Source organism: Fringilla coelebs, assembly GCF_963513975.1.
Source record: "Fringilla coelebs genome assembly, chromosome: 2".
NCBI lineage: Eukaryota > Metazoa > Chordata > Aves > Passeriformes > Fringillidae > Fringilla > Fringilla coelebs.
Window position 1 is genome coordinate 89,006,641 of NC_140029.1, and position 71,602 is coordinate 89,078,242.

Here is a 71,602-nt window from a genome sequence, read left to right on the forward strand (position 1 = left end):
TTGTTGCTTTCAACACCAGAAAAGGAATAATCGATGAAAACAGTGGATTCCACTTACGGTATCTGAAGAGCTGCTGACAGAATTTTTCTGGTAGAGAAGTGACAAGGAAGACAGTGGTTTATTGCATTAACTATTGGAAGATCTTTGATTAGGTGATCAGAGCTAGATCCCAAGCCAACAGGGTTTAAAATGGTCTCCTCTGAGACAAAGCACAGAAGCTAGATATGTTCCTCTCATAGGGAATATCCTGAAGGATATTCTTCAACATACTTGTACGCTTACTGCTAGGTAATGGCCCGTTCAGAAGTCTGTTAGTCAGCTTTGGTTAGCTAAGCCAGGCAAGGTTCAGGTTGTTGTGTTACTGTGTGAGTAATTCTGCTCTTTTTGTGCAGATATGGTATTGCAATAGTTAAGAAAGATACTCAAAGGCTGCAGAACTCATTGCCCTGAGCTTCTGGGAAAAGGACTGTTATACACCTCATGGAAAATTTTATGGCAGAAACTGGAGTGTTGTGCGCAAAGGGAAACTGATCCAGGGAGATGGCAAGGAACTAAACTTAAAATAAAATTTTATAAGCACTGAGAAAGGAAATAACTAATCTCCTGTAAGATGGAATTTTATTTAATGCATTTATTAAAGTAACTACCAGAATGAAAATAATTTATTTGTTTACTTATTAGTAATTTGTTAGTAATTTGTTTACTTATTAGTAATTTATTATACTTCTGCTGGAAAACTTGATGGTTGGGATCTTTTTGTTTGAATTTTTGTTTTTTCTCAGATTCTTTTGTATTCACCTTGTTGAATAACGCAGGATTCTTCTTCAGATTCATGTTATCTGATTAGATTTTATCAGCAAATGAATTTTGAGCCTGATATAACAGGGCATCCAAGCAGCTACAAGAGCTCTATTTGCATTAGTGAATTTTTACCCTCATCTCTGCCAAGAACTTGAGAGAAATTGTACCTCACCGCAGAGAGAGGTATGTTCTAACCACACAATTAAAGACAGATGAATGATCAAAATTAATCATCACACACTTCCCCCTGAGAATGTTGGAAATACCAGAAAGCTGTCCCCTGAAAGAGACGTGCACAGATTAAAACTGAGTACAGAACAAAATTATCCTGAGAAGTCAGGTCTTTGGCCACTTGTACTCCAGGCACAGCTGAATCTTTCTGTTATGAAGACTGTCCTGGAGATTTTGAAGTGCACGTTCACAGTGACAACTAACTAGTTTTTTAAGTGGAAAGAAGTTGCATTGACTTGCATAACCCTGAATAGGACTGACAATTATAAAACAAACTATTAGAGCAAGTGTTCTATCTTCATGAGAGACTCTGAGAATAGGATTTGAAATAAAAAGTTACCATTTCCTTTGCAAGTATGATTCATGAATTTTCCCAGGTAGAGGCTCATTTATAGCCTCCCTAAAGTCTCTTACTATCATTGGCCATGGACCAAGCAATTAAATATGTTTAAATACTCCTTAAACTGCCTCTTAACCAAGGAAATTTTTTTGTTTGTTTTGATGATCCAAAATGACACCTTTCCCTTGCAGGACCAACAAAAATATGACTCATGCTGCTGAAGGGAGTATAGGTGATGTGACACAAAGATCACAACAAGGCACCACCAATTTGGTATCACAGACCAGCATCAGGAGGTGACTCAGCAGTTACACCATTTCTCCTTGATTCCCCCCGAATGTCCCAGGGTAGAAGTATGCTAAATGTGCATTCACTATCACTAAAAACAAGCTCATGTCTCAGTGTAACACTCAACAATTGAATAGCAAATATAAATACATATTTTATCTTAGTTATTCCAACAGTCTCCATAATGACTTCCCTGTGTTTTAACCTCTTTATCTGTGGAACACCACAAGAGCTGGTGGTGTGGAAGCCTTGACATGTCTCTGTGCGCTGTGTGTTAATTAGGAGAGACTGACTGACCTCTGCTGGATTAATCAGAGTTGGCTCTCACTGTTGATGGCATCACAAATGCATTCAAAGTGCAGAGGGCCCCTCCAGTGAATTGATGACCGCAAAGTGTGGGGAATGCTCACTATACTGGAAGGCAGGGCTGCCATTCAGAGACTACTTGATAAAATAAAGTAGAGTCCAACAGGGATCTCATGGGGCTCAACAAAGACAAAAACTCAGTCTTGGATCCAGGGTAGGAAAACTACAGGCCAGGGAAAGATTGTCTGGGGACCATCTCTGCAGAAAAGAGTCTGCAAGTTGAACATGAGCCAGCGGGGCGTCCTTGCAGCAATGAAGGTCAGCCACATGCTAGACTGCATTAGCAATACTGTAGGCAGGACGTCAAGAGAAATTATTTTTCCCTTCCATTTCAGAGGGGTTAAGCTGCTTTTAATAAGAGACTGAATCCAGGGTTGGGCTCCCCACGCTGGCAAACGGGAGCACATCAAACAGAGGGTCAAAACACTGTTCAAGGGGAGGCTGAGGGGGCTGCTTTTGTTTATCGTGGAGATTGCTTAAGGGGAGGGGAGGGGAAGGGAAGGGAAGGTACAGGACTAATTGCTGTGCCCAACAGGGTCACAGAGGTGACAGAACCAGACTCTTCTAAGAGGTACCAAGGGAAAAAAGCAACAGCTTTCAAACACTGCAGTGAGGGTGATTCAGCAATACAATAGTTGTCGAGAGAGGCTGTGACATCTCCGTTCTTTGAGCTTTTCATAGCTTAGTTGAAGAAGACTCTGAGCAAGCAATTTTTATGTCAGCATTGCTTTGAGCAAGGAGAGACTTCAGCCTTTCTAAAGGCCATGAATGTATAGAGGTTCTTCTAAAAACTAAAAATTTGGCAACTCTTTAAAATGTATTTTATTAAGATTTGAATGTTCTGTATCTAATCATTACTTATTCACTGATGTTAGTGCATGCTACAGCCATACAGTCACCAAATTACAATGCTGTCATCTCCTACAAACATTAGCCAAAGCAGTTAGTGGAGGTGACCAGCTATCCAAAAAATGTAACTCTGTCCTGGAGGGTTTTTTGTGTGAACCAGCTCTGCACACCAGAGTCCTCTGTGAACCAGCTTGCTTCTTAACCTGACTTCTCTTGAAACCTCTACAATCTTTGTGTTTATAGTTGGGAAGGATCTGCATCTCATCTGCCCCTCCTGATTTCAGTGCCCAGTTCCTGGATGTTCAAGGCAATCAGTCTCCAAATAAATGAAAATCACTCAGAGTGGGACTTGCACAGACACGAAGTCAGATCAACTGAAGCCCTTAAGAAGGCCATTTCCTACTTACACAGCAGAGTGACAAGCATTAGTGCTCAAGTCCTTGTCCATCTTCTGATTTGAAGTCTGCAAGATCAGAGGTCATGTCTCTAGAACTGCTGTAAGAACACTGTATCCGGGTGACCTTCATCCAAACCCTGGGGAAAAGACCACAAAGTATTTTTCCGCCTGAACATCTCCTGTGCACCCACGGCATTTTTCCATAATTTGCCCTTTGGAGTCACCAAGTTTATTGAAAAAGAAAAGGTAACTGAATACACTTATTCCATTTGGCTTCTCCTGTTTTGAATTACCAAGGAAAATAGTTATGCCTTAAAGCCTTCCTTGCATCTTAAGTCTTTTCTGACGTCAACTATAAACATTGACTCCCGATCTATTTTCATGTGATGCCATATATGAGCTAGAGTTGAAAACTGATTATCCCTATCACAGACCAGATCACAAGTTTAGTGTTTTGGTTCAAGTTTTCAAAAAGTGGCATGTAACCTCTTGCTCTTTTCTTATTTAGGCTATGTGGTGTTTTAAATCATTCCTCGTTTGGAAATTTCCTTTTCCTAACTCTTTTGAGACATTTTCATCTCCACCATTCAGTAATAGAACTCTGATATCTGTTTATTTTTCAGGAATAATATGCTCAGAACTTGAAGTACGGGAAGCACCCACATCAATACCCTAATGCTTACAAAACCTGTCGGACTTACTTTGCCAACCCATATCCACAGCTCACAGAACTCTCCCAACTTGCAGACCCACGAGTGCTCTGCAGCTGTGCAATTATTTCATGAACACTTTCAACTCCAAAACATTTCTGGTTAAAAGTGCCTTTGAAAAGCTTACATTTTTGTCAAGGAGAATTTAGGGATAATAAATTGGAAGAAAAAAAAACTACTGACACTACAAATTTAAACTGTACTCCTAAATTTCTTCTCAGAACTGGTAATTCCTCCAGGTATGGCAGCTATGTCTGACTCTACCTATACTGATTTCTTTGCCATGGTATGATGAACACAAACTCTTGGCTGCATTTTTAGTTTGCATGGTGCTCTACAATGAGTGTTACAGATGTCTTGGTGATGACTTAAAACTAGGACAATCCTTCTGCTTCTCTTATTTTGTTGCATTACCTGTGGGAGATAAACTTTGTAATAATAAACTGAGATATTATAAGCTGATAATAAATCATAAGGTAATTTAATACTGAATAATTAAAGTGGTCGGTTTTTCCCCAGCTGCCTACCCTATGTGAGAGTGGCACACATTGAAACCATACCCAAGTGAACAGATGACTTTAAAAGACTAATGAAAGGGCTAATGAAAGATCATTTTGCCATTTTAAGAATGATTCACACTGCTAGAAAGTAAATGTAATTTCTAGATTTTATCTTTTGTCAGTTCTCTAACATTGCCTATGCACAGTATAGTATTATCCTTTCCTATGAAAGTAGGAAATATTTCTTCTATTAAGAGCATATTGTTTGTGTTACATAGAAATAGCACACATTCCAAGCCATGACTAGGAAGTCATAGGGAGAAAACCTTAAGAGTATACTTTTCAGGTTAACTGTGTCATTTCACATGAAAAGAATCTCAAAGGCAGTCACACAAGCTACTAAATATAGGGTATTTGAACTTCTCCACCTTTGGGGTTCTTCACATAAACCCTCATGAATCTGCTATATTTGGAAAGAAGGAGGAACACCAACATAAAAATGTTCAAAACAACTCCTGCTATTTGTTTCCTAGGGCCAGGCTGCCAGACATGCACGAAGGAACCCAGGAAGAACCTGAGCTCAGGTGCCACAGAAGTGGGCACGGTTCGCATTCCAAAAATTACAGATCAGATTGCAGACTGGGCATCACATTATCAAGAGTATGATGGGAAGAATGCGCAGTCTGGCAACTCCTGCCCTCTGTTGCAATTCTGGGAAATCATGATAGCATTAACATACTGGGGAATAGTCAGGTCACAGCTACGCTTTCAGAACATGTTCACCTGCAATAGAAACTGGATAGGTCATTTGTTGGCAGTATTAATGTATTCCTGTTTTGGAAGGAATATCTCTCAAAGGGAGAGTCACAGGTTTCAAAGAGCTATATCCAATAGATAAAGAGAAGTTCACGCACATCACAGAAGGTATAGATAATGCAATACATCTGAGATATCTATGCATCTGCAGCTATTACCTGTCCAGTCTGTCCTGTGACACAGTTCTCAGTCCAAATGCTTCACAATGGGACACAAACACTTCTCTCTCCCTCTCCAGACAACTCTGTTTTACACAATTCAAATAATTTACCAGGAAATAACGTTGAAATATTCCCTTTTGGATTGGCTGGTTTTGTTTTGGTGAACTGAAAGCAAAAAAAACCCCAGACACTCTAAAATTTTAGAGTGTTTATTGTGTAACTGCCAGGTGTCAGACACCTTGAAGACTATTTGTATTACTCCCACTTAGCTAGCAGTCATTCAGGTACTACTTGAGTGAGATCTTGGCCCCAATGAAGACACTGCAGTTTTGCAGCTGACTTCTTTCCAAAATCCAAATGCAGCTGCATTTAAAGGGACAATGCAATCTCTTTCATTGTTCCATTCCATTACAGCAAGTCAATATTACAGACCGTGGCTTATAGATACTGAAGGAAGAAACAGTGATACTGGAACAGTAAAATTTCTCTGGGCTGGAGAAAGAGAGAAACTGGAATGATATCTATCCCATGGGAAATTCAGAAGTGAAAGACACCAAGGTTAACAAGCAGTGTTCGACGGCTATTTAGAAAACACAATTGGAATAATAAGAATTAAAGAAGACAAATTAACTTCATAATCACATTTAATTGTTTAAACACGGAATTATTTATTTAGTTCTTTTAATACTTCATATTTTTCCTTGCTAGTATGAGTGACTGGGATATAGTGCATGACACAGACTGTGCAGCGTCAGGGGCAGTTCAGAGCAACACCTCTGACAGCAGTGAACTATCACAGACTTTCTTATCAACTACCTAATTATCTTGGATCTCCATCTTATCATTGTACTGCCCTCGTTCACCCCAAACCAAATTACAGCCTGGAAGGAGACTGCAGTAGTGATTTGTGCACTTTATCTGATGAACAGTTACATCATGTGGTCAACTCTGGAAAGGGTTCAAGAGAAATTAAGACAGAACTTTGTATAATTGCCCATTCATAAAGAAAGCATGTCAGAACAATGTCACTGATGTTTTGCCTGGGGAGAAAGGGATCCAAGGCCCTGACAATGCACCTAATGGCTTTTGCATTCCCATGGTTCTTATACCATTCCTCTTCTTTGCATTTTCAATAAGCAAATGCAGAGTTGCCTCACATTCTCATTTTCAAGAACCCTGGCTATATGTAGACTCCACCCACTTGGAGGCCCCATTCTATTGCCATAATTATATATACATAAATTTATTAAATTATAACTACTAATTATAGTTATTAATTTAATTAAATAGTCATTAAAGTGTATCTTTTTATGAATAGGCCTTGGATCATTTCACAAAGGAAAAAAAATTAGCATCTACATCATAAAAGGTGAATAAAAAAGAGAGGTATAGATATATGCAGATTCCATGGGAAATGAACATAACTTGCATTGTACAAGCAGTGAAATGCCTTCTGCAGAAAGCCTACAGTGCATGTTGGGCTCAGTCCCTGGATTTTTTGAGCTTTTCAAAAATCTGTTCCTAGATTTAATTGCTAAAAAAGGAACCCAGAAAATATTAAGCAACTATATTCAGAACAGAAGGCACAAAATATTGCCATATTGTGCTTCTTATGATCTTACTTAGTTTATTAATTTTCTTAAGAACTTGCCTTAATAGCTGTGATTTTAGGGAATAATAAGGAGCTGAAACTCTTTTCAAGTAATGTATGTCTTACATTCTGTCTACATTTGGTCAGGGTAGCCTGAAGTAAATTAGAGAAAAAACATATAAGTGTTTTAAAATGAGCATAGTAAGGCTGTTGTAAGAGATATTTCAATATTTATTGAATGCATATGGAGCTGGCTGATGACAGACATAAAGATGTTTGGATAAACGATGTGAGGCTTCACAGGCCACACAGAGCAGTGTCTCAACAATTAAAGCTTCTCCTGACTCCTCCATTGATGATGAAGCAATCAGGTTCTGCATTCAGTGGAGTTGTTCTGATTTAGAGGCTTCCAACTGTGAACCTTCTCCTTTATCTGAATTCACTTTTCTCAAAATTTCAGGCAGGGATGTTTATTTCACTTAAATCTAGATATGTTTTAAAAATTAGGCAAGTCTGAGTAAGTGTAAAAAGTAACAGCTCTTTGAGCTGGTTGAAAGGACTCTCTTGCGGAGGTGGCTCTTTCTCTTGCTCTTAAAGAATACCAGATTTAATATGGGTTTAATTCTGTGTATCTTGCATGTGATTCTACTGTTAATATTTTATCTAAATAATAGCAGTCCAAATAAGAGCAAATGAAAACAGAAATGGCACAAAAAGAGAATGAGAAGACAAAGTGTTTGTACAACCCATGCCTCAGTGGAAATCCAGTTTGGACTATTTTCTGAAATAACCATCCATCACTCCCAGCTGATTTGTCATTTCTGTGTCATGGTGAGGTAGACAAAACCTTTGGGGAAGGATGTTATCCCCATTTCCTGCATGGGGTGACACAGCCTGGCTGCTGCTATCTGCTCTTAGAAGAAGCAAGATATTTCCATTTCCAGAATCCTGTATTAGTGACGAAAAATGGCCACATTTCAAAGCCCTTCTGCTCTTTTTGATCCCTCCTAAGTTTTCTTTCTAGTGAATTCTAGAAGTTGTGAATTCTGCATGAGAAAGCCGCGAGGGAGAGTACCTGCAACTGGACACTGACAGATTATTACAGGCAAATGAAAAGCCTGGTTTGCCGGAAGGGAACCAGTTTCTGGGAATTTGAAGTGCACTTTATGACTCCCAGTAGCCTTAACACAGAACTGCCTGCAGTCCTTTCACCACAGACATCTTCTCACAACTGTCTGTGTCCCAAGCTGCAGCTGCTGATTCATCTCAAACACAACACCCATCCTTCCCGTCTCGCAGCCGCCGAGTCATTTCCAACCTACAGTGACAAAATCCTCTGCCAGTTCCCTCTGTCCTGTCCCATGTCTCCCCGCTTATTTCTGTTCTGGCATCTCCACAAAGTTCTGCTTGTGCTGTTCCCCATTACACTGTTGCCTGGCTTTTGTAGGCCTGGGCACTCCCAAGGGAATCCGCTCTCAGTCTGTTCTGACGTTCCCCATTACAGACTGCGGTATCCCCAAATTCTCCGTCAGTTTCTGATCCCAGCATCACAATCAGCCAGTAGGTGTGCCTTTAGTTTCCTGGCACTATCCCATTCTCTGAGGAATACAGCCTTGGGGTAGGATGCAGAAATTCACTGATTATGATCTTTCGGTCCATTTCCTTTCTTCCCTTCATTGGCTCCTTCTTGCCTCAAGGCCCTCACTGCTCCATCTTGGGAATGACTTTACAGCCTCATCCACCTCCTCATTACAAATCCAATGGGGTTTTGACCTCACACAGGAGAGTCATCTGATGCAGACAGTGATAACCTTCCTGGTGCTGCCAATTGTCCCGAGCTTCACTGGACCGGAGAGCTGCTTTTACTGGATTTCATGCACCAGCTCTTTCACCCTGATGAGGGAGAAAGCATATATTAACTAGTCTGCTTTATCCCCCTCCCTCAGCCCAGCCTGAGAGCAGTGGCCCATGTGCTGCTCTGCCTTGGGTATTTTCATCATCTTTGCACCGCACTGAGTCATGTTGCAGAATTTGCTAAGGAAGGAAAATGCGAAACACTGAGTCACAATCCCTAGAAAGAGAAATTATTGCTCTAACTGGTTTATCCAACTGTTTCGTCTTTCTCATATCCTGCTCATCCTCTGCCATTGTACGGACAGGGAAATCCATATCCACTGTTCTTTTCTACCTTGGAGCCTCAGCTTCGAAGGAGTCCCAGGACAGTCCTTCGGACTAAGCTAAAATCCACTCCCCTGCCTACGGAAATGAGCCCGTATCTCTTGGTCTGGCTAGAAAAGCACAGCATGAGGCAGGAACCTGTCTTCTCCTGCAGCCAGTGTGACAATGAACAGAAAGGACCATGAGGATTCCAGGGAAGGACCAGGCCATGTGAAGTGAGGTTTTGGAATGGGGGTCATTCCTCTTCAGAAGTAAGAAGTGAGGTTAGCCCACTAATGTGCAGGCCAGGACACCCAAAGGAAAAAACCAGTTTTAAATACATCCAACTTAGGCCCAATATCCAACAACATTTAAAACAAAACAGTTTATTGAGGATAGATTTTTAAAGTGAAGTACGGTCAATGGGGTGGCAATGGTGGCAAAGGATGATTTAATTCTGGGAACAGAGATGAAGCAGGGGGAAAAAAGTAATTATTAATTTAATTCTTTCAACCTTTTTTTCTCTATCAAGCAAGATGCATACAAATTGAAATTTTCACACATACTTGCATTCACACATGCAAAACAGAGAACAGCCAGAGAAATATGTATACAAGGTCTGAGATGGTCAGATAAATATTCTATTACTGTCAGCCACACTGAGAAAAAAAAACATTAGGCAGACAGTCTGGTTTTCCGTATTTATTTTTCTTTTAAAAATTTTTTTTGCAGTTTGATTTTAAGACCTCGTCAGGCATGGAGTGCTGTTAAAAGAGTAGTGCTTAAATCTTTTTTTTTAAGTTTAAATCTTTCTTTTTAAAGCTTAAATCTTCTTATTTTGCATTTCACCCTTTTCCTATTTTAATTGTATATACTTTGCTAGGGAACATACATAACCACAAACAAAACAAAACAGGAGTCAGAACTCTTTGTACTTGAGCAAGGATTGCGTAGTCACTGTTTCTTTTCAAGGCCATGGCTTCTTTTGAATTTGGAGTGTCCATCACTCAGTAAAGGGCAGTCCAGCCTTCCTCTGTCCCACCCCAATCCTTTGTTTCTGCTGGCTCACTGCAGAGTAGCATTTGTGTGACTGCACAGTTAACTGCATCGAAAACTCACCCAATAGAAAAGTGATCTAATAAAACCTGTGTTTAAAATGGTTTTGTCACCTAATGCACCCCATTAACTGCGCCACACCAGCGCTAGTGTCAGCAAAGGAAAAGATGTAGGAGCAAGCATCCAGTGGCAGGAGCCCTTCCTGAGGCAGAGTGTGAGCTTATGCCAGAATGAATATGTCATCATGACCTCACTCATAGTAAGAGTTTTCACATCTAGCATCTATTTACTTACCTACTTCAGTGAAATAAAGAATTTCAGAGGTGCAGGCGAGGACTTGAAAGTATCCCACACTCCCTGTGAGGAATGCAGAACACCTTTGAAATACAATCTTATGCTGATTTGGGTACAGATTACTTCAGCTGCAGAGATCTCTGTAGGGAATATGCCCCTTGAAGTTGCTCTACTAATTGCTCTGCAGGACTGAAAATTCCACGTTCCAGTCCCACTCCCTCTTACCCTTTCTGATGCAGATCTGTTGAAGCTTCTGTCCTACTCCTGTGTTAGAGTACATCCCTACTGACACCCAGTGTATTGGACTGGGTATTATTACACCATTCATTAGGAGCCAGTAGAGCAGAAGTTTTACAGCCAAACACATTATTTATTTGTTGAATGTAACATACAACAATTACACTCGATGGGTTCTTCTGAAAATTTTTTCTTCTAACCTCTTGAAGTAAATTTCTAATGAGCACTTCCTGCGCTGAATGTAAAATCTTCTCAAGACAAGCAGGAAAAAAGATCGCTGAATTTCTTGGAGAGCAAGCTGAAGCTGATCTAAGACCTGGTGTAGAAATCTTAATGCCTATAAATCAGAATATATATATATATATATATATATATATATATATATACATATATAAAATCCTTGCATGTGCTTAAGTCTGTAGTAACCATCATAGGCCCCCAGGCTAATTTTTATCTTGATTTGATGAGCTGATCCCCCAACCTGGCTTTTGGGCATCTAGAAAATAAATGTGAAGAGCTTGAATGAAAGGATTATTGCTAATTGTAGAAAAGGGGGAAAAACCCCACAAACAAGAAATTACAACCATCCCCTGAGACCACCAAAAACACCCTCCAAACAAAACCAACACAAATGAAAATCAACACAAAATTAAACAAAATTAAAGTAGAGTCCAAGGGATCTTAACATAAATCTGTATGTAAATTTCAGGAGTATGAAAGAAATTTGATATAGCAAATAATAGTTGGGTTTAAACGTGAGTTTGAAAATAACTAGAAAATTGTCTTCTACGCTATGTGGTGAGAAGTCATCATCAGAGTTCTCAAATGCAGTCTGGACAGAGATTTAATTAGAGTGAGCAATTTGGTCTGGCAAAGTCAATGGTAAAGGTTAACAAGACATGAGATGGGTTTTTCCTCCATAGAATAGCTGCTTTGCAAGATGAGTTGTTTCTACATTGATGTTGTTAGATCACCATCTAGAGGTCATTTAAAACACATGCTTGTCATTCGAACTGGATTTAAAAAAAAAATTATTTCTATTTACTAAGGCTATTTGAGCCAAACAGCACAAATTACTAATATTTGCTTATCACTGAAGTGGGAAATTTGTTACATTTTCCACTCCCCTTCTACCAGTTTTATAGAACACTTCTTGTTCCATTTCACTTAGTTATCAGATACAGAAATATTCAGGACTAAGTGTGATTTTTTCACATTGAGTAGTGTCCTATTGTTATGATTCTATCCCCCCATACTCTTTTTTACCTTTCAGCAGAGACATACTTTTTTTCAATTATTCCCAAAAGCTTTCACACTCTTTCCTTGCTTTAGAGTCTTCTTAGCTACACAGGGTGAAAGCCCACATTGTTTCTGCCTAACATAGAACACCTTTGTGTGTCAGATGGTGTCATGATGTCACAATGTGCCCCAAACAAGACCCTGGTGGTAGTTATGTCCAGACCCCATAACCTGAAAAGAGTCTTGTGCTAGACAGCAAAGCAGGATGGGGGTGAATGCCACTCTGATAATTTTCCTGGGGTTTGGCATTTATCTGATGAGTTTCTTCCCGGCCGCTTACTGCTCAGTACCAGTGAAAAGTCAGAGCATGATTCGTACCGCTGAGAATGAACAGGAAGAGGAAAGCAGCCCAACAGCAGGTGAGAGGATGGGCTGAAGAGAGAGGATGAGAAATAAGGGGCTTGGAGAGTAGCTAAGGGCAGGAAATGAGATTAGGGGTGGACACAGAAGAAAATAAAATTCTTTTTGTAAAAGGAAGATCAGAGGACGAACAACAGGATATATGTCAAGGGGAAGTGGAGGTGAGATGATCCCTAAGGAACAGGGAGCCTGCAAAGGAGTGGGATAGCAAGGCAATCCCACGGGCCTAAACAGGACAGGCCTGGGGATGGCAGCCAGGGTCAGATAAGAGGTCACCAGGGAGGTCGATAATGTTGAGACAAGTTCTAGTTCAAGGAGGAATGCCAGTCAGTGTGAGGACCAAAGCAGGTGGTGGTGACCAGGGTCAGACACGGTCCAGCAATGGCCCAACCCTACTGTCACATGAGACAGGGACGTGAGGGACACACAAGTTCGGGGCAGTCATAGCTGTAAAGGTCTCTTAGATCACCCACAGCCCTGACTGCAGCCTCCTGTCTCAGCTGTCCCCTCATACCCTACCGAGATCAGAAGGGAAAGGTCCGGGACACGCCTGGAGACCGGGGTGAAATGATGAAAAGAAATAAAGTCAGACACAGTGCCATGACTACCAAGCAAGTCTGTAGTGACAAGGCACATTCAAGGCCAAACCAGGAGGTCAGTTTGCAGCTCAGGAGCCACAACAGCAGGGTGCAGGCACAGCTGTGATAGAAATGGAGCTGGAGATAAGTATATTTGCAGCAGAACACAAATAGAGATCTGAGACCCAGACCAGAGCTTACATGCAGCTCTGGGACCCATGGAATTCAGGTAAAGGCTCTAGTCAAGGCTTTTAAGGGCTACTACAGCCCACTTGTACAGTCATGGCCATGAAAAGAAAAGAATGTATCTGGGGTAACTTTGGTAATGGAAAATACAGGAAAGGAGAAAAACATGAGATGCAAAGTGGAGTGAGGAAAAAATGATTACTAAAAGAAAATATTTCAAAGTCAGAATCACAGAAACAAGAAAAGAACAAAAGAAACAGAGAGAGGAAAGAGGTACAAATGAAAAGCTGCTTGGGATGAAGGAGGAAATGGACATACAGTGAAGGTGAAGAGAATTTGAAAGTTTAGAAAGCAAGGAGAATAAAATAGGAGGGACTCAGAGGTAAAAAGCCTTCAAGTATGAAAGAAATGAACAAGAAGAAAGCTTATGTTGTTCCCTTTTCCCCTCATTTACAGCCTGGGGGGATATGGAGGAGTCATTTGTGGCCTCATCAACAGGGGAAGGAATGGAAGTGATCGATATGGTGGAGCCGGAGGGCTCAGATATACTGAACAATTCAGCGGTGAAGGATCTGCTCTTGGATCTGGCTCTTCTCCTCAGGATTGTTTTTTGGGTTTTTTTATGCATTAGCTAGAGCCTGGAATGATTTCTGTGATCATGAATGATGACAACTTGAACATCTACCTGTGTTTCATGATCACCTTCTGGAAAATACAGCTTTTCTTCACCAACCATCTCCCAGAACACTGAAGACAAGGGCAAGGACCCTGTGCACATACTGAAAGTGCTTTTTCCTTTCTTCTTTCTTGTTTCTTGAGATGCAAACAAACAAACAAAAAAATAATAAATTATCAGTAATTTTTTCTAAGCCAGCCTTCCCTTCTTGCGCTTGCCATATGTTCTTTGTGTAAAAACATCATAGCTAATAATAAGAATTCATTCAACTCACCAATTTCGCCAGTGACCCTGTCTTTTAAACAGAATATTATTAAATCCATAACATATATAGAAAGAACAAGAAAAAATAAAGCATATTCCAGGGAACTGTACCTCCCCATACACCTAACAAGATAGATACACGAAAAGATATACTCCTCAAAATGCATATTTTCAGTACCTTTACTTTTTTTAAACACAATAAAGACAGAAGCCAAGTAGACTCAGAACACTGATATAATGTCTATATTATACACTTAGTGTTGTGCAATGTTATTTGCTATTAGCACCTTAAAAAAAAACCTGTCTGGCCATGCTGCTAGGAGAAAATAATTGAATGAGTGAAGGGAAGGAAGAGTATACACTGTTTAACTGGTAATGATAAGTACAAGCCTACTTTTGTTATTTTTATGATGGTAAATAAATTATTTTTATTACTTGTGAAGTTTAACTAAGAGCATCAGACAAGTTGTGAACAATACAAATACAGAAAAAAGATAGAGGCCTGATGATAAAGAATTTGCAATCAAAGTTTTGGTTTTTTTTCAGAAGCAAACACTTTATTACTATTTTTGTTAGTTAATGAAAACAAAATCTCTGAACAGTCCATTCTTGGGAAACATTTTGCTGTATCTGTCAGTACTTGAAAAGGATTAACACAGTTATTTGTAAAATGCATACATTGATAAGGGATGTTTCCCCTTGCCATCATCTATTCCACAAACAATCCCTGGCAGCCAACATAATAAGTAAAATGAAAATGTTCCCATAAACAAGAACAGTTTGAAGAGTATGCAAAAGGTATAAGTATTTTGTATACTTATTAACATCAGTAAAGTTTAGAACATTGGTATAAATTTTCTAATTATGAGACCCTGAAATAGATGTAATTACATTGCTCTTAAGAATGTACTTTAGGCACTTCTGCTACCCCAAATCATGTTGTTTCTTACTCTGTTTTTGCTCTAAAGCAAATTAATACCTAAAATTCAATTTCAAGCAGAAAGTAAAACCCTGCATCAACTCTATGCCTCTGCTTGGATGGTAAATATTTACAAATGTAGGAAGAGAACCAGGTTCAGGATGCAGAGAGGCTCTTGGAATTCTACTTGTTCAACCTTCAGAAACTTTTAGAAACCTTTGTGACTCTCCCATACTGCATCCTCTACATTATCCTCAACCCTAGACACTTTAAAAAAGAGGATCTTGTGGGAAAAGAAAGATCATCTGTTCTTGGCTCCCCAATTACCTTCCCATTAATGGGGGAGCCTTCCTCTTTCCTCTTATGTCTGAGTTTTGCTGATGAAACAAAAACAGAGCAGAGAAGGCCTCCAGTAAACTTCATTATTAAGTCACTTACCTTTCAGCCTACAAGTTGTAGCCACTGAGTCTTTCCTAGCACCTGTCTCCATTTATTAGCAAAAGAAGAGAGGACTCTTCCCTCTCTTGTTACATCTGATTTGCACAGTAACCCATAGGATTTCCCCAAGAGCTATTGTAAGATATGAACAAGTCTTACAGCTCCTATTTATTGACTTGCCCTTTCTACAGGACTGTGGGGCTGCTGGAGCAGACTGGTAAATGCACTAAACAGAGCGACTACTAATGTTGCAGTCTTTCTGTTCACAACTCCTCACAAGCTGTTGCCTACTAGAAACTGGCCAGTCACCTTGCTGCCCTGGGACTTGTCACACATCTGGGACAGAGCACTGAGAGCCTTGGAGGAGATCCCTTCCTTGTGAGATCAGTTTAAGAATTTCCCTGCCATCAAATGCTGAGGAAAGGATAACAACAAAAGGAAGGCCAAGGAGTGAATAAGAGCACCATGTCCCCATAGAGGCCCTGAGAAGATGGTCATATTTTCATGTGTCAGGCCTTCCTCTCCCTGGGATCACATCTCTCTTCCTCCCCTTCCATGCAAGCTACCAGATGCGGCATTTGTTGTCTGGGTTCATTGGGGCTCCACTGGGACACTGGAAGCTCTTGGAAAAGTCCTGGCTATTGCTGACAGGCCCAGAGACACGAAGTGGCAAGGGACTATGTGGATCTGTGTTCAGGGAAGACTGGAGCTTCTCTGGATCCTGGTGTCCACACATTGCCTGAAGGGAAGCAAAATAGAAAAGTCTGTTTGGCTGAAAGTCCTCATGTGAGCAAGACTTAGGGCTCCTCATGCCTCTGCACCTGTCAGAGGGCACTGGAGAAAACAAGGAAATGTGCATACACGGCTGACAACAAGATTTTTTTTGGATTGTTTTCCCTTTCCTTAAACCTCTCTGTCCCCATTTCACTCTCTGACAATTTTTCTATACTGCACAGTCCAGAACACAGAAAATTTAGGACACCCTGGCTAGACTCATGCAACCTTGGACTCTATCTAAAAAAGTGCTAAAGATGTCTCAGTGCCTAGGTTCAGCTTCTCAAGTGAACTCATCAACAAAGGAGTGCACTTCCACACAATCCTATTACTACTCTAGAGACTTGGGGAGGATTATATGGCTTTACCGGCATTAAACTAGCAATCCAAGTCTTCATTCTCAGGATTTCAGTCATTTTTTATCAACAAATGACGCAGCTGCTATTTAGACTTTAAAAGACACAATAAGCTGTTTTTTTCATGCACTGCTCTGACTTAATAAACACACAAAATTTCTCCCTTCACACAATTACAGTGACTTATAAGGATGTGATTTTTTGAGCACAGAAATCCCACCATCTATCATGAGGAACCTGGCAGCACAGCTCTGCACAGCTGCACAATTTACTGCAGCTTCCCACAGAAACAGCAAACTATGGGTGCATGTACTTCTAGTTCTTTGTCTCTAAATAACATTTGAAACATTTTTTTTCACTATCAGTCAATCAGAGTGACGTGACATCCAGCTATGTACCATGACAGAGAAGTGAATGAAGGAAGAGAGGGACAGAAACAGGACTTTTACAGTTAAATTTCACTTTCCATGTGAAAGACTGCTCACAACAGCAAAAAAGTACTCAGAGGCTGGCAATGAAGCCTGCTTTCCCTGACACAGCTGTCTGCTACAACTTAATTTTGGTGGATTTCAGTGCTTTGTAAAACATATATTTGCAGACAGGCCTTTTGTTAACTTTGTAAATATGATTTTTAGCTTCTAAATAAGATTCTGGATCTCACAGAATCATTGGTTATTCTCAGTTCTGTGAAGAGAGGGGAAAGTGATTGAATATTGAGAAAGACAAACTGTAAGGGTGTGGAAGAAATGGAGAGTGAAAAAGACACATGACTAGAATTCATTACATGAGCAAAACTGAGGTAGAAAAGTTGATCGTGTGAAAGTCCAATCTTAGGTAAATCCTCTTCTTTGTGCTTTTTCAGCCAATTCTTATAGGCCTGTGGAGAGATAAAATGGATACTTATAAATCTTCCTTAGACAGTATGACAAGCTCATGTCTTCTGTCAATGAAATCTATCAATCCAATACATATTTAATAAATTAGCAAGTTTGTATCTCTCTCCTCATTCTGAGGCTCTCTGCTGCTGGCCATGCCCTTAATAAATCTAAAGTGGGAGAATACAACATAATTACTTTCCTTACCATTTCAGATGCTACTACACAGATACTAATACACACATTGTCATAGGATGTGTTAATTATACTATGAGAGAATGAAAATGATTTTCAAAAAAAATCACAAATATTTGACTATAAATTAAAGACTTTCTGCCTCCCAATGTTCTTCATGAAAGAATGTAACAAGTACTATTTTAGATCTAGGTATCTCACACCCCCCTCAGCAGTTAAACTCCCGAAGTACTGCTGAAAACATTGTTATGGAGTCATTTCACCATCACACAAAATTCTGTTTCATGTCTCAGCTTATTTCCTCAAAAATAACATAAGCATATATACAATAGCATGCGTTTGTATGCTTGATATAAGCAGGGAAGTAAAGGTGTGAAGGGGACAAGTTGTCTTGAATGGACATATTGAGACAATGAGCAAAGCTTTGTGAGGAACCTCTCTCTGGACTAACGGAGGACATGCTGGGCTCATGCTCCACTGGCACAGATGTGCAAGAAATCTGGAACTGGAGCAGGATGTGGGAGAGAGGAGCAGCAGGGCAATCTTGTGTGTTACGTTGTCAGACTGTGAGATTGCAGAAGGAAATCACAATACCTGGTAAGCAACAGCGAGCCCTCCAGTGTCAGCTGTATTCTCCAACAGTGTGAAGGTGCCATTGACATTAAAGCTGTAGCTTTCATACTGCTCAACCAAGCAGTCTATAGAGCTTTGTAGTGCACTCCTGTTGCATGCAGGACAGCCCTCAGGCAACACTGTGGGGGAAAAAAAGTCATAGAAGTAAAGCTATTTATGGCATTCACCTGCATTCCTCATACTACTCACTGATTATTCCTAGTAGCCAGCATGGAATGAAACATATTTTCCTTAAATTCATCTACCTTAATAATATATGTATATATTGATGTAAGGACTAGGATTTCAGATCCTTTAAGGGGAAGTACCAGTGGGACCTAAAAGAGTAAATGAAGACACCACAGCCAGTACCCACCATAACCATAGAATGAGTGAAGAATTTCATGTGCCATGAAGACCCCGATGGCTCCAAAATTCACAGCACTGAAAAATAAAGATGAAAAGAGTGCTTTTGGAGAGAAAAAGAGGGCAGAGGAGCATTCTTTATCGAGCACAACTGTGTGCTTCACAGGAGTGTTCTACTCTAGCACCACACAGAAACACTTCCTATGTATTGTCACTCAGGCATGCAGAAGTGCAAATACAAGTGCAAATTATCCTACCTATGCTTAAAATTTTACTGTGGGCTAATAGGCCATCATAACGATGAAGAGTCTATGATTGAGATTCTGTCTTTATTAGCTGTAATGACAGCTATTGTTGTTGTTGATATATGTCCTTATTGAACCTCTACTGTCTGAACTGCTGCACAAACAGCAGCTACAATGGTAACTATACAAAAGCAGGATGTTTGGAAAAGCAGTCCTGCAACTTTTGTCAAGTGAGATAGGATACATAAAACTGGCTAGGCAAATTAGTATCATGATGTTTTGACTACAGTTACTTTGGTCTAGCATTGGCAATCTTGCTACAAGCAAGTGGCTGTCCTAGAAACCTCCTAATGGAATTTCTATAGTTCTATGCAATGAATTTACCAATACTCTATCACAAGGTAGAGAACAGCCAAAATGCATTTCCATTATATGAAATTATGGACTCATTCTTTCTTCACATGTACTAACACTGCTGAAGCATGAAAGTTTTGCACTAGATCATTATTCCATCACTGGGAACTCAGTAGGAGCTCTATAGCTGATAATTTATAAATTTTACCCAGAGAAGCTGTGGATGCCCCTTGCTTGGAAGTGTTTAGGGCTAGGCTAGATGGAGCTCTGAGCAACCTGGTCTAGTGGAAGGTGTCCCTGCCCATGGCAGGGGGGTGGAATTAGACAATCTTTAAAGGTTCCTTCCATCCCAAACCTTTTTATGATTCTATAACAATTGTACTGCTTTGCTGAGATCTTATTTTAGAAATTATCCTCACAGTCACATGAATTGGCTTTTGCCAGTAAAGTTTAAACTCTAGAGCACCATTTGAGAAATTGCTATTGTACCAACTCACCAAAAGCTGATAAAGTTTTACTTATCAGTCTACTCAACTGAGGTGACAGTGAGAAAAATGTACTTTGCTAACACTGAATACAAAAAGAATAATAAGGCATAGATTCTTTTTCACTGAGAAAGAATACAGCGACAGCCCATGCCACTGGAAAAAGAAATTTCTTTTCAACTATTTCTTTTCTACTATTCTTTTGAGATGTCCTTTTCTTTATAGTATAATTAATTATTAAATACTGCAAGCACTAGAAGATCACCATTGAGAAAATAATTCGTTTTAACTGAAACATGTTTCTTTTGAACTTTAGCCTCTTGCCACAATGTAAGCTTATTTTTCAGTACCATGGTACTAGGACAAGTATCTATCTACTACAGGCAAAAAGGACATAGAATTATATGTTTACAGTCAACTGTTTGGAGTGCTTTTATTATCAGAAAAAATATTGCTTAAGAGATCTGTTCCATATGACGAAAGAACAGAACCAGAGGAGTTTGGTCTCGAGAAGTGTTGTTATTGCATGGGAAGACTCAGAGTTAAAAGTCTATTTGCTTAGTAGAAATGGTTTCTTTAAAAAAAAGAGAGAAGAACTGTGATACATTTGAAAAAGATTTCTGACAAGAAGTTGCTCTGTGAGGCTCCTATTTTCTCTGGGTTAGATTTCAGGAATCCTTGGAATTTAGAAAATGAGAGGCAAAGGTGGAATGTCTTCTTTACAGTTAACCTGCACGTGACTTCTGCCTCTTTGCCTCTTTGCTCTTTGCGTTAGTTCAGTTTCACCTAGATTCTGATTTTGCTTTAGCAGAGTCAATGATCACTCTCTCTCTCTCAGAATGCATCAAGCAGTATCCACCTGGCTTTAGAAAAAGCTGGGCTTCCCCCCTTTCCTGTGTCTTTCTGGGATGCGGTGAGAAAAAGAAATTAAGGACAGACCGCCTGCTAAGACTCCTCCTGGAAGCATGGTGCAGCCCAGGGACTACATTCAGCTTGCACCTCTGCAGCCCCTCCATACCTGGGAAACTCCATGTGGAAAAAAGGACTGCGGAACATTCCAGCTGGAAAGACCACCATGTGGTGGCTTATTGAATAGTATGAATGCACGCTCCAGGGGTGCACATGCCAGCTAGAAGCAAAATAAAAAGAGAAATTAGAGAATGTACTAACTCCTTATATCACACTTTGATCCTTTCATTCACTGAGCTTGCAAAAAAGCTCAACTGTTCACACAGCACCAGCAAATGATGAAATTCACATTCTCTAGAGTTTCAGGTGTTTGAAATAAATCTTCATTGTTTACAGATGGTCAGAACTAATAGCTTCGTTTTCATAGACATTCTCCCTCACAATTTCCCTATCAAGTAAATTAGGATTAGCAACCTCCTGTGAAGGCGTGCATAGAATACTCTGCAGGAGATGTAAGGCCCTAAGCCTGTCTGTCAGTGCTGCCTTCCTTCTGAAGCATCCTATGTCCTGCCTTTGAGGTGACTCCACCAGCATTCCTGTCATCACGGTGCATTGCTGTTGGCTTTGTTAAGAAGTCCAGGAGAATCAGCTATCCCCCTCAATTAAGGGTGCATGGTCAAAAAAGTGGGTTTTTTTTCAGAGGTCTGGTGCTCTCTTCACAATGATGGGTACTTAGGTAGCACTGCTTAGGCTCAATGAAGGACAGCCTGCCAGATTCAAGGTTTCTTTAAGGCAGGATGCAGCAATGCAGACTTGCAGCAACATTCAGAACTGGTGAAACCACTTTCAGAGGTATTGAAACCAGTTCTGCCCACTGGCTCCCACCTGCCCTTCCTCCTCTTGCACAGTAAAAGAGAGATTATAGACATACAGTTATCACAGCTCTGGGTGACCTGCTCTAACTAATCCTGCTTTGAGCAGGAGGATTGGACTAGGTGATCTCCACAGGTTCCTTCCAACCTCAGCTGGTTCATGAGTATGTGATTTTGTTATACTTTCCAGATCACTGTCTGACTTACTTTTTCTGTGGGTTATGCTGAAGGAGCTTCAGGTAGGAATTTTCCCGCAGTACTTTCAAGCAAGCCACCACATTGAGGAAAAAAGTGTCTTCATTTATCTCCAGCTGAGGGAAGAGACAGGGGATGTGACTGTCATAGGGCATAAGTGAGGAATGAATTGAACAATTGAGAAAAAGAAAAAATGAGAAAAAGAAAAGTCCCATGGATCAAAAAAGGGTTAATCAGAAGATAAACCAATGGGATACTTGTAGTTTTTTTCTCTCCCATTTCTAAAAACCAAGTTAAGATATGACAGGAATGTTATCTGAAGGCCAAATATATATATACAAATATATATATACAAACAGGTTAAAAATTACTTTTATCAGGCCAGTAGGTCTAAATAGGAAACAGTATAGGGAACAATATAGAAGCAACAGATAACTGTCCTGTGGTCCCATATGTTCCCAAAAAATGAACTATAGGAAATGCACTCCAGAGGTCATAGTCTCTTTTGTAAGCAGACAAGACAGCAGTTGATACAGGTAAACTGCCAATAACGAGGCAGGCATGTTTACATTATATAGCTCACTTTCTGGTATTCCAGGTTCACTTTGTCAGTCTGGAGTATGTGAGCTGGATAACCAATCTCCACTTGTAGTTTCGACACCTAAAATAATAACAAACAAACACAAAGAAACTTGATCAATAGGAGTCCTTTTAAAGTCCTTTAAAAGCTATTTCTAACCAATGTAAGCATGATCTGTGAGTCAGCCCTTCAAAAGGACAGCTACTTTGTTTCAAGAAGACTCTTGTCCTGCTGCTCTGCTTTCTCAACTCTACAACCTAAGGCCTAATGTTGTTCTATTCTTTTTCTTCGTATTGTCTTCTGCCATTCAGCTTTTTAGCTTTTAACCTTACTAGATGTATAAAATTTAATTATATCTCAAAAAAATTATTCAGAGTATTCATGGACAGACAATAAATGGAGCTACTCTATCAGCTTATGTACCTCTGCATGCTGGCACTTATAAAACCACCTTCAGTTTTTAGTATCAATAAGACATCTATTTTAGACTGTGTGCCTGTAGCAAGTAGCAATACATAAAGGTGTAGGTCTCCCATTCCTTCTCCAGAGGCTTCAGGGAAAGGAAGGCCTCAGTAATTTCTGCCTTCTGCACGCACCAAGGCTTTAGCGTTTTGGCGAGTCTGTTCATCCATCCACTCCACCTGATCCAGGCGGTCACAGAGGGCATCTTGGATCACAGAGAACATCTGCTCAGCCTGCCATGGAGAAAAGAAGGCATGGTCACAATTGAACAAAAACATTGCTCACTCTTAGCTACCATCTTCCCATGTTCTAGCAATTCAATCACAGAATAACTGGGGGAAAATTCCTTTTTTTTTTTTTTTTTTGTGTGTGTGTGATGAAAGAGATTTCATTTTCTACAGAGATTTAGCCTAAAGTTATCTGGCATCCAGTTTTTTCTCACAGGGCTCACCATTCTCTCCCACACACCTTTTCATCTGGCCTCTCACAGTAACCATGAGGGAGACAATTCCTTCTCATTTGATATTGAATAATTGCCTCACCTCTTGAGCAAAATGAAAATTCAGTATCCACAAATATTTCTTGCAGGTGTCTCCCTTTCCAAAATTATGGCAATCTGAGTCAACCCTTCTTGAAATTATGCTTTATTCATTAAAATATATGCTTCCCTACATGAAGTCTTGGTTTTCCAATTAGATTTTCTTGGTGTTATTTATTCTTGCCACCTTATAGACTTCAAACTCTGCTAAACCAGACGCTACACTAAGTTTCCTCAAAAAAAAAAAAAAAGGAACTCTGACCATCACAGGATGAAAAAAACAGGAAATCTTTTCCACACTGCAGGCAAGTATTCTTTTTACCATGGATCTACTCAGAATGTTTTCATATGATTGCTTAGTGTCTTTGCAACTGAAAATCTTATTGAGATATATCACATTGGTGATGAATACTGTTAATACTGTTATACAGAGATTGCATGCATTTGTATGCAGCTATTGGTGCTGCACAAACAACTTTTCTAACAGTTGAGACAAAGATAATAGCTGGTATTTAGCACTGACTATTCTAAAATGACACCAATGTCTTGTTCTGACATATTCCCAAAAAAGGAAGGGAAGTGCATAAGCAGAGGAACAAGAGGTAGGAAACCTACAGATGATTTTGCTGCCTTAATGTGGTCTTAAGGTGGTATGTCAAAAAAAGAAAGAGGTGAAGCTGAACTCTGTTTAGGGGTTAAGATGATGAATACCTACAAATTTCTTGGTCTGCTCAGGGAAAATTTCTTGCACAATCATCTTCCCTAGAACCGGCTCAAAGAAAGAGCTGGTATCAGTCAAGCACTTCCTCCAGCGCTCAGCTGGGATCTGTAGGAACATAGAAGTAGAGACATGTGAGAATGAGGACAAAGAACTAGGAAATCAGTAAAATTATATGTAGATGTGTGGACAGTAGCACTGTCTAAAATTGACAGCACTGAATAAGTTCTATTTAAGCTACCACAGTAAAAATTTCTAGTAAAACATTTATTTCCTTATGATTTACTCCACTTACTTTCCCTCAAGATGCAGATTTGTATATTAGCAGAGAAAAAGCCATAGAAGAAAGGTCACCATCTATATGTTTTTCCCTACTCCATGGTACAGTACACTCAGCTCTCTAAACTTCTGAGGGTCATATCTACTCACACATTTCTTTCGAGAAAAAAGAAGCTCTTAATGACCATGGGAGAGTAGTTTTTCTCCCCAGAGCTAAGAAACCCCATCCATCGAAAGTATCAAGAGAACATTCAGAAGGCATGAGCTAAAGTGTACAGCTGTTGGGGAGGCTGAAGAAACTGATAAAAGGCTCACTCACCATTCTAGACCCCATTTTTCCATAAAGGATCTTATACAGCTCCAGGCGTGCATCTTGGAATTGACTGTCAAGGGCTGGAGAGAGATTCCCAACCAGACAAACAATCATATAAATGTGAAGGACCCTGTAGAAAGAAGATTGAAGGCTGGTAACCATAAACACAGAAGCGAGGTAAGTGCCAGAGCAGTAAATTGAGGCAGAGAAATCCTAGGAACCTGAACAATGCCAACAAAGAACTCTGAATGGAATACACCTGGGGCTATCAAAAAGCGGTAATTGACATGAGTTGAATACAGAAACTCCCCAAAACACTGTGGAGACTTAAGTGGTAACTCCCTGCTGGGGCACAGGATTCTTTATGGGAAAGTTGGAGAAGGATACTTTTTAGGACTGGGTGAAACATATAGAATATTATGAGAAGTCTGTGGGATTATGTAAGATTTATGATAGCATGTTTACGGGAAGGACCAAAGGCAGGGAAAGGGAAGGACCATAGTGGACTGGGAGAATATATGTAGGAAAATGGGGAGGAAAGCCGATAAGAGGGAATAGTTGAGTGTAAACTTGGGCTTGCCAGGGTGTCTGCCTGACTGAGCCCTGCACATGGTAACCAGGATTTGTCCTCCTAACTTATTAAATGCTATCGTTAACTAACATTCTACTCAGTGTGTGTGAAGATGGAACTGAATTCTGGAGAGATGACAAGTCTGAGAGTTGACTACTGGAGGGACTTTAGATCCAGCTAGCTTCTGGAGAGACCAGCAGTCTAAGAGCTGGCTATTGGGAATACTAGTGGTTGAGAGCAGCTACTGAAGAGACCTGATAGTATAGGTGTGCTTGTAACAGGAAGACACCAGAGTACCAGCAACAAAAGTAGGGCTGCAAGACTCAGGGGATCATATATTCATGTGATATATCCAAGTGAACACCAGGAAATCCTGGCCAGCTTCTCGACAGAAGAAATAAATATCCAAGACCAGCTCCTGGAGTGAGCCACATCATATGTGCGAACACACATATTTCACTAGTACTGACCAATCCCAATCAGCTAGAACTGAGGAATAGAATCAGTCTGTGTTGATGTTGGTATGAGTGCTATGGGTGGATGGGTGCCAGTCAAGACACTGTGTTCCCTCTCTGTGTGACACATAAATATATTATTTTAGATGTGTGTCCATACGTGGTGCATGCATATGCAAACGTATTGGGAATATATACTAAACCATAGCACTGGCCAAACCTGTGGATATAAAGCCACAGCAGTCTTGCAATTGTTAGACTACTGGATTGAGCAGCCTTTAACACAGCAGCCTCTAATCTATTAAACTTATGGTGTTTGAAGAAAATATTTCTTGGGGCATGAACAACTGCAACCATAGATATTGACTCCTACCTTCCCTTGTGCCATTTCTCGATGAGCTGTGACATGTTGCTTAAATAATCCATGTCATGCACTGCAATTGGCTGAGAGAGGTTCATTGGTGCAGGATGGAAGACAGCCTTGAGACATGCCAACCAGTCAATAGCAGGTGCCTTTTCCTGCAAGTAAGCAAAGCTTACATTAGAACTATGAATCTAAACTGTCTCATAAGAAATAATAGGATAGTCTTCCCAATGTTAAGAGATGCTTTCCACAAGTTAAATTGTTTTTATAATGTGCATCTTGAAGAGGAGAACTGACTTTTTTCAAGGGAATTAGCACTGGGGAGGGGGGAGTTGTGGGCCTGAAAAAACTCTGTCCATAAAAGACCATAAGTCACTGGGTTATTTAAAGCTCAGCAGGCTCCAAGTGTAATTTGCAAGACAATGGCATTTAAACACAGCATCTCATATCTCTTTTGATCTGGATCTTCAGAATGAAGTCATGAAAGTCACATGTAACTGTGTTGCTCAAGCTTTAAGGCACAGATACCTGTAGCTCCCTAATGGTGGTTTGAAAGAACAGCATCCCCCTCTGCTGTCTTTTCTGCAGTGGAGTGACAAATCGCTGGAGGTTAGAGATGAAGGACAAGGTCAGGGAAAAGGAGTCAGGGGGACCATCCTCTGTCCTTCCAAGTAGGACCCCCAATTTCTTCAAATACGAAAGATACACACGGAGAACCTGCAATACAGAGCATATCTTCAATGGAAGATACATGACCAAAAATTAGTCATTCCATCCATCCATCCATCCATCCAACCATCCATCCATCCACCCACCCATCCATCTTGACCTTATAAACTTCAGTCTTTCAAAACTACTGCAGACCCACCCCCTCCCTAAAACTGCCTTCTTGCTGCAACATCCTTATGTAATTGTTCATGTGGAATACGCTTTGCCAAGTACAGCTCCTCTCTCAGTGAAGAGAGTGAATTCCCCAATGATTCTTTTTCTCACAGTTCACAATTACTTCAAATACTAGAATAACTTTAGAGATGTAGGCCTGCCATCTCTGGAATCAGAGGAGAGAAATTCAATGATATAATGAGCCAGTATTTTAATGGACAGAAAATGTCAACTTCTTGTTTCTATTTTCAAAAAGTTTCAGATGAATGGTTATGATGGCTCAGGAGTTTTTGTGAGGAATTTTCTGAAAGGCTCAGATTGAGAAACTGACATAACTCAGCTTTTATGAAGTTCAGAAATGACAAATTCATTTTGTTACAATGTCCCAAGGTCGCAGAACTTGTTCCCCCAAAATATGTTCAAACACTTCAAAATAAGCTGGAAAATGATAGCTATCCCTCCCTGCAATACACAAAATTTTTAAAGCCTTATTTTGGACAAAAACATTTTTAAAAAAACACTAATTCTAGGCAAAACCTAAAAGGAAGCCCAGGTTCAGACTACTTAACAAATAGAAATTAAAATTGTAATTAAAACATTCTAAATTAGAAGTTTTAAACCTGGCAGCTAAAATGGGTTACATTTTACAATCTATCCTTTGGAAAAGTGGAGTTTTTTAAAGAATTCTTTCTGGAGGCATTTTCAGAGGTCACTGACCGTAACCCATGGAAACAGACCACTCTGAACCAGGAGGCAATTCAAGGAGATCCCTACATCAAATAGCTATTTTTACCTTTCTTCAGCCTCTGATATGTTACCTCAAGATAATTTTTCTCTTTGAATTCACTCTCAAGTGGAATATCAAACTCAGGATGGTCAATCTGCAAAAAGGAGTAAAGAAAAAACTTATTATTTTCAGAAATGCAAATGTGAGGATATTTTGGTATTTTCTGTATCATGGAATTTGAAATGCTATTAACTTGCTTTTACTTTCAGAAAATGTTTGCTCAGTTCTTCAGAGAAGGACACAGGCTTAACTTGAGCAAATCTTGGTCTGACTTTTTATTCGCAGTGCTTCCTTGATAATGCTCTTTCTTTAGCACACTCACCTGAATAATATTGGTCTTGGGGTCAAAAGGAGTAGGTCCCACATGAACTCTAAAAAATGGAAAGGTGCTGTATCTGCTCATGAGAATCTGAAGAGTTTCATTAAAATCTTTTGTTTCCCCCACACCTGTGTTATGCCATCCACCAACCTAGAAAAAGACAGAAATGCTGCAAGTGAGAAAAACTGGTTGGATCTATACCTACAATTTTTTTTTCTTTTACACCTATAAGCTCAGTCATTTTGATAACTGAGAAGCAACAGAGCAAAAAGCACCAGGGGAAACTCGTGAAGTGTTCTACGTACCCTGTTGGCTTTAAAATGATCTGACACTTTCCCCTAAGCAAAGCAATGAACCGCAAAATGACAAGGAAAAGGAATTGTAATTAGCAACAGAGTAAGGTGTGCCGGAAAAAATGCTGGATAAGCAGGAGACAGGAAATAGGTCTCATTTTTCTGAAGCCATCCCGAAGGACAAACAGGGATCAGTGATTACAGGTCCCAACTCCCTGACAAGCAGATTCACAGGGCCTGTAGTCACTGTTCCTTTTGCTGGAAGGTTCTGCATCCTCTTTTGACACAGGGCATAAATGCTCTTTGCTGGAAGGAAGATGTCCAGCCCTTCCTGGCACCAAGAGGACTCTCCCAGAATGGAAAGAGAAGGATTTTCTCCTTTAAACAAGCTCTCCTGGCAGCCTTGAGTACTGAATGATCATCTCATTTTAGACACAAAAATTTCACCCATTTGCAAGATGCTCCCCAATCTGTGAGTCAGATCCTACTGAACCAAACTTCTGAGATTAAACATGACCCCTCTCTGTAGATTTGGGTTTTTTTACCATTCTTCAGTAATATATAAGCTTATGAGGAGAGATTCAGGTACCCAATGTCAGAAAATCAGTTCTTAAAACAGCATTTAAAGCTAGAAGATTTATCACTTGGAAGTTGTGCTGTGAACCATGACTAGGGTCAGATTCTATGAAAGTTACATCATGCAGGACTACATGACCACACCTGCCCACTTTCCTTCTCCCTGCAGGAATTCTCTTCCTGAGGGAGAGGAAACAGCACAAACATTCACCTCATTTAGGAGGTCCTTCAATGGCTGAGCTCCTTGGGATTCTATTCGTTCAGTATCCATGCAGGAACGATAAAATCGTATTGCTTTCTCCTTGGCTGAGCCTCTTATCCCAAACTGTGGACTTTCTAAAGAAAAAAGTAGATTTAAAATTTTAAAAAGCAATTTAAAAAGAAGTTGGGACAGTATTAGAGCACAGAACAGTTTTAAGAAAATACTGTACTTTGATCCAGAACATTTTAACAAATACATCCCCATTTCCCACAGTGACCCAAAGCAAGGGACCTTCTAGCACCATGACTCTTCCTGAGGCCAAATATGTCAGGGTTTTTGCATGGAAACAGGAGCACAACAGGAAGTTGGTGCATATCTAGGCTTCAGTCCCCCATGGAGACAGGACACATCACCAGAATGCACATTCAGACTAGCTCAGCAACAATGGCCTACTTTGACAAAGTAACAGGAAAATGGTTTGGGTTGCTGTCAGAATTTAAAGCATGACTTTCATCTGTTACACTTGGCAAGAGGAACTAAAATGTTTAAAATGCAGCTACTGTAACATGACATGCTCAAAAAACAAATCTGTACCTGTAATGATAGAAGAACGAAGAGAGGGGACTCAGTCCCTGTTAGGAATGATTGTGCTCTCAGTCACTACTATTGTCAGACCTGACCGAGGCAGATGCCGAAGGTAACACACCAATCATCTGACCCTACCTAAAAGCCTTTTCAGGATCAACAGGTTTTCTTCCAACAACACATCAAATACATTTAGTGATTCTTCTCTGGTTCTACTTGACTGTTTGCCTTCCCATCTGCCACAGGCATATTTGTAGAAGTTCTCACAGGGGTTAACAGTATCATTCCTAGAATTCAGAAGTCGTTCCAACAGAGCAGGATCTGACTCAGCATCACAGGATCCTGAAGAGGAAGTAAATAAGAGAGAACTGAGAAGTAACAGCAGAGAGTGAGAACAACTCCAAACAAAAATCTTTTAGGGGGCATTTACCCCAAAAGATGTATTTTTGGTACAAGCTCCTTTGCATGCAGTGTTGCTTTCTTTGTAAGGTATTGCTGAATGTGGAGGAAGTGTGTTCTCTCTTTGACATCCCAGAAAGATTGTCCTCTGTTTGTACTATCTAGGCAGCCACAGGTGGGATTATTCTGCCTTCTCAATGTCTTTCCTCTGAATCAGCCAAATTTGACCACATGATAAACAAGAAGCAAATGATGGTGTCAATACATGATGCAAGAGAAGGACATAGCACAGAGAAAGAAATGAGATAAGATTAAAACATGGTTTTTTTCAAGCATGGGAAACATTTTTCAGCATGACATTTGTCAAAAGAGGACAAGAATATTTCTAGAATATCTTGCTTTGATCTATAATTTTCTTTTTCTAAACTGCTTCAAATTGCCAGGACTACATTGTCATTTTAGTTTAGTGTCTTATATCAACATCAGATCAGATCAATTATTTATTGAAATAATCCACCTGTAAATCAAGGTAAGCCTTCCCATACTATGGTTTCAAAGTTGACATGGAAGACGGCAGGCAGAGTAGAAAAGGACTAGATCTAAACAGATTTTCCTTGGTCTCTGCAGTCTCTAACATATAACAAGAGCTAAAGAAAAAAGCTAGGTAAAGTCTCAACAGTGCTTATTTTGGGGCAGGGAATGTCTGTATCCACCAATATAAATGCACCTTCTGTATTGAGCTTTCTATATTCAGAGATATTCACATAGACCATTCTGCAGATAGTTCTTTAGCAAATTTGGAAGGAAAATTAATGTTTCTGGTCTATACTCACAGCTTCTCCATTAGCAAGAAACTCTGACTTTTGCTTTTACTCTATGACTGCACTGATCTGTGCTAGGAAACGAGGACTAGACTTAAGTGAGATAGAAAGGCAAAAGAGAAGCTCCAAGTCTCAGATTCAGTTCAGTTTCTTGACTACAGAGAGAGCAGAACAGATGGATGAGGCGCAATAGAATATAATGCCGTTCTCCCTCAAAACTGGGCTCAGGCATATTAAATAGCAGGCAGAGGAGGACAAATGTGGAGGATCTCTTCCCACTGTCACTCAAGGAAGAGGTAGAAAAATGTTTGACAAAAGGTTCTATGATTCCTGGAGATTCTGAAAGTCTGGTTCTTAATACTGATGTTAAGCGCAAAACACAGTGGAGGCAAGTAAGAGATAAAGGGATCTTAAAAATGGGGTGGATGAGGAAGAATGGAAAAGGATATCTCATATTATACCTAGAGCACAAGTCATCACGAGGTAGGTGATAAGCAATGTAAAGCCAAGGAGAGTACTGAGAAGAAGCACACACAGAAGTAGGCTTTTCCCCTGAAGGCATCGTTCTTTCTTTGCACCTGTTCTCAGCTCCTGGTCACAGGTCTGAAGAGACAGAAAAAAATCAAGAAAGAAAAATTCATATTAAGGTTAGCACTAATAACATACTCCATCTCCCACCTAATCTACTAGAAAATCATTCACAGGACTAGTGCTGGAATACCAATAGTTATCCAAGTCATCTACGTGCCTATACTCCCATGGGCTTTCTCACTTTCTTCATTTCCCTGTTTATTCAAGCTATAACTGCTGCACAGTTTTATGAATTACTCATTGAAAATCCAGCTTTCTATGAGGAGAGTTGTCCCTCCATGTTCATTCTGGTTTATGGAATCACCTTGCATATACTTCCTGAAGGTATCAAAGCCTTTTTGAGTCTATAAAGCTAATAATAGGATAGCTAGGACTGGTGGTTTTTTATTCTGCCAGAGTATGGCAATCTGAGCACTATTTCAGATCTCTCCTCAAGAAATAAAGTACTGCATCCGAAGCCCTCTAGTCCAATTCAAGTGAGAGAAAAGATTTGTTCTATTCTATAAATTGAAGTAAGCTAAATTGCTGGGAAGATCTTATATAGAGACAGGTTTTATGTGACTTAAATTTAGTTTTCTTCATAATCTAGATGTGTCTTTTTTGTCTGTGGAACAGGCTAGGGACCTAATGAGTACACCTTCTGTTTTAGATATCTGTTTTAGGATTAGCTGAAGCATTGTCCAGAGTTATTTGTCCTTTTCTCTGTTGGCTGCAAAGGAAGCTAGATGACTATCATAAGATACACCCCTAACATCTACCTGGATATAGTTAGATAATATGACCTTTTCTGTCCTTCTGCATACTTTGATGTACATAAGACTGGAGAACAGCAGTTTATGCAAGAACAGACACCGGAATGCATTCTGGTGATATAAAAGGAAAGGGAAAGAACTGAAAAAAAAATGAAAAGTGAAAGACTGTATAGGAGCATACAGTGATAAAAGGGAGGCAGAAGAGGGAAAAAAGCCAGAAGATAATGGAAAACCTCAGCTGTAGCAAAGGAGAAAATATCACAGCTGTGAAAGCTGATGGAAGTGCTATTGGGAGAGTCCTATATGTCACTGTCAGGGCCTGGCCTGTACTGTCCCCACAGGCTCAAGTTTAGCTACCTGTTGTATCCTGATTTTTTGATAAAAGAAATCTGTTTGAGGAACCTTATCAGGCCTTGGAAGTCTTTGAGGAAAGGCAAGAAGCAGCCTTAGTGCATATGTCCACTTCTTCACTTGGCCGTCTGCAGCTCTCCTGTGCAGTCTCCATCTGAGCTCTGCTGCAATGGCAGCCATGCCTTTGTCTGGACAGGCATCCCATCAATCTGGATCCTAACCATCACCTACAGACTTCATTCTGCAGGTTTGCCCTTGGACCTGTCTCCTCACAAGGGACTTGCCTGGCAATCTACACTCTTGGTTGACCTGAGCACTGTCACCAGCCCCACCTTACACCCCTCATGCCCATACTGAGGGGTGCACCCCTTGCTTTTTAAGTCATTGCTTCTTGCCTGCCTTGTCATGACTCTCAGGTTTCAGATGTCACCTCTCTTCTGCCTTTGCTGCTCCCTTACATGCAGCAGCTAAACTGCATTTGTCACCACTCTCGGGATCTATGTTCTTTGCCACAAAACCAGGAAACATGGATCTTGACAAAAATCACAAGAAATGGAGCAAAATCTTACAAGAATGTAAGTATGTCACAGTACTTGCCCCTTCACCTAAGGGAACATTAATGAAATGAATGAGTCTGCTGTTAATCATCTAGACTAATATACTATTTATGACTTCAGCACAAAAACATTAATGGAAGGGAAAACAAAAATAAGCAATAGAAAAACAGACCTCATAATTTTATAATCTTTCAAATGCGAATTTTATCCAATCTTGAATAAAAGCCTCTCAAAGGCTTACTCAGCTCCTGAAAATTACTAACAAGAGTTGAGTGCCTAATGCTTTTCTCCTTTTAAATCCTATTCTCCTGACTTCTTCAGGAAAGATACAGAATAACCAAATGTAGAGCAAGTACATACAAGTGACATTAGAAGTTGCTAGATATGGAACATGATCATACTGGCAAAGTACAATGTACAAATTACAAAGGAGGAAATCCAAATTCCTTTCATAAGTCCCTGTAGCAAAACACTTGTTTTACTCCTGGAGTAAGAGAGTAAGTGTCCCAACAGTATGGCAGGGAAATGAGTGAAAGAAAACATTTTAGCTGATAAAGGAAATAGGAAAACTCTTCTTTGGCATGCAAGCCTTCATCTTTCACCATTTAGGAAATAGTAAATGATTTACATTCACAGTTCTCCTGACTTCTCTGCTGCAATAACCTTCTTGTTTTTAACATAGAAAATCTGGCCTATTCCTACAATGAAATAGTAACAATTTTGCAATTATTTGGCTTCATGTTATCAGAAGACATCTGTTTCTCTCTTTTGAGTCACAAACGGCATGACTGTGGAGATACTTACAAGAAACTGGTATTTCAAGACTGTCTGTTGAATTTCTTATGAATTTTTGGTTAATGGCCTGTTTCGGGCCTATGGATGATGTTTATTTTGAAATGCAAAATGCATCAAATAACGGAGTTTCAAAAATCTCTAAGAGAAACAGCACTGCCCCCCTCAAATCTCCATTGTGAAACAACTAGAGAAGTACCTGGCTGAGAGCAGCATGCCCAAAATAATAACATAGCACAAAAAAATGACAGGGGAGTGGAAATTGGTTGTAGACCTCTACAGAGAAACTGGATTATGGTCTGTGTTATGTGAACCATAAGCATAAAAATTGTTCTTGAAACACTTCACCTTCCATAATAAATGCCTTTCTAATCTTGCCTCTGTAACTGGAGTGGGATTTGAAAGAAATTGTGGACCTACATAAACAGAGAAAAAAGAGGAGGGCAGTCATATTTAGGCCTCCTTTATGTCTTTTCCATGACAACAGATTAAACAAATCTAGACAAATTCCTGCTTTTTCAGTACTCTTAGATACTGACCAGAGCAAAATCCCTGTCAGATTCTTGATCTAGAATGAATTTCACTTTTATGCCACAATGGATTAAGTGGTTCACAGGCACTAAAATACAGAGCCCTTCCTAAGCCAGTGATTCTTGGCCAAGGCAGAGGTGTGGATTTAACTAGATGGACTCAGAGGTGGCATACCAACACTTCCAGGGCACAGGATACAGGAACATTACATAGCTTACAGGAAGCAGCAGCACTTTATTGTGGTTTGTTTTGAGACCTGGTTGCTTCATCCAGCATGCTCCATAAAAAGATACAAGTAAACGGTTTGAACAAGCCAGTGGAAAAGGATAAAAAGACTTCAACCTCGGACAGGGTTTTTCCTTATAGGCCTCACTTATGGGTGAGAAGAATAATCAGTAGCATAAAGATGAATGCAATTTCCACTACAGTTCCAGTCCTTTCAAATTTTTAAACATGTGCAAATGCTCTAATTTAAATGTCTTCACTATAGCTAAGTGAGAACAAATGGCTGTAAAATCAGTAAAAGATGAATTCTAATAGCTATAAATTATAAAAATTTATGACTTTAAATTAATGTACTATGTGTATCATCTGACTCAAACATAAGTATGACTTGGAATAGCATGACAAATACTGTTATCACTAAAGCAAGAACAGTTTGAAACAACTAAATCAGCTAAAGAATTTGATTTTCCTTGAGCATCTCCTTCTTTCTGTTTGTGAGCTGTTCCTGAATTCTGAAGGGAGGTTGAAGTTACTCTGCCTAATTCTTTCTCACCTTGCATTTTCACAGTTTAGTGCTATTACAGAAAAATAAGCATCTAGCTTTCATGAAAATAAAGTAAATTTTTAAAAAGAGATCAAAGGAAGAGAGATCTGAAGTTGTTTTTCATAACTATTTACCAGATAATGTAGTGGTATTGTTTTTCAGCCAGTAGATTATTCATGAATTACTGACTTTGGCTGTTACCCAAATCATGTTTATCACATTACTCACATGGATGGCATATTTTCAGACTAATACCCCAATATCACATAAACCTTCATTTTCTTAAATGTATCTTTTTTCAGCAAATTATTTAGGCACATAAATTGAGCCCGTTAAATACCATTTGAGAAATATTTTAGCCTGTGTTTTAAAGAGAGTACCTGCTCACATGAAACATGAAACAAAAAGGTTGCTGAATTGTATCCTGGAGTACTAAAATTGTAAAGCAAAACCATGGCCAGCAACTAAAATTATGATTATGGTTTGATCTTCATCACACAAAAATTTGGGAAGGGATATGCAAAACAAACATCTCTGCAAATTCTTCAACTATAAAAATGCAGACAAGATAAATATAAGTGACTGTTTGCGTTACAGCCACGGCCACACTGAACAGATCTCAGTGTAAGAACACATGCACATTTCAGTGTTTGTATTATTTAGTAACACAGAACACTTAATTTATCTCTGTTGCCCTTGAATGTTTAGTACTTTTTTAGCAACCTTGAACTAACAGTTCAGTTCAGTGCAATTTGTCTGTAAATATGCAATTAAGACTTTGCTAGCTATTTATATAAGACATCAAAGCAGAAAAAGGACACCACAGTACATGGGAAGCAATTAGGCTCACCATGTCATTCTCACATTCCAAAGACTATGGCTTGCTTATCCACAACTATTTGTAGGGGGGAAACAGCACATTTCTGTGTAAGTATTTTCTTATAAAACCTTGCTGAAAAAAACAGAGATAGAATAAAATATGTCATTATTATTTTTATAATTATTATTGTTGTTGTTATCATTATTACTACTAATAGTTTTACTATTACTATTATTACTTGTTGGTCAGTGCTTCAAACAGTTTTCAGAATGGCCATTAGGTTGACTAACAGGAAGGGCAAGAACCCTTAAATCACCACACCATATCCCAAATCATTAATTCCAAGACCTGGACAAGACCTTTCTGGATACAAACTGTCAAAAACTCAACTACCTCGGTCCCCCAATGCAATAAGCAGTGTAGCTTTGAAAGGGGAAGGAAAAGAGAAGTGTACAATAAAGGTCCCTCAGCAGATAACAAGGCAGACCCATTTCCTTACCTGTGGAACAGTGCTCATGCTTGTCACCGAGCAGCCTTTGCTCCTGCAGCTACCACAGTTGTGAACTCTGTTTACTTGGTTGCTATCAGTCTCCTGTGCCCACACACTCTGCTGAGTTCAGAGACAATCTCTTCTTCCCAGCTTGGCTGTTTGCTGTGGGGAGGAGAAGTGAGAGGAAAAGCTCAGAGACAAACACCCTTAGAGAAAATGGGAGGGAGGGACATGGTGTTCCTGCAACTCTCCACCCACCGTCTTAACACCTCTACTTCCCATAAAAGGATTTTTTCCGCCGTTCTGTGTCTCGGTGACCCACCTGCCTTTCTGTCTCTTGGAGCTCCAACGAAATCTTTTTGAACAGAAGTATGTGATTCTCTATCTCTCTCAGCCTCCTCTCAGCTATTCGCTGTTTCTTTTCTCTCCAGCAGCCTCACTATCCTGCCCACCCAACAAGCCTGTTTTGGTCTGATATTCTCCCTGCCACTAGCCTGTTTCAACCTGCTGTTGCCTTGGGGCCCGCAGGCTTCTGCCTATTGCTAGATAGTGTGGGCTAGGGATCCTAGTGCTCCTCCTCCCACGAGGAAAAGCCAAGGTGCTGACTTGCTTCTTGCTCTCGCTCTCTCATCTGCGCCCTAGAGTCCATTCAAGGGGCAAACACATCTGACTTTTTCTCTTCCCCATTAAGAGGTATAGAAAAAAAAACCCATTAATTACTAATTCTATTTACAGTTGTTCATTGCTTCTTGGAAGATGGCCAGCCTGTGTGTCTTTGCTTATTTAAGGAGGAATATTGGGAAGGTTTGGGAGGGAGGTTTCTCTGCTTTGAGGACTGGGAACCCAGATTACTTCTCTGAGACATTAAAAACGGAGTGGGAGAGTGAGACATAGGGATTTGAGACCTTCCCAGTTGGCAGCTGTGAGCTGAGAGGTAGTGGGGACCAGATTGGTGTCAGCTTCCAAACTGCTTGTAACGAGCAGAATACCAGGATGGGACAGTTTGCCTCCCCAGGCTGCAAGTCTCTGAGGAGAATATGATATCTCAATTCACTAGTCTGAAGATAATTTGATATCTGTTCAGTTGTTCAGAGCTCCTATCAACCTGAATTTTCCCTATTTCTGTAGTGCTTGCATAATTTAACACTTTACTATCACAACAGATTTCTTATATGGCTGAAACCTGTTACTTACTCCCAGTTCTTTTTAGCATTCAGGTTACTGGTAGCTATATATTTCTATATTTACCAAATAACTCTAAATACAGTAAGAAAGTCCTTGCACACTGACAAAAAGGTGCCTACTGACCTTTCTTTCCTTTCAATGTGTCACTCCACCTTAACATCAGATTCCATTTTGCAAATACTTCTTGCATAAATTGGTTGAGATTTGACTTAATGAAAGAAACAAAACAGTCTTTTGTTAGCCACAATTGAGATCTCACAGTGAAGAGTTCTTTGTAAACTATCTGGACAAATTTGTTCATGACATTATTCAGTTTATTTATCTGTCCTAACTGTATCTGAACTCTTCCACGTTCATAATTACAGCATCTAACAGCTGCCAAGTTTTATGTAATGAAGTAAATTTTACTTCTCTTTTCTCTATGAAAGCTATCTAAGTTTTAAAATTTACCTGGGCAAGGAATTCATTGTCCTTTTTCATTATAAAATGGTTATGATGATCTTGAACACAATGCAATTAAAATTAAAGCAAGTAGTAAAACCTTGGCTGAAGTATTCACTTTTAAAATGACACTTGAGAAGACAAAAAAAGCCTTCGGTCAATATGCTGGGAGGATATGATTGACATTAACGTGGTTTCATATACCAGTATCTATTAAACAGGTATTCTCATTTCCTCTCAATTAAATTAAATTTTACCACATAATTTGGCAAAACATTGCATTGATATTGCCATAACACGTGGATTGTCCCACACACGCTACCTAGAAATGCTTTGAATGTGTATGGATGATTTTTACCAGGCTTGTAAACTAAATCAGGACACATCCAGAACAGTAGACAGATCACAAGTTCAAGAGTGCATGGGATGTTTCAGGAAAGGAAACCTGAGAAACCCTCTCTTTCTCAATGAAGAGTGCAGCTCTTTGAATTAGTATGTTTTAATGGTGCTGTGATGCTGAGAAAGCTGCCTTGCCAGATCTAGTGTTGTGGTGATATTTCTTCTCTGAAGGCATTACATATCATAGTAACACTATATGTTGGATCTAATAGACATCAGTGTTGGATTCTCAATACTGTTCTGGAAAAGTATGCTCCGGAGTAGTATTCTGCTGTAGTGGACATTGGGTTTTGAGTTTGTTCAGTAATTCAGTAGCAAAATTGGGTTCTTATGGAGAGAATTAGGTTGTTAAAATTTTCATTTATTCCAAAATTTGTGTATCTCATTAGAAAAAAGTGGATTTATTTCAAATTGATGCTGCCTCTGTGACTATGGTCTAGATGTCCAGGTATAAGACATATTTTATCTAAAATTATATGATCCATGCCTCAGAAAAATCTATTTGGCTGTGGTTATTAGCTGTTGCAAAGTAATTCAGACACTGTAGTCATGTATGTTTTCAAGGAGAGTTTCTTGCATCTGTCAGGGTAAGGATAGAGCATATTTGCATCTGGTAGCAATAAGGCAGTGAAGCATGCCTTACATTTTCCACATCACCCACTGGATATGGAAATTTCTTTCAGATTATGTGCAACAGGACAGTAGCACTTTCTGTCTGAAAGTGACAGTCTGTATATATATTTAAGCCTTGAAAAAGCTCTGCCTTGGAGAGAATTGCATGATGGCATTGTAAATACTCTGATGAGGTTTTGAATATACAACCTGTAGAGCTTTGGGCATCTTGAGAGCTGAATGCGTGAAGTATTCACGTGTACATGAAAACGGTGCTGTTGTTTTTTCTGCTAGTACGTAGGTTTCTTTGAAGACACTTTTCTCACCTACAGAAAGCAAAGACAAAAAGTTTCCCTGTAAAATTTTTCTAATTATAGAAGCAGGAAGAGGGGCTTGGGGGAGGGAGGGAGGGCAGGGAGGGAGAAGACGTCACAAGTAATCCTTATCAACTCATTCCCTTCTTATCTTTAAAGCACATATGACAGCTCTGCTCCCTTGAGTCCACAAATTAGTAAGAGAACCTCTGGCTTTTTTCTCTGGGACAGACACTTTCTCTTCTCTATACAGTGCATTAGCTTCTTCCAAATCTAACTGATCAGCACACTGAAAAAAAATACAACTTTCAGCATGCCTTCCAGCTGTTACACATAAAAAAGCTTAACAGCAATTATCTTTTAGATACTTCTTAGAATTAAATAAACATATGATTCAAAGAAATATGGACATATTAAGTATGTTGGCATGCATTTGACATGTTGTTGCAAGTATTTCTTATGGTAATTTTAAATGGTTAGTATTTCAAATGGTTTGGAATCAAAAGCGGATTTCAGCAAATTATTTTTCTAATATCTGTCCTGAAGTGAAAGTGAATTGGGAGTTTGGTCTTCTACACCATGTGAATAGTAAATTCCACTGCAACAGGTGTGTAGACTGAAGTTTTGCTTTGTGGATTGATATTCCATTTTCAACCTTCCAAAATATATATGTATTACAGACTGCATGAAAGATTGCTCTTTTAAAAAGAGCGTTAGAAAAACATGGTGAGGCAATGTTAGTGACACTGGCCATCTTGAAAACTGTTGTGAAAAGGCTACCACTTACAAAGAGACTGCACTTGAGTTTAAAAAAACTTGTTTAACTCAAGCTCTTCTACCTCAAATGGTCCCTGGTGATACTACTACTGAGCAGTATGACTTGAGGACTAAAACAACATGAAAGAAAATCTCCTTGATATGAAAGACTGTCTGCTAAAGGTTAATAATAATTTGGTAACCATCAAAAGCACAATTTTGGTCTGAACACATCAGAACGCTGTAGCACTTGTTCCTTCACTAAAGAACTTCAGAAAGCTGGAGGCAGGATAGCCTGAGAGCCATAATATTTTGTTGTAGAATGGAGGACTGATGACAGGATAAATTCAATTTAAACAACCCATAATTGGAGCTGTCAGTCAGGGATCTAGCAGAATGTTCTAACTGCCCTGCACTTGACAGAGAGAGATCCCTTCTGGGGCAAAAGTGCTCTCAGACACTCTCAAATCACATATGCAGATGGCAACTTTTCACCCTTTTATCCACCAAAAACTTTCTCTCTTATCTAGCAGTACACAAACTCAAAGACTCACAGAGTGCCTTGGTTGGAAGGGACCTTTTAAAAATCATCCAGTTCAACCAACCTACCATGGTCAGGCTGCTTAATCTCTGTCCAGGCCTTGAATACTTCTAGTGAGGTGACATCCACCACTTCCCTGGGCAATCTGTCCTTCCAGCTTTCTGGGACATCTTTATTCAGGAAAAAAAGGACAGAAAAGTCATTGATACTTCTAACCACAACCACCAGTTAATAGACTTTAGGTTCAGAGGAGGAAGGAAGAAGGGGAGAGACCACAGTTTGTAACCACAGATTAGCTCAATGTGTGGGAATTCACTTACCTGGATGAATTTGTTAAAGACAATGGGGAAAAAAAGAGGAATAGCCTGACCTCTGTGAGTCCTTCGAATTGAAGATTCATCAGTCCACCGATAAAGAAGACTGTACTCAAACCTGGGATCCAAGTGGATAGAATGGATACAAGATAGGTAAACTGGAAGGTAGACAGGAAGGGTATCCTTGATGACAGGAAAGAAAAGGAGTTGGTTTCAGGTACTAGGAAAGGAGAGTTTGAGAATGAAGGGTAAGAGGGTAGAGAAGATTAGGCAAGAAAGACAGGAGAAGCAGTGAAAATAAGAATGGCAAAAACCACTAGAACTGAAACGAAAAAGCACCTTGTTCTTCTCTGTCCTACATGAATGTACATGAGTTTCCCTGGTCATAATCCTATCGTACATGAATGCCTTCTATTATTTTCTCTGTTACTTTAATATCTCATTTGTTGCTTCATTGGGCACAACCTCTAAGAATAAATAGTATAATTAGAATATCACCTCAGGCTACTGTTAAAGATTTTGTAGTTTTTTTGTAGTAACTGTGCTAGTGAGAACTTGATTTTTTTTCTCTGCAACAGGGTAAAGACTGATATTAAAAAAAGATTTTTGCGGTTGTATATCTCTTGATGCATTCAGACATTCCCTGTGAAACCATTCCAAAACAACCATGAGGCATAGTTTTCCATTCAGAAAAGCAAGTCCTAGCCCCTGAAGCATTTATTTAACATCAAGGAGAGCAAAAAAGAATAAAAGCCTAATCCCTGAATAAGCAGCCACACAGCCTTGTACTGAGGAGGCATGCTAAGGCAAATGAAATATCTGAGTCCAGCAGAGTGCCAGAGGGCTTCTCTTACCATTGAGTGTGTATCAACTCTGTTCTTGCTTCTTCACAGTGCACCACCTTCCAAAATACATCCTAGAAAACCATTTTCCATGGCTCTTTAAAGTGCTTGCTATCTTCTCTGTTTTTTACAATTGCTTACAGGCTGATTTCAAGGGATATTTCCTGTAAAACTCCTGATTTCAAGGGATATTTCCTGTAAAACTCCATTCAGAATCTGAAAAATGACCATAACAAAAATGCTTTTTTATATGCAACATAATCAAAAGCTGTGAATTTCATAACATAAAAGCTATGTCCTGTGCCTTATTGTATTAGCCCTACAGATATAATTCAGATGAAAGACAACCTTGTGTGAGATGTGGAGTTGTACCTACTTATGGAAAACTCAGGTTAATTGCTATCCTTGGTGACAGCAAAATAGAACAAAGTCTTATAACCTAAATTATGTGTCCCAGAGTGTGAGGTGAAAATGGCCTTGAATTTCAGAGCTTATGGGTCTATCAAGAAGAATTATTTAGATTTCACTAGTAGATAATGCTCTTCTGCTGCAATATCACTTGAATCATGAATGTTACAATGCAATGGACACTTGACCATAACTCAGATTAATGTCTCCCAATATGTAATTTAATTGTAATGCTGCAACAAGAAACTATATGGAAGCATAGCATTTACAGCTAAATTCAAAACTATATGAACTTCATGGCCATTTCCAATACTTTAGAAGGTATCAGCAAGACATTGTTTTTAAGTATATTTTTGTTAGAAGTACATCCAAAATATCTACCATTAGTTACATCTGTGGACCAGACAGTGAAGTGTCATCAGTCACAAAAATTCTCTTTGGTTCAGCCCCTAAATCTGCTGTCCTCATGTGTGGATTAGATCCAAATTAGATACTAAAACTCTTCATATACTTTGCAATATCACAAAGTAATGCTTGTGAAATTAAAAAAAAAATAAAATTACCCTATCTCTTCTGAACAGAATCCTAAATTTCTTTCTTCTGTATTTCCACCACAATTTCATTTTATGTCTCCTCTTCTTAGCCTTTTCATCCTCCTCAGAATCTCCAGTTATTGCAGTGTGTTTCAGAAGTTAAGGCTTTAACTTATAATTCTGGAGATTTCAAGTTCCATTTGTATCTTTGATTCTGTTGTAATATGTGGTTTTTAGCCATCAGGTAACTTGCCAGTGCATCTGTAATGTGGAGTTGTTTGCATTTGGCCAGCAACGTGGCATATTTTGAATAGAACTAAATAATTTCCTGTGTCACTGAGATATTATTAAATACCAAACACTTTGGTTCACTGAACAGCCAAATTAGTTGGGCGAGATTTTCTCCCAGACTGATGAAAAGTAAACAAATGTATTTTTAGTTGATTTCTATGTAGTTAGATGAATAAGCTTTGCTTACATTCACTTCTCCACGGCAGAATCAGTTTCCCCTGTGGCTCCAGAAGCTTCTTGGTCAAACTCTTAAAAAGTTTGCAATGAAAATATGCATGATTTTTTTTCTCTTAGTTTTAAGACTAATTGTAAAAAGGATCTGGCTTTGTAATTATGAAACCAGCCACTCCTTGCACTCTCCACAATGCATTTTAAGAAAAGTTTATTCCTGTATCTTCAGAGTTATTTTTTCATGTTTGTTAGACCTTTTGCAGATTTCTTATTTCTAAACTAAAAAAGGCTGTTGTTTCCCATTTTTATTGTTCTGCAATACAACTTTATTAGAGCTACATACAAGAGTACAATGCCTTAATTGGCGCAACAAACAAAAAAATTTTGGTTGCATCTTCCATCGTGGCATCTATTTTTGTTACTGCTTTCTTCACAAATTTATATATGCATGTGTTTATTCATCTCTGCAGGCATTTGTCCCTCTTTTATCAGACTGCATCTCCAGCTTGCCAAAATGATTTTGAATTCTGAATCTGTCTTCCAGAATTTTGTGGTCAGCATAAGCCTAGTGTGTGTAAATTTAGTAGTGTGCAGTCACCAGAAAAATAAAATTCCCCCCAAATACTGGATGCAATATTCCAGATACCACCTTAAAAAAGTGTTGAGGAAGAGACTCACTTTCCTTAATCTACTGGCTGTGCTCCTGGTAAACCAGATTAGAGTGCTGTACACTGTATATTCATTCTCTAGACATTTACTGAACTATTTTATGTACTTAGTCACCCATCTACTGTGGTAGTTAAGCCTGATTTCTTTGTCAAGCCCTTGGAATCTACTTGAGTTGAATACTGCTGATATAATTAATTTTACCACCAGACGATAAAAAGGCGGGACTGGGATGGACTCATTGATGAAGTTCCCAGGTACTGCTCTAATGAATACAGTTATGGGCTTCACACTTCTTTTGGGGTTTTGGCTGCTGAGTTTCAGAGCTAACTTCCACAGCACAGCTGGCTTCCCTTAAAACACATTGCTGGGAGATGCCTCAGCAGGGCTCAGCCCCCTCTCATTTTGGGAGCTGCTTCTAAGCTGGGTGCTCACCCTTGCTCTCTCACTGAACTGTGCTGCAGCTTTGCCTGAGTCTTTCCACCTGCCTAGCTGACCTGGATACTGATCCAGGTCTACAAACTGGAATTACTGGCTTAATCTTGGACATGTTGTATCACTATGGACACATTTGGTATGACTAGACTCCTGGCTGACCCATCGCAGAGCTTCTCTGCCATCCTTGCCTATAGGAGGTGAGACTGCATGCTTGACAGTCCTGTCCTTGCCTGCCTTGTGGTGATGCTGCCTTTTTGCATTTCGTTTCCTTATGGAACAGCTCCTCCTGCTGCTCCTTGACAAGACCATTGTAATCTGTGCTTCAACCATAATTCTCCCTTGTGGGCCTACATGGTGTTGAGCAGCTTTTGAAATAGTTGACTGCCAGGCTAATATAGTAGCCTTTCTATAAACTGTGTATGGGGATATACATGTACTTTGTTAGTTGGCTCCATGAGGATGGGGTGTTCAGGTTCAGCTAGCACCCACCTGATGTTGATTTTGACTCATGGGTAGGCATTCTGGAAGATGGCCTGAGAGACCTTTGTCTCCATCTGTGCCATGGACTCGGACTGAGTGCCTGACAATCAGTATCGAGGGAGTAAGGCCGCAAAATGCAATGGAGCACCTTCTTCTCAGGTATGAAGATTTTGATATGGCGACAGTGACAGGCATGAGATCACCACACAGAACCTTAAACTGACCCTTTTCAGGTCAAAATCGGTCACTTCCAGGTGTGCCACCAAAGTGCACAGCACAATGTGATCCCAGGAACTGGACGGTCATTTTTCACAGGGTGAAGGAATTATCTACCCATCAGCAGCTTCCTTTGACCCTTACTCGAGAAGAAAAGACTGCTCCAGTACTTTCTAGATAACTACTGAGCATGAGCATAATTGAGAATACAGCAACATAATCAAATCCAGCAGCTGGAATGGCAGCAGTGTCACTCAGATTGTCAGCCCACTGCCAGATAGGGTATGTTTGGCTTGCTTTTGAGGTCTGCAGTGAGTAGAGGCACATGAGTCACTCTGGGGCTCTTAGCCATGGAAACAAGGTCATTCCCTGGTGTGGGTTACCAGGATAATATGAAGCTGCATGAAACAACTGCAAGTTGTGTAGTTTGTTGCATATGAGATGAATTGCAATTTAGTAATAACCCTAAATTTAGAATTATTTCTGTAAGCAGTTTACTGACTGCAAACTGTATCAAATTCTCTGCTTGCACAACATTAGGAGGGTACTGTAGTATGTTATTAACTACAGACATTGTTCCAATGTTACATCATTTCAGTAAATGTCTAACCTTTTTTATTGAAACATCTCCAGCAGAGACAGTATTTATGATATTTGTTTATATCTATACTTGCTATTCTACTTAATTAGATTCTGTCATGTATGGGCTGCATTGCTACAAGTGGATGAATCCATTATCCTGATGATGTGTGGATGCTACAGCTCTGTTTTCTTGAAGTCAAGCTAGGGAGTGAGGCTGAGCAAATAGTCCTTGGGCAGGTAACCCTGCCTGTGGTGGAGGTTGGAACTAGATGATCTGTAAGGTCCCTTCCAATCCAAACCATTCTATGATGGTATCATCCTGTGGTCTACAGAAACACACACAAGTACATACAGTCAGACTATTCAAGCACACAATTGGCCGTGCAGATCACATGGGCAGGAAGTACTTGAAAGTTTTACTTTGAGAATGCTTTGACAATTCAGCTAATGTCACTATGAAGCCATCAGAATTAGCAAGATATTTAAAATCTAAGCATCCAGAGCACAAAGACAAAGCCCTACATTTCTGCCATGTTTCAAGCCACATGACATTCAATTCAGTACTTTACAAAATTTCACCAAACTTAATGACAAATGTGTAGAGAATGCTCCTTTGAGGTTTCTTGCTTCACAGCAAAAGAAAAATGTCACATAACACCAGAGAAACACTTTTTCTTCCTTCTATAAAAAGCAAAAATGGCTGGGATAATACACAGAAAGCAATGCAGCAGCAAACTAAAATGGATTCTGTTGTCACTGTTAGAAGACACACAGAAAATACTGCTGAAGGTTTGAAGAGACAAGTATCAGCACAAATTACATAGTGGAAGAGGATTCCTGAGTGGATGGGTGAAAGTACAAATGTTTCTAAAATGCCTCAGATTAAGGTATATGACAAATGCTGTTTCAGTAGTGAAATAAATGAAAAGCTACCTTCTGTAAGGCACTGAAGGGAAGATTTACCACAGAAGCTGTATTCTCCACAGTAAATTATTTGTTTAATTAAAATGTTTTCTAAAAAAGCAGTGCAAGTGTAAAGACCAGTGGAACAGCTGCTTTGACTGGCATAAGAGAAGGATTGGGTGGTAAGGTCACGTAGTCACCACTACACCTGGAATTCGTTCACTGCAATGTTCATAGATGAGTTATTACAGCAAAGAAACTGGAGCCAAATCTGCAAAAGGTGCTACAGGATGTCATCAGTATGGTTCATTTCATAAAAACAAGAACTTGAAATATTAGAACCTTTACAATACTGTGCAGTGACAAGGGAGAGACGATGAAAATCCTTTATACTTGTAACGGGTTGACCTTGACTGGCTGTCACATGTCCACCAAGCCTATTAGCAGATATTTGAATAAAGACCGGTTCAGTATTAGAAGAGGCCACAGAGATTACTCTCATAAATGAAGAAGACATGACAATGCAAGACAGGGAGAGATTAAGGCAAAAGATATTCTAAAAAAACCAAATCCAGGCATGTAAAGCAGGACATCAGATACTGGATTGCAAACCCACAGTTCTAAAAACCCCAGCCGAGCTGCTCCATAGCTTTACAATGAAAATTCTTCCACAAAAATGAAAAATTTGTAATTGAATCTTGACCCCATTTGCCTGCTTAGACAAATCAGCTGAGACATCAACCCCCACAACAAGATGTAAAGCAGCAGAAATATTAAATGATATTAGGATACTGATAGGCCCTGAGATAAATAGGGGAGCATTGCCCATAACAGCTCCTTAGGATTGGCAGTGCCTGCCAGATCTAAGGCTTTCAGGAGCCCAGAGAGAGCTGAGTAATAATTACAAGCTCTTGAGTTGCAATGGTGACATCTTTTGCTCTCCTTTGTCTATCAATTGCTATAATTGAATCCATGGCAGGAATTCTAGGAAATGGAATTATCTTGGCTGCCAGTTCATTGAGATGCATTGGGACCAAATCATGGCCCCCATATGATATGATTGTCATCTCACTGAGTTCATCTAGATTAATTTTGCAGTCATGGACTACAGTGGATTACTTAATGGGTATATTTTATGAGCCCTTCTTTTATACAGAAAACCTGCTAACAGTTACCAAGACAATGTTTACGTTTCTGAGCTACTCAACCCACTGGTTTGGAGCCTGGCTTAGTGTCTTCTATTGTGTCAAGGTTGCCATTTTTACACAGTCTTTCTTCATCTGGCTGAAGCTGAGAATTGCCAGGCTGGTGCCCTGGATGCTGCTCACATCATGGCTCTGCTCCTTCACAGCCACAATTCCCTTCGCCTGGGATGTCTACAATGTGCATGAGAACATCACTGCACCTTCATCCTTGACAAACTCTTACACAAGGAGAACCGCAAGGAATGAGAGTTTGACTTTATTGATTTATCTCTGGAATGCAAGTACAGCTTTGCCTTTAATACTGTCTGTTGTTTCAAATGTTCTGCTGATTTGGTCTCTGTGGATACACACCAGACAGATGCAAAATAATGCAAGTGGCTTCAGGGATCCCAGCTTGGAGGCCCATATGAAAGCCATCAAGTCAGTCTGCTCCTTCTTTATCTTCTACATTACAAATTCTATTTGTTTGCTTCTCCTCTACTCAAGAGTTTTTTCACCTTTAAGTGATGAGGTATCCATGTGTGCATTTATAATGGCTGCCTGTCCTATAGGACACACAATGGTTCTAATCTGGAGCAATCCAAAGTTTCGAGAGCTGCCAGCTAGGATTTGGCACCACACTAACTGTCCCGTCAGAACTATATCCAGGTAAAAGATCATGATATATCCTGAACTTTTGAGTTTATCTCCAAATTATTAAAATGAAATTGTCAGAAATATAATAGGCACTGGAATTAATAGATTAGGGCCTTGATCTGGAATCATGAAGAAGAGTGAAAATTTGCTTTACTGGGAGGTAAGTCTTGTTTTGAAAAATCGCATAAGCTGTCTTCTATTTGCTACACTTTCCTTGGAATATGCCATGGTTTGTCTGGAGCCAGAGAAAAACAAGGCCAAGACTCTGTAGTAGCCAGGACAAGGCATACGGAAGATCACGGGATGTCACGGAAAGCTAGGAATTCCTTTTCCCCCCAGCCCCCTAAGATAAGAGATAAGCCAAAAGAATGCGACCTCCCAGTTCCAGTAACTTTCCACTAACCCCAGTAAACTTCCACTCCTTACTAACCATAGAAGGTAATGCAAGACCCCTAGGTGACGTAGTGCAGACCCCCAAACCTATATAACCCCATGATATGAGACAATAAACGCCTTTGACCGTCCATCACATTGATGTCACGCGTGTCACTGGTCCGGATGGTCCTGAGCAGGTTTGGGCCACCATGCTGCTCCATAGAACCAGGTCGCCTTGCCTTGCAACAAAAAGGCAACAAGACTCAGATTCCAGTATGATTCAATAAAGAAAAACACAGCCTTTTGATCTTCTTCTGCTCTTGCTGAAGTAATGATTGTTGTCACTGAATTATTTTTACATCAGAACTGGAGCTTCATGAGCCTTTTCAGCTGCAGGGAGAGTTTAGTCACTTTTAAAGTGATTGTCACTGAAACATATGTGACCTGAGCCTTATATTGATTAAGCCCATCCTGATTCAATGTGCCTGGTCTGGATGTTGTCAATCTGTTTGAAGCAATGTACCTGTCACTGATCTGAGTCTGTGCCTGAATTGCTTTATTTTACAAATTAAAAAATACTATGTCAAAGGATAACTTGAGATGGAGTCTTCCTTTCCCTCATGACAGAAGCTGTGCCACAGGTGGCAGCACGGGCTTCCATGACCATTTTTTATGCCATTAAACAGACATGCAGAAGTTGAGCCCATGGCAATGGCACCCTGACGTGCCACTGTCAGCACCGTGCATTGTCACCCTGCTGGCTCCCAGCCCCGCACCATGAGACACCCGTGTGGGCAGGGCTGGGCCATCCTCTGCCCTTCCCTGCTCTGCCCTCACCGGCCTCCAGGAACAAACCTCAGAGCCCTCTGAGCACACCAACAGGCAAAACACGTGGGCTGTGCTCAACCCACAGTGCCTGTGTGCTGTCCTGTCCTGCCTGAGCTCTGAGGCACACGGCTGCTCAGCAGGGACACCCTGAACAGCTGCTCCCACACAATTTGCTTTATCTTCCCTTATTCCACATTCCACATGCACACGAGATTCAAAACCAGTTCTTGTGCTGTTTTCCTGCCTCTTTAAGTACACCTTCCCTCCAAAGCCCTTCCTTTACATAAAATAAAACCAACTAGTTTCCAATTCATTCACATGAATTTGGGGATCTAAGGGGGAAAGTCAAGAAAAGTATTAAAAGGCTCCTCATAGGTTCATTCTTCTGGAAGACCTTTCTGTCTTTTTATACACAGTCTACTAAATCCCTGCGTTCTATGGGAAAATTATATTGCTTAAATATCTCCATGCAAAAAAGAAAAACACGATAACCCTTCTTGCAGCACAAATTTGAAAATACCTGAGAAAGATAAGAGGCCATGTCAAGTATGTCTCAGAAATCCTGAAGAGATAACAGTGCAACAAAGGGAGACATTGAGGCATCACCTATAAAATACAAATCTACACATGTAAAGACCTTCACCAGACACTGGAGTGGAAACCCACATTTGTAAACACCACAATTCACCTGCCCCATAACCCTTCCTGTACAAATCCTTTCAGCAAAATGAAAACTATGTTATTGAATCTTACCCCATTTGCATGCTTAGACAAATCAGCTGAGACATCAACCCCCACAACAAGATGTAAAACAGCAGAAATATTAAATGACATTAGGATACTGATAGGCCCTGAGATAAATAGGGGACCATTGCCCATAACAGCTCCTAAGGATTGGCAGTACCTGCCAGATCTAAGGCTTTCAGGAGCCCAGAGAGAGCTGAGTAATAATTGCAAACTCTTGAGCTGCAATGATGACATCTTTTGCAGTCATTGGTATATCAATTGCTATAATTGAATCCATGGCAGGAATTCTGGGAAGTGGAATTATCTTGGCTGCCAGTTCATTGAGCTGCATTAGGAGCAAATCATGGCCCCCATATGATATCATTGTGTTCGCGCTGAGTTCATCGAGATTCATTTTCCACTTCTGGATTATACTGGATTTATTAATTAATATATTGCATGAACACTCCTATTATGAAGAAGATATATTTGTTGTTTTCAAGACAGGCTATATGTTTCTGAACTACTCCACCCTCTGGTTTGGAGCCTGGCTAAGTGTCTTCTATTGTGTCAAGGTTGCCAGTTTTACACAGTCTTTCTTCATCTGGCTGAAGCTGAGAATTGCCAGGCTGGTGCCCTGGATGCTGCTCACATCATGGCTCTGCTCCTTCACAGCCACAGTTCCCTTCGCCTGGGATGACTACATTGTGCACAAGAACATCACTGCACCTTCATCCATGACAAACTCTTACACAAGGAGAACTACAAGGAAGGACAGTCTGGGTTTATTAATTCTGCTCTCTAATGCTAGTATAATTATGCCTTTAATACTGTCTGTTGTTTCAAGTGTTCTGCTGATTCGGTCTCTGTGGATACACACCAGACGGATGCAAAATAATGCAAGTGGCTTCAGGGATCCCAGCTTAGAGGCCCATATGAAAGCCATCAAGTCAGTCTGCTCCTTCCTTATCCTTTACATCATATATTTTATTTGTTTGCATCTACTCCAATACAGTGATTTTTTGCCTTTAAGCAATGAGGAATCTATCTTAGTAGCTGTATTTGCTGCCTGTCCTACAGGACACACAATGATCTTAATTTGGAGCAATCCAAAATTTCAAGAGCTGCCAGCTAGAATTTTGCACCACATTAACTGTCAGGTTAGAACTGCATCTGTGTAAAAGACAGTGTCTTAGCCTGGACTTTCTAATTTAGATTCTGATGAACCAAGATAAAGTAATCAGAGGTATAAACAACAGATACTGGAATCAGTAGGTTAGGGCCTTGATGTGGAATCATGAAGGAGTGAAATCTTGCTTTAGTTGGTCAGTAGTCTTGTTATGAAAACTTGTATAAATAATCTACTATTTGCTGTACTTACCTGGGAAGTCACCACGGCTTCCCTAACAGAGAAAAAAAACAGGGCCAAGTCCCAGACTAGAATGGAATCTCTTGGAATGCTAGAAATTACAGTACTGGATGCAAACAGAATAGACCTGTTTAAGCACAGGCATGGTCACATTCTGTGAACATAAGGCTTGAATGCTGTTTCTAGTTACTTAAACTCCCTAATGAGGGTTCTAAGGAATTCCCTTATATTTTCAGAATATTTCATTCATTATTTTTGACCCATGTTGAACTGTAGTAAAATATTTTCTGATTCTAAAGGTGTCTATAACATTCCAGCATAGCTCAGGAAAGAATGACGTGGCCTTTTGAGATTCCTCCTCTTGCTGAAATAGTGATCTCTGTCACTGCATTATTGTTACATCAGAACTGGAGCTTCATGACCCTTTTCAGCTGCAGGGAGAGTTTAGTCACTTTTAAGGTGACTGTCAAAGAAATATACTTGAGCCTTGTGTTCACTAAGCCCGTCCTGATTCAATGTGTCTGGTCTGGATGTTGTCAATCTGTGTGATGCAATGTACCTGTCACTGATCTGAGTCTGTGCCTGAATTGCTTTATTTTACAAATTAAAAAATACCATGTCAAAAGATAACTTGAGATGGAGTCTTCCTTTCCCTCATGACAGAAGCTGTGCCACAGGTGGCAGCACGGGCTTCCATGACCATTTTTTATGCCATTAAACAGACATGCAGAAGTTGAGCCCATGGCAATGGCACCCTGACGTGCCACTGTCAGCACCGTGCATTGTCACCCTGCGGGCTCCCAGCCCTGCACCATGAGACACCCGTGTGGGCAGGGCTGGGCCATCCTCTGCCCTTCCCTGCTCTGCCCTCACCGGCCTCCAGGAACAAACCTCAGAGCCCTCTGAGCACACCAACAGGCAAAACACGTGGGCTGTGCTCAACCCACAGTGCCTGTGTGCTGTCCTGTCCTGCCTGAGCTCTGAGGCACACGGCTGCTCAGCAGGGACACTCTGAACAGCTGCTCCCTCTCAATTTGCTTTATCTTCCCTTCCCTGCTTTATATTCCACATTCCACGTGCACACGAGATTCAAAACCAATTCTTGTGCTGTTTTCCTGCCTCTTTAACTACATCTTCCCTCCAAAGCCCTTCCTTTCCATAAAATACAATCAAGTAGTTTCCAATTCATTCGCATGAATTTGGGGATCTAAGGGGGAAAGTCAAGAAAAATATTGGAAGGCTCCTCCCTGGAAGACCTTTCTGTCTGCAAGTCACCTGCTAACCAATTATGGCCATATGAATAAAAATATCTTCAACATGCATTATATACACCACTTACTAAATCGCTGTGTTCTATTGGATAAATTATAAGTTTGACAAGGATTTGTTCTGCGAAGCAAAGTAGGAACCTCTGTATTAGTAGGAAAATGGCAATTCTTGGGATTAGGATCCTCTGAAAACATGCATCTTGCTTGAGAGTAGGCATTTTCTCCTTTTTCCCTTTTTTTTGTAATCTAAAGGTGATTTATTCCCCCCAGCTTAAACCTGCCAGTTTGTAAGCTGAAGAAGGTTTGAAAGTCATGGAATCAGACCCTTCCAAAACATCTGAACTGGTTCCACACACTGGTTCCACACAATGTCACTCAAGTGCAATGGCAGCTCAATTCAAGTTTGGTATGGTGAATCAAATCATGAAACAAACAAAATTCAATGCTCATCCTGCCCTAACTTTGCCAGCTGGACATCCTGCAAATCATCTTGTCCTGTGGCTCTTTGCATTGAAAATCCAGGTAAACCTCACAAGAATTTCTAAGATGCTCACATGTAATAAAATCAATGAGGCCAACACAATATTTCCTATTAAAAACACCTTTCCGGATTTCTGGAAATTAATGATGAAAAATGCCACCAGTGAGTAATTCAGAGGAAGAAAGAAAAAAAGCAATCCCCACTTTTTTTTTCTAAAGCACAATCTTTTCCAAGAAAAGACTGTGCTTTAGACAAAAATGACTGACATCTGATTAGAGTCCTTAGCTCAAGGCAAGAAATGCAAATATCTACATGAGAGATCACTACAGGATCCTTCTCTGATTTACATTCCTATTAGCACACCTGGAATTTTCATCATGGAAATTCAGGACAACATGCGATGGAGTCAATTTTCAGTGCCCATCACAGCAGGATTTTTAAAAAAGCAAAACCTGTGTGCCAGGCTGTGCTGCTTTTCTGTGTATGTGGGGACTGGGGAAGACAAAAAGCTATGTATGAATGGACTTTCTGGTGAAAGTAAGGCCTTGCTTTTGGGGGTCTGGCTGCCTTGTTTCAGAGCCAGCTTCCACAGCCCACCTGACTGGCCTTTTAGCACATTGCTGAGCAAAGCCTCGGTGGGGCTTGGACCCCTCTACATTCAGGAGCTGCTCCTTGGTCTCTCCTTGAGCTGTGCTGCAGCTTTGCCTGGGCCTTTCCACCTGCTTGGCTCACTTGGATACTGATCCTGGCCTGCAGATTGCACTTAGTGGCTCGATCCAGGGCATGTCTGATCACTCTGGATATGGCTGGCAATCCCTGGACTTGTGGCTGTCCCTAAATGTTCTCACAGAGTTTATCTGCTGTCCATGCCCACATTAGAGGTGGACTGCAGGCCTGACAGTGCCCTCATGCATTGGCCTGGCCTTGTGGGGATTCCTTCAACATGGGCAAAATAACTGAATTTATTTCCAATCAATAAGAGATTCCCAATCAAGAAGGGTCTAGGGGAGTGAGAAAGAAAGAACAAAACCAGAAACCTTTTCCCCACATCCCTGCCTCTTCACTCTTCCATCTCCTCCCTCCCTGAGCGGGGCCGGGGATCAGGGAATGGGAACTGCAGGAGGGATCCTCTCCACAAGGTGCAATCTTCCAGGAACAAAGCACCAAAGTGCTTCAGCGCGGGATCCCCACAGGCTGCAGCTCCTGCCATGAGACTTCTCCATGGTGGGATCTCCGCAGGATTCAGCTTCCCTCAGGGCACAGCCACCTGCGGCCAGGGCGGCTCTGCCAGGCCGCGGTGCGGATATCTGCTGAGGGGTCGGCAAGGGCCTGCAGGGTCCCAGGCTGCCTCAGCATGGTCCTCTCCTGGAAAGCACGGCAACGTCTGCTCCGGGGCCTGGAGCACCTTGTCCCCTTCCTTCTTCCCCGGCCTGGCTCTCTGCAGGGCTGTTTCTCTCACACAGTCTCTCTCTGTCCTCTCTCACAGCTGCAGCGCACTTTACCCCTCCTTACATGAGTTGTCACACAGATGTCGCCGCCATCCCCGGTGGGCAGGGCCTTGCTCAGTGGTGGGTCCCTTTTGGGGGTACCTGGGACTGGTTCTGTGGGACACTGGGGCACGTCCTGGTCTCTGCTCACACAAACCACCCCTGCAGCCTCCCCACTGCCAAAATCTTGCCCGTAAACCCCACTGATATCACACAGACATTTGCTGCTGCCTTGTGGCAAGAGGCTCAGGCTCAAGGCTGAATGGGTCTCTGAGTTTCCTGGGCTCCGGGAAGGTGTCCCTGCCCATGGCAGGGGGTTGGAACTGGGTGGTCTTTGAGGACCCTTTGCACCCAAAGCATCCTGTGATTCAATGAGTGAGCTGAAAAGAGCTGAATGTAATGAGCTGAATTTAAACAGCACCTACACTGCTTTCTTTTATTAAAAGGGAAGTGATACATACTTGCTGACCCTTTTCTATTGGAAGTGCCTGTCAATAGCATGCTACAGAACTTTTCCTGTCAAAAAACCAAACACACTTTTTTATTTCTTCATGGTGAAAGTGAAATTCTAAAACTTGATGAGAAAGGAACTCTTTTTCAAAAGTTTTTGTGCCAAAAATTGTATAAGTGTGACAACTTTAAAAAGCTCTCATACTGGTACACTTGCAACATTTGGAAGCAGAATGTTCTAAACTGTTTAAAAACCTACAAAGGAAGAGTTTTCATGAGTTTTGAAGCCATTTGGTAAACATATCAAACCAGAAGAATAGGTGAGTAGTTTGCAAGTTTTGACAAGAGGGAAATTGGCAATTTCAACTGAATTTCAACAAAGAACTTTGCAGATGTGATTGTGGGAAAGCCATTCAGAGCGTATATTAAACAAAACTGAACATAGATTGAGGTCTCTGAATCACTGTGTCAAAGTGATAAGCCCAGATAAAAAAATAAAAATTAAGCATACGCAATCATGTTAATCTCACTAAAAATAATTATTAATCATATTATTAATGAAAAGAGGAAAAGAGGTTGTACCAATACTAAAGTGAAATAGTTTTTAAAATATTTTCTATGTTGTCTTGAAATATTTAATTCTTTTTCTTGGTGTAAATTTTCAAGTAATAAGTATCTGTACCTTATATGAATAAAATAAATACAGCACTACACATATAAAATATAAAAACAAATGTACATAAATCTGAGGTGAATACTCATAAAGTTTTACTCCTATGAGTGCATGATCAAAAAGGCTCAAACACTCTCCTCGGCCCTCATAGATTACACTAAGCACTAGGAAATTTCAAACTACTCAAAGAAATCACCTTGAAAACATCTCAAAACTTCTCATTTGATCACTCCCCACAGCTTCTTACTGTGCTACTGACAGCCACTGCCTTTCTGAAGAGCCTTGGTGTGCTTCCTTCTGTATTCTGGGCTACAGATGAAACATGAGTTCCAAAGCTTTTTAAGGAGTCCAAGATTCTCCACTTGCTTAGAAGACCTGTGTCTCCTTGGATGTGGAAAGTGTTTGAATTCACTTCTTTTAGCATATGTAACAGAATTTCAAAAACATGAATATTCCATATGGGAGCAAAATTGTGCTTCAATTAACACTTGTGCCATTGCCCCTGTATGTAATGTTGTATATTGCCAGATCTTAAATTCGTAAGTCAAATTCCACATCCATTCTGTAGGCTGGTGAAAAATGGACCAGTGAGGTAATCTGTAAAATAATTTTCCTTTTCTCTGTTCTGATTTTCCCATAGAAATTTATTGTTTTCCATTACGACACTCAGAGGAAGCATGCAAGTGTCGCGGTGAGGGAAGTCTTGGGACTCTTAATGTAAGAATCAGCAAGCTCCAACTTTATTGATAAGCACCAGACTTTTATACACAACAAGTAATAAGCTCATGCATATTCTGCAAGTTAAACAATCTATTGGTTATACTACAATGTCAGCTCTTCCTCATTCTTGAGAACTTACATTTCTGCTTCTCACGTCTCACCCTCATTACTGTTATTGTACTACTGCTGTGCTCAAGGACACAATGTTGTTGCAGCTGCAGAAACTCAGATTAGCTGGGTTTGGTACTTTCTCAGTCTTTGGTCAACTAATAAGAGAATGTGTGTGTGACCTCTGTCCTTTAGCCATTCTTCTACATGCAAGGATAATTATAATGCTTAAAACTTTCCAGAGACAAAAGAAAAACATGGTAATCCTCTTTGCAGCAGTAACTGGAAAATATCTGATAAAGAAAAGAGCTACCCCACTATTAGAAGAGGCCATGACAAGTAGATCTCATAAGCCCTGGAGAGATAGTGCAACAAAGGGAGACATTAAGGCATTCGATAGAAAAGAAAATCTGGACATATAAAGACATTCACAAGACACTGGAGTGCAAATCCACATTTGTAAACACCACAATTCACCTGCCCCGTAACCCTTCCAATGCAAATCCTTTCATCAAAATGAAAACTTTGTAATAGAATCTTGACCCCATTTGCATGCTTAGACAAATCAGCTGAGACATCAACCCCCACAACAAGATGTAAAGCAGCAGAAATATTAAATGACATTAGGATACTGATAGGCCCTGAGATAAATAGGGGAGCATTGCCCATAACAGCTCCTTAGGATTGACAGTGCCTGCCCGATCTAAGACTTTCAGAGCCCAGAGGGAGCTGAGTAATAATTGCAAACTCTTGAGCTGCAATGATGACATCTTTTGCTCTCCTTTGTCTATCAATTGCTATAATTGAATCCATGGCAGGAATTCTAGGAAATGGAATTATCTTGGCTGCCAGTTCATTGAGCTGCATTGGGACCAAATCATGGCCCCCATATGATATGATTGTCATCTCACTGAGTTCATCTAAATTCATTTTGCAGACATGGAATACTGTGGATTACTTAATGAATATATTATATGAGCCCTTCTTTTATAAAGAAAACCTGCTAACAGCTGCCAGGACAATGTTTACATTTCTGAGCTACTCCACCCTCTGGTTTGGAGCCTGGCTTAGTGTCTTCTATTGTGTCAAGGTTGCCAGTTTTACACAGTCTTTCTTCATCTGGCTGAAGCTGAGAATTGCCAGGCTGGTGCCCTGGATGCTGCTCACATCATGGCTTTGCTCCTTCACTGCCGCAATTCCCTTCCCCTGGGATGACTACAGTGTGCACAAGAACATCACTGCACCTTCATCCTTGACAAACTCTTCAGCAAGGAAAACCACAAGGAATGAGAGTTTGTATTTATTCATTCTTCTCTCTAATGCTGGTATAGGTATGCCTTTAATACTGTCTGTGGTTTCAAGTGTCCTGCTGATTTGGTCTTTGTGGATACACACCAGACAGATGCAAAATAATGCAAGTGGCTTCAGGGATCCCAGCATGGAGGCCCATATGAAAGCCATCAAGTCAGTCTTCTCCTTCCTTTTCCTTTACATCTTATATTTTATTTTTGTGCTTATCATCGTATATGAAGTTTTTTCACCTTTAGGCAATGGAGACTCAATCTGTGTTGTTTTAATGGCTGCCTGCCCTACAGCACACACAATGGTTCTAATTTGGAGCAATCCCAAATTTCAAGAGCTGCCAGCCAGGATCTGGCGCCATACTAACTGTCATGTCAGAACTGCATCCATGTAAAAGACAGTGGTTTAGCCTGGACTTTCTCATTTAGATTCAAGTCAATTAAATTGAAATCATCAGAGGTATAAATAATAGATACTGGAATCAGTAGATTAGGTCCTTCATGCAAGGTCAATAGGAAGGTGGGAATTTGCTTTATTTAGATGTCAGTCTTGTTAAGAATAATTGTGTATGTTGTCTATTATCTGCTGTACTTTCCTTGGAAATCACCACGGTTCCTTAAATACAACAGAAAAACAGCACCAATACCCAGACTAGAATGGAATCTGTTGGAACACTAGAAATTAAAATACCTGATACAAAGAGAATTGACCTGTTTAAGCAGAAGCATGGTAACATTCTGTGAACATAAGGTTTGAATGTGGTGTCTGGTGACTAAAACCTCCTAATGAGGGTACTAAGGAATTCGGCATATTTTCAGAATACCTCATTCATTCCTTTGGACTGTGGATGAACTATAGTAAAATATTTGCTGATTCTAAAGGTGTCTCTAACATTCCAGCATGGCTCAGGAAAGAATCACATGATCTTTTGAGATTCCTCCTCTTGCTGAAATAGTGATCGCTGTCACTGCATTATTATTACATCACAACTGGAGCTTCATGACCCTTTTCAGCTGCAGGGGGAGTTTAGTCACTTTTAAAGCAACAGACACTGAAGCAAACTTGAGCCTTGTGTTCACTAAGCCCATCCTGATTCAATGTGTCTGGTCTGGATGTTGTCAATCTGTTTGAAGCAATGTACCTGTACTTGATCTGAGTCTGTGCCTGAATTGCTTTATTTTACAAATTAAAAAATACCATGTCAAAGGATAACTTGAGATGGAGTCTTCCTTTCCCTCATGACAGAAGCTGTGCCACAGGTGGCAGCACGGGCTTCCATGACCATTTTTTATGCCATTAAACAGACATGCAGAAGTTGAGCCCATGGCAATGGCACCCTGACGTGCCACTGTCAGCACCGTGCATTGTCACCCTGCTGGCTCCCAGCCCTGCACCATGAGACACCCGTGTGGGCAGGGCTGGGCCATCCTCTGCCCTTCCCTGCTCTGCCCTCACCGGCCTCCAGGAACAAACCTCAGAGCTCTCTGAGCACACCAACAGGCAAAACACGTGGGCTGTGCTCAACCCACAGTGACTGTGTGCTGTCCTGTCCTGCCTGAGCTCTGAGGCACACGGCTGCTCAGCAGGGACACCCTGAAAGGCTGCTCCCTCTCAATTTGCTTTATCTTCCCTTATTCCACATTCCACATGCACACGAGATTCAAAACCAATTCTTGAGCTGTTTCCCTGCCTCTTTAAGTACACCTTCCCTCCAAAGCCCTTCCTTTCCATAAAATAGACTACACTAGTTTCCAATTCACTTGCATGAATTTGGGGGGCTATGAGGGAACGCCCGGAAAAATATTAAAAGGGTCCTCATGGGGTCAGTCTCCTGGAAGACCTTTCTGTCTGGAAATGACCTAACTTCTCATATTAATAAAATTATCAATACCATGCATTTTATACACAGTCTACCTAATCCTTGGGCTCTATTATAAAATTATATTGCTTAAATATCTCCACACAAAAAAGAGAAACACGATAATCCTCTTTGCAGCACAAATTTGAAAATATCATGGAAATAGAGGAGGCCTTGTCAATATGCCTCAGAAACACTGAAGAGATAACAGTGCAACAAAGGGAGACATTAAGGCATCACCTATAAAATACAAATCTACACATGTAAAGAACTTGACCAGACACTGGAGTGGAAATCCACATTTGTAAACACCACAATTTACCTGCCCCATAACCCTTCCTGTACAAATCCTTTCAGCAAAATGAAAACTATGAAATTGAATCTTGACCCCATTTGCCTGCTTAGACAAATCAGCTGAGCTACCCCTCAAACAAGATGTAAAACAGCAGAAATATTAAATTACCTTAGGATACTGATAGGCCCTGAGATAAATAGGGGAGCATTGCCCATAACAGCTCCTTAGGATTGGCAGTGCCTGCCAGATCTAAGGCTTTCCAGAGCCCAGAGGGAGCTGAGTAATAATTGCAAACTCTTGAGTTGCAATGATGACATCTTTTGCTCTCCTTTGTCTATCAATTGCTATAATTGAATCCATGGCAGGAATTCTAGGAAATGGAATTATCTTGGCTGCCAGTTCATTGAGCTGCATTGGGACCAAATCATGGCCCCCATATGATATGATCATGATATTGCTGAGTTCATCTAAATTCATTTTGCAGTCATGGATTATACTTGATTTATTCATCACTATATTTTATGAGCCCGTCTTTTATACAGAAAATGTGTACATAGCGTCCAAGACAATTTTTTCATTTCTGAGCTACTCCACCCTCTGGTTTGGAGCCTGGCTTAGTGTCTTCTATTGTGTCAAGGTTGCCAGTTTTACACAGTCTTTCTTCATCTGGCTGAAGCTGAGAATTGCCAGGCTGGTGCCCTGGATGCTGCTCACATCATGGCTCTGCTCCTTCACAGCCGCAATTCCCTTCGCCTGGGATGACTACAGTGTGCACGAGAACACCACTGCACCTTCATCCTTGACAAACTCTTCCACAAGGAGAAACATAAGGAAAGACAGTCTGGGTTTATTCATTCTTCTCTCTAATGCTGGTATAGGTATGCCTTTAATACTGTCTGTGGTTTCAAGTGTCCTGCTGATTCGGTCTCTGTGGATACACACCAGACGGATGCAAAATAATGCAAGTGGCTTCAGGGATCCCAGCATGGAGGCCCATATGAAAGCCATCAAGTCAGTCTGCTCCTTCCTTATTCTTTACATCATATATTTTTTTTGTGTTCTTCTCATTTTATTTAACATTTTTTCACCTTTAAGCAATGGAGAATTGATTTGTGTAGTTTTAATGGCTGCCTGCCCCACAGGACATTCCATAGTCCTCATTTGGAGCAATCCCAAATTTCAAGAGCTGCCAGCTAGGATTTGGCACCTCACAAACTGTTCTGTCAGAACTGCATCCATGTAAAAGATCATGATATATCCTGAACTTTCTAATTTAGATCCAAATTAGTTACATTGAAATCATCAGAGGTATAAATAATAGATGCTGGAATCAGTAGATTAGGGCCTTGATCTGCAGTCAATCGGAAGGTGGGAATTTGCTTTATTTAGATGTCAGTCCTGTTAAGAATAATTGTGTATATTGTCTATTATCTGCTGTACTTTCCTTGGACATCACAGTTTCCCAAACACAGCAGAAAAGCAGGGCCAAGATTGACTATGATGGAATCTCCTGGGATGCTCGAAGTTACAGTACTGGATATAAATAGATCTGTTTAAGCAGTTAAAGTAGTAACTACTGTTAAAATAGTTGCTATTTCAATGACATGAATTTGGGCATCTAAGAGGGAAAGCCAACAGAAATATTGGAAAGTGCATTATAGGTTCAGTGTTCTGGAAGACCTTCCTCTCTGCAAGTGACCACCTAACTAACTATTCTCACATTAATAAAATTATCAATACTATGCATTTTATACACAGTCTACTAAATCCCTGTGTTCTATTGTAAAATTATACTGCTTTAATATCTCCACGCTTGAAAGAAAAACACGATAACCCTCCTTGCAGCACAAATTTGAAAATATCTGAGAAAGAGAGGAGGCCTTGTCAATATGTCTCAGAAACCCAGAAGAGATAACAGTGCAACAAAGGGAGACATTAAGGCATCACCTATAAAATACAAATCTACACATGTAAAGATGTCCCCCAGAGACTGGATTGCAAATCTACGTTTTTAAACACCACAATTCACCTGCTCCATAATCCTTCCAATGCAAATCCTTTCATCAAAATGAAAACTATGAAATTGAATCTTGACCGAATTTGCATGCTTAGGCAAATCAGCTGAGTTATCAACTCCCCACAACATTATGTAAAGCAGCAGAAATTTTAAATGACATTAGGATACTGATAGGCCCTGAGATAAATAGGGGAGCATTGCCCATAACAGTTCCTTAGGATTGGCAGTACCTGCCAGATCTAAAGGCTTTCAGGAGCCCAGAGGGAGCTGAGTAATAATTGCAAACTCTTGAGTTGCAATGATGACATCTTTTGCTCTCCTTTTTCTGTCAATTGCTATAATTGAATCCTTGGCAGGAATTCTAGGAAATGGAATTATCTTGGCTGCCAGTTCATTGAGCTGCATTGGGACCAAATCATGGCCCCCATATGATATGATCATGATCTCGCTGAGTTCATCAAGAATTACATTGCAATGCTGGATTATACTGGATATATTCATAATTATATTTGGTGAACCCTCCTATTTTGATGAAAATTTTTTTGGATTTATCAAGACAGGCTATATATTTTTGAACTACTCCACCCTCTGGTTTGGAGCCTGGCTTAGTGTCTTCTACTGTGTCAAGGTTGCCAGTTTTACACAGTCTTTCTTCATCTGGCTGAAGCTGAGAATTGCCAGGCTGGTGCCCTGGATGCTGCTCACATCATGGCTCTGCTCCTTCACAGCCACCGTTCCCTTCGCCTGGTATGACTACATTGTGCACAAGAACATCACTGCTCCTTCATCCATGACAAACTCTTCAGCAAGGAGAAACACAAGGAAGGACAGTCTGGGTTTATTCATTCTTCTCTCGAATGCTGGTATGGGTATTCCTTTAACTCTGTCTGTTGTTTCAAGTGTTCTGCTGATTCGGTCTCTGTGGATACACACCAGACGGATGCAAAATAATGCAAGTGGCTTCAGGGATCCCAGCTTGGAGGCCCATATGAAAGCCATCAAGTCAATCTGTTCCTTCCTTATCTTTTATGTCGTATATTTCATAGCTTTCAGTCTTCTGTTATACTTTTTTTTTTTACCTTTTAGCACCCCAGAATCCATGTGTATAGCTGTAATGGCTGCCTGCCCTACAGGACATTCCATAGTCCTCATTTGGAGCAATCCCAAATTTCAAGAGCTGCCAGCTAGGATTTGGCACCACACAAACTGTTCTCTCAGAACTGCATCCATGTAAAAGATCTTGATATATCCTGGACTTTCTAGTTGAGTTCTAAGTGAACTTATTTTAAACCATAAGAGTTATAAAGTTATAAAGAAACTGAAATAGGTAGATTAGATCACTAATCTGGAGTTATGAAGAAGGTGGAAATTGTCTCCTATTTACTCTTCTTTATTTGAAAATCTCAATTTCTTTGAGACAGCAGAAAAACAAGGCCAAGGTTCGGACCAGAATGTAATCTCTCTTGAAATGCTTAAAGTTGCTAATGCATGATTCAAATAGATGATCCCTGCTTGAACACAAGCATGCTCATATTTAATTTGGGAATAGGATGCTTGAATGCTGTTTCTGGTTAATACATGCTCCTAATGACGATGCTGAGGAATTCCCAATAAGGTGGGAATATCTTACTCATAATTTTTGTCTAATGCTGAATTGAAGAAAAATAAGTTGTTGACTCTACAAGCGTCTTTATAATTCTGCTAAGGTTCAGTACAAGACCAGTGTCTGTGTTCCCAGTGAAATGGTGAATTGGAGGACTCACCAAAATCCTGTGATCACAGCTAATAGGAAAAGTTTCTTTACATTCTTGGTACATTAGGACTGGAGCTTCAGAACCCTTTTCACCTGCACTGGGATTTCATTTACTTTTGAAGTGATTGTCACAGAAACATACTTGACCTGAACCTTATATTGATTAAGCCCATCCTGATTCAATGTGCCTGGTCTGGATGTTGTCAATCTGTGTGATGCAATGTACCTGTAATTGATCTGAGTCTGTGCCTGAATTGCTTTATTTTACAAATTAAAAAATACCATGTCAAAGGATAACTTGAGATGGAGTCTTCCTTTCCCTCACGACAGAAGCTGTGTCACAGGTGACAGCACGGGCTTCCATGACCATTTTTTATGCCATTAAACAGACATGCAGAAGTTGAGCCCATGGCAATGGCACCCTGACGTGCCACTGTCAGCACCGTGCATTGTCACCCTGCTGGCTCCCAGCCCCGCACCATGAGACACCCGTGTGGGCAGGGCTGGGCCATCCTCTGCCCTTCCCTGCTCTGCCCTCACCGGCCTCCAGGAACAAACCTCAGAGCTCTCTGAGCACACCAACAGGCAAAACACGTGGGCTGTGCTCAACCCACAGTGCCTGTGTGCTGTCCTGTCCTGCCTGAGCTCTGAGGCACACGGCTGCTCAGCACGGACACCCTGAACAGCTGCTCCCTCTCAATTTGCTTTATCTTCCCTTATTCCACATTCCACATGCACATAAGATTCAAAACCAATTCTTGAACTGTTTTCCTGCCTCTTTAAGTACACCTTCGCTCCAAAGCCCTTCCTTTCCATAAAATAGACTCAACTACTTTCCAATTCACTTGCATGAATTTGGGGGTCTATGAGGGAAAGCCAGGAAAAATATTAAAAGGCTCCTCATGGGGTCAGTCTCCTGGAAGACCTTTCTGTCTGGAAATGACCTGCTAACTTATTATTCTCATATTAATAAAATTATCAACACTATGCATTTTATACACAGTCTACTAAATCCCTGTGTTCTATGGGAAAATTATATTGCTTAAATATCTCCACACCAAAAAGAAAAACATGATAATCCTCTTTGCAGCACAAATTTGAAAATATCATGGAAATAGAGGAGGCCTTGTCAATATGCCTCAGAAACACTGAAGAGATCACAGTGCAACAAAGGGAGACATTAAGGCATCACCTATAAAATACAAATCTACACATGTAAAGACCTTCACCAGACACTGGAGTGGAAATCCACATTTGTAAACACCACAATTCACCTGCCCCATAACCCTTCCTGTACAAATCCTTTCAGCAAAATGAAAACTATGAAATTGAATCTTGACCCCATTTGCATGCTTAGACAAATCAGCTGAGCTACCCCTCAAACAAGATGTAAAACAGCAGAAATATTAAATGACATTAGGATACTGATAGGCCCTGAGATAAATAGGGGAGCATTGCCCATAACAGCTCCTTAGGATTGGCAGTGCCTGCCCGATCTAAGGCTTTCAGAGCCCAGAGGGAGCTGAGTAATAATTGCAAACTCTTGAGTTGCAATGGTGACATCTTTTGCTCTCCTTTGTCTATCAATTGCTATAATTGAATCCATAGCAGGAATTCTAGGAAATGGAATTATCTTGGCTGCCAGTTCATTGAGATGCATTGGGACCAAATCATGGCCCCCATATGATATGATCATGATATTGCTGAGTTCATCTAAATTCATTTTGCAGTCATGGATTATACTTGATTTATTCATCACTATATTTTATGAGCCCGTCTTTTATACAGAAAATGTGTACATAGCTTCCAAGACAATTTTTTCATTTCTGAGCTACTCCACCCTCTGGTTTGGAGCCTGGCTTAGTGTCTTCTATTGTGTCAAAGTTGCCAGTTTTACACAGTCTTTCTTCATCTGGCTGAAGCTGAGAATTGCCAGGCTGGTGCCCTGGATGCTGCTCACATCATGGCTCTGCTCCTTCACAGCCGCAATTCCCTTCGCCTGGGATGACTACAGTGTGCACAAGAACATCACTACACCTTCATCCATGACAAACTCTTCCACAAGGAGAACTACAAGGAAAGACAGTCTGGGTTTATTCATTCTTCTCTCTAATGCTGGTATAGGTATTCCTTTAACACTGTCTGTTGTTTCAAGTGTCCTGCTGATTCGGTCTCTGTGGATACACACCAGACGGATGCAAAATAATGCAAGTGGCTTCAGGGATCCCAGCATGGAGGCCCATATGAAAGCCATCAAGTCAGTCTGCTCATTCCTTATTCTTTACATCATATATTTTTTTTGTGTTCTTCTCATTTTATTTAACATTTTTTCACCTTTAAGCAATGGAGAATTGATTTGTGTAGTTTTAATGGCTGCCTGCCCTACAGGACATTCCATTGTCCTCATTTGGAGCAATCCCAAATTTCAAGAGCTGCCAGCTAGGATTTGGCACCTCACAAACTGTTCTGTCAGAACTGCATCCATGTAAAAGATCATGATATATCCTGAACTTTCTAATTTAGATCCAAATTAGTTACATTGAAATCATCAGAGGTATAAATAATAGATGCTGGAATCAGTAGATTAGAGCCTTGATCTGCAGTCAATCGGAAGGTGGGAATTTGCTTTATTTAGATGTCAGTCTTGTTAAGAATAATTGTGTATGTTGTCTATTATCTGCTGTACTTTCCTTGGACATCACAGTTTCCCAAACACAGCAGAAAAGCAGGGCCTATATTGACTATGATGGAATCTCCTGGGATGCTCGAAGTTACAGTACTGGATATAAATAGATCTGTTTAAGCAGTTAAAGTAGTAACTACTGTTAAAATAGTTGCTATTTCAATGACATGAATTTGGGCATCTAAGAGGAAAGCCGACAGAAATATTGGAAAGTGCATTATAGGTTCAGTGTTCTGGAAGACCTTCCTGTCTGCAAGTGATCACCTAACTAACTATTCTCACATTAATAAAATTATCAATACTATGCATTTTATACACAGTCTACTAAATCCCTGAGTTCTATTGTAAAATTATACTGCTTTAATATCTCCACGCTTGAAAGAAAAACACGATAACCCTCCTTGCAGCACAAATTTGAAAATATCTGAGAAAGAGAGGAGGCCTTGTCAATATGTCTCAAAAACCCAGAAGAGATAACAGTGCAACAAAGAGAGACATTGAGGCATCACCTATAAAATACAAATCTACACATGTAAAGATGTCCCCCAAAGACTGGATTGCAAATCTACATTTTTAAACACCACAATTCACCTGCTCCATAATCCTTCCAATGCAAATCTTTTCTTCAGCAAAATGAAAACTATGAAATTGAATCTTGACCCCATTTGCATGCTTAGACAAATCACCTGAGTTATCAACTCCCCACAACATTACGTAAAGCAGCAGAAATATTAAATGACATTAGGATACTGATAGGCCCTGAGATAAATAGGGGAGCATTGCCCATAACAGCTCCTTGAGATTGGCAGTACCTGCCCGATCTAAGGCTTTCAGGAGCCCAGAGGGAGCTGAGTAATAATTGCAAACTCTTGAGTTGCAATGATGACATCTTTTGCTCTCCTTTTTCTGTCAATTGCTGTAATTGAATCTCTGGCAGGAATTCTGGGAAATGGAATTATCTTGGCTTCCAGTTCATTGAGATGCATTGGAAGCAAAACATGGCCCCCATATGATATGATTGTCATCTCACTGAGTTCATCAAGAATTATATTGCAATGCTGGATTATACTGGATATATTCCTAATTATATTTGGTGAACTCTCCTATTTAGAAGAAAATTCTTTTGGATTTATCAAGACAGGCTATATATTTTTGAACTACTCCACCCTCTGGTTTGGAGCCTGGCTTAGTGTCTTCTATTGTGTCAAGGTTGCCAGTTTTACACAGTCTTTCTTCATCTGGCTGAAGCTGAGAATTGCCAGGCTGGTGCCCTGGATGCTGCTCACATCATGGCTCTGCTCCTTCACTGCCGCAATTCCCTTCGCCTGGGATGACTACAGTGTGCACAAGAACATCACTGCTCCTTCATCCATGACAAACTCTTCAGCAAGGAGAACTACAAGGAAAGACAGTCTGGGTTTATTAATTCTGCTCTCTAATGCTGGTATGGGTATTCCTTTAACACTGTCTGTTGTTTCAAGTGTTCTGCTGATTCGGTCTCTGTGGATACACACCAGACGGATGCAAAATAATGCAAGTGGCTTCAGGGATCCCAGCTTAGAGGCCCATATGAAAGCCATCAAGTCAATCTGTTCCTTCCTTATCTTTTATGTCATATATTTCATAGCTTTCAGTTTTCTTTTATACAATTTTTTTTTACCTTTTAGCACCCCAGAATCCTTGTTTATAGCTGTAATGGCTGCCTGCCCTACAGGACATTCCATAGTCCTCATTTGGAGCAATCCCAAATTTCAAGAGCTGCCAGCTAGGATTTGGCACCTCACAAACTTCTGTCAGAATTGCACCCATGTAAAAGATCATGATATATCCTGGACTTTCTAGTTGAGTTCTAAGTGAACTTATTTTAAACCATAAGAGTTATAAAGTTATAAAGAACTGAAATAGGTAGATTAGATCACTAATCTGGAGTTATGAAGAAGGTGGAAATTGTCTCCTATTTACTCTTCTTTATTTGAAAATCTCAATTTCTTTGAGACAGCAGACAGAAAAACAAGGCCAAGGTTCGGACCAGAACGTAATCTCTCTTGAAATGCTTAAAGTTGCTAATGCATGAGTCAAACAGATGATCCCTGCTTGAACACAAGCATGCTCATATTTAATTTGGGAATAGGATGCTTGAATGCTGTTTCTGGTTAATACATGCTCCTAATGACGATGCTGAGGAATTCCCAATAAGGTGGGAATATCTTACTCATAATTTTTGTCTAATGCTGAATTGAAGAAAAATAAGTTGTTGACTCTACAAGCGTCTCTATAATTCTGCTAAGGTTCAGTATAAAATGACACAGCCTTTGAGCTTCCTTGCTCTAGGGGAAGTAGTGACCAGTGTCTGTGTTCCCAGTGAAATGGTGCATTGGAGGACTCACCAAAATCCTGTGATCACAGCTAATAGGAAAAGTCTCTCTACATTCTTGGTACATTAGGACTGGAGCTTCAGAATCCTTTTCACCTACACTGGGATTTCATTTACTTTTAAAGTGATTGTCACTGAAACATACGTGACCTGAGCCTTATATTGATTAAGCCCATCCTGATTCAATGTGTCTGGTCTGGATGTTGTCAATCTGTTTGAAGCAATGTACCTGTCACTGATCTGAGTCTGTGCTAGAATTGCTTTATTTTACAAATTAAAAAATACCATGTCAAAGGATAACTTGAGATGGAGTCTTCCTTTCCCTCATGACAGAAGCTGTGCCACAGGTGGCAGCACAGGCTTCCATGACCATTTTTTATGCCATTAAACAGACATGCAGAAGTTGAGCCCATGGCAATGGCACCCTGACGTGCCACTGTCAGCACCGTGCATTGTCACCCTGCTGGCTCCCAGCCCCGCACCATGAGACACCCGTGTGGGCAGGGCTGGGCCATCCTCTGCCCTTCCCTGCTCTGCCCTCACCGGCCTCCAGGAACAAACCTCAGAGCTCTCTGAGCACACCAACAGGCAAAACACGTGGGCTGTGCTCAACCCACAGTGCCTGTGTGCTGTCCTGTCCTGCCTGAGCTCTGAGGCACACGGCTGCTCAGCAGGGACACCCTGAACAGCTGCTCCCTCTCAATTTGCTTTATCTTCCCTTATTCCACGATCCTCATGCACACGAGATTCAAAACCAGTTCTTGTGCTGTTTTCCTGCCTCTTTAAGTACACCTTCCCTCCAAAGCCCTTCCTTTCCATAAAATACAACCAACTAGTTTCCAATTCACTTGCATGAATTTGGGGATCTAAGAGGGAAAGCCGAGAAAAATATTAAAAGGCTCCTCATAGGTTCAGTCTCCTGGAAGACCTTTCTGTCTGGAACTGACCTGCTAATTTATTTTTCTCATATTAATAAAATTATCAATACTATGCATTTTATACACAGTCTACCTAATCCCTGTTTTCTATTGTAAAATTATACTGCTTTAATATCTCCACGCACAAAAGAAAAACACAATAACCCTCCTTGCAGCACAAATTTGAAAATATCTGAGGAAGAGAGGAGGCCTTGTCAATATGCCTCAGAAACACTGAAGAGATAACAGTGCAACAAAGGGAGACATTAAGGCATCACCTGTAAAATACAAATCTACACATATAAAGACGTTCACCAGACACTGGAGTGGAAATCCACATTTTTAAACACCACAATTCACCTGCTCCATCCTGCTCAATCCTACCAATGCAAATCCTTTCATCAAAATGAAAACTATGAAATTGAATCTTGACCCCATTTGCATGCTTAGACAAATCAGCTATCAACCCCCACAATAAGATGTAAAGCAGCAGAAATATTAAATGACATTAGGATACTGATAGGCCCTGAGATAAATAGGGGAGCATTGCCCATAACAGCTCCTTGAGATTGGCAGTACCTGCCAGATCTAAGGCTTTCAGGAGCTCAGAGAGAGCTGAGTAATAATTGCAAACTCTTGAGTTGCAATGATGACAGCTTTTGCTCTCCTTTTTCTGTCAATTGCTATAATTGAATCCATGGCAGGAATTCTAGGAAATGGGATTATCTTGGCTGCCAGTTCATTGAGCTGCATTGGGACCAAATCATGGCCCCCATATGATATGATCATGATCTCGCTGAGTTCATCAAGAATTACATTGCAATGCTGGATTATATTGGATTTATTCCTAACTATATTTTGTGAACCCTCCTATTTTGATGAAAATTTTTTTGTATTTATCAAGACAGGCTATATGTTTCTGAACTACTCCACCCTCTGGTTTGGAGCCTGGCTTAGTGTCTTCTATTGTGTCAAGGTTGCCAGTTTTACACAGTCTTTCTTCATCTGGCTGAAGCTGAGAATTGCCAGGCTGGTGCCCTGGATGCTGCTCACATCATGGCTCTGCTCCTTCACTGCCGCAATTCCCTTCGCCTGGGATGACTACATTGTGCACAAGAACATCACTGCACCTTCATCCATGACAAACTCTTCAGCAAGGAGAAACACAAGGAACGACAGTCTGGGTTTATTAATTCTGCTCTCTAATACTGGTATAGTTATGCCTTTAATACTGTCTGTGGTTTCAAGTGTTCTGCTGATTCGGTCTCTGTGGATACACACCAGACAGATGCAAAATAATGCAAGTGGCTTCAGGGATCCCAGCATGGAGGCCCATATGAAAGCCATCAAGTCAGTCTGCTCCTTCCTTATCTTTTATGTTACATATTTCATAGCTTTCACTTTTCTTTTATACAATTTTTTTTTACCTTTTAGCT

The 71,602-nt window shown here is 40.4% G+C and overlaps 9 protein-coding genes across 9 annotated transcripts in view; 8 read left to right on the forward strand and 1 right to left on the reverse strand.

Annotated features, from left to right (window-relative positions):
- Nucleotides 1-14,863: 14,863 nt before the first annotated feature.
- KEL (Kell metallo-endopeptidase (Kell blood group)) lies at nt 14,864-36,652 on the reverse strand. The gene is made up of 18 exons (XM_084226478.1): nt 36,559-36,652; nt 31,358-31,499; nt 29,815-30,018; nt 29,101-29,225; nt 28,024-28,170; nt 27,733-27,795; nt 26,561-26,749; nt 26,042-26,187; nt 24,649-24,772; nt 24,048-24,158; nt 22,929-23,027; nt 22,336-22,413; nt 21,765-21,868; nt 20,795-20,905; nt 18,703-18,770; nt 18,309-18,466; nt 17,429-17,521; nt 14,864-16,253 (listed from the first exon to the last, which is right to left on the reverse strand). The coding sequence occupies exons 1-18, from the start codon at nt 36,574-36,576 to the stop codon at nt 16,077-16,079; spliced, it is 2,157 nt and encodes a 718-aa protein (XP_084082604.1). The 5' UTR covers nt 36,577-36,652; the 3' UTR covers nt 14,864-16,076.
- A 10,910-nt stretch (nt 36,653-47,562) lies between these two features.
- Nucleotides 47,563-48,498, forward strand: LOC311150983 (taste receptor type 2 member 40-like; the record flags this gene model as incomplete). The annotated part of the gene is made up of 1 exon (XM_084201044.1): nt 47,563-48,498. One exon carries the CDS (start codon nt 47,563-47,565, stop codon nt 48,496-48,498), a length of 936 nt encoding a protein of 311 aa, XP_084057170.1.
- Nucleotides 48,499-50,656: 2,158 nt separating this feature from the next.
- On the forward strand, nt 50,657-51,592 carry LOC311150984 (taste receptor type 2 member 40-like; the record flags this gene model as incomplete). The annotated part of the gene is made up of 1 exon (XM_084201045.1): nt 50,657-51,592. The coding sequence occupies one exon, from the start codon at nt 50,657-50,659 to the stop codon at nt 51,590-51,592; it is 936 nt and encodes a 311-aa protein (XP_084057171.1).
- A 6,135-nt stretch (nt 51,593-57,727) lies between these two features.
- On the forward strand, nt 57,728-58,663 carry LOC311166850 (taste receptor type 2 member 40-like; the record flags this gene model as incomplete). The annotated part of the gene is made up of 1 exon (XM_084227045.1): nt 57,728-58,663. One exon carries the CDS (start codon nt 57,728-57,730, stop codon nt 58,661-58,663), a length of 936 nt encoding a protein of 311 aa, XP_084083171.1.
- A 2,066-nt stretch (nt 58,664-60,729) lies between these two features.
- Nucleotides 60,730-61,665, forward strand: LOC311165719 (taste receptor type 2 member 40-like; the record flags this gene model as incomplete). Its single annotated transcript, XM_084225979.1, has 1 exon — nt 60,730-61,665. One exon carries the CDS (start codon nt 60,730-60,732, stop codon nt 61,663-61,665), a length of 936 nt encoding a protein of 311 aa, XP_084082105.1.
- Nucleotides 61,666-62,737: 1,072 nt separating this feature from the next.
- LOC311151177 (taste receptor type 2 member 40-like) lies at nt 62,738-63,673 on the forward strand (the record flags this gene model as incomplete). Its single annotated transcript, XM_084201416.1, has 1 exon — nt 62,738-63,673. The coding sequence occupies one exon, from the start codon at nt 62,738-62,740 to the stop codon at nt 63,671-63,673; it is 936 nt and encodes a 311-aa protein (XP_084057542.1).
- A 2,072-nt stretch (nt 63,674-65,745) lies between these two features.
- On the forward strand, nt 65,746-66,681 carry LOC311166848 (taste receptor type 2 member 40-like; the record flags this gene model as incomplete). The annotated part of the gene is made up of 1 exon (XM_084227043.1): nt 65,746-66,681. The coding sequence occupies one exon, from the start codon at nt 65,746-65,748 to the stop codon at nt 66,679-66,681; it is 936 nt and encodes a 311-aa protein (XP_084083169.1).
- A 1,073-nt stretch (nt 66,682-67,754) lies between these two features.
- LOC311150985 (taste receptor type 2 member 40-like) lies at nt 67,755-68,717 on the forward strand (the record flags this gene model as incomplete). Its single annotated transcript, XM_084201046.1, has 1 exon — nt 67,755-68,717. The coding sequence occupies one exon, from the start codon at nt 67,755-67,757 to the stop codon at nt 68,715-68,717; it is 963 nt and encodes a 320-aa protein (XP_084057172.1).
- A 2,095-nt stretch (nt 68,718-70,812) lies between these two features.
- The window catches only part of LOC311166787 (taste receptor type 2 member 40-like), a gene marked incomplete at both ends in the record, with an annotated part of 936 nt that continues 146 nt past the window's right edge, over nt 70,813-71,602 (forward strand). The window contains one exon of the mRNA XM_084226952.1: nt 70,813-71,602. This exon is cut by the window's right edge and continues 146 nt beyond it. Coding sequence (XP_084083078.1) covers nt 70,813-71,602 — 790 coding nt within the window.

What these genes read in the sequence shown, in the direction of transcription:
- KEL (XM_084226478.1), bottom strand. An exon ending in CGTGATGACTTGTGCTCTAG is followed by an intron (nt 30,019 to 31,357) that starts GTATAATATGAG and finishes CTTCCTCTTCAG; the next exon opens with GATCCTGTGATGCTGAGTCA. An exon ending in TTCCACATGGAGTTTCCCAG is followed by an intron (nt 18,771 to 20,794) that starts GTATGGAGGGGC and finishes TTTATTTTTCAG; the next exon opens with TGCTGTGAATTTTGGAGCCA.